Source organism: Oncorhynchus mykiss, chromosome 23, assembly GCF_057628025.1.
Source record: "Oncorhynchus mykiss isolate SJ-2025 chromosome 23, ASM5762802v1, whole genome shotgun sequence".
NCBI classification, from domain to species: Eukaryota; Metazoa; Chordata; class Actinopteri; order Salmoniformes; family Salmonidae; genus Oncorhynchus; species Oncorhynchus mykiss.
The window spans coordinates 8,209,955-8,270,902 of record NC_143044.1 but is presented as its reverse complement, the minus strand read 5'-3'; the positions used below and the strand labels follow the sequence as shown (position 1 = coordinate 8,270,902).

Here is a 60,948-nt window from a genome sequence, read left to right as displayed (position 1 = left end):
AGTAGAGTTTCAGAATTCAGTTTTTATATTTGACACTTCGTAGCAAAGGGACAGTAGCTAGATTTCCATCTAATTGGCGACAGATTTTCATGTGAATATTCTAAAATCGACAAAAACAGTATGCGCATTTTCTCACCAGAAATGTTTCCATCAAATTGACTTGTGTATAAAAGGCTGTGCGTTAATATTGTAGTGCACATAAAATAACTTTTGCGCTTAAATTCCCATGTACTGAATAAAAAACATAAGTTAAATCTCATTTTCAACTCTACTGATGGTAGAACAAATGTTGTTTGTGACAAATTATATATAGTGAATGTGCCCGCTCTGGTCTTGGCACGTGCGCTCTAGTCAACAGCTCGCAGACACAGTGCGGGTATAACCCACACATGATGAGATCGTGATGGACAGAAAGAGCGAGATTTTTATTTGTGAAACCGCAGCCATGCATCTATCATGTCACCAGTATAAGACCATCGCTATTTATTGGAAAGGAGCATCGAGCTCACCACCGTGCAGTTTCACCACCCTGTGAAGTTCATCTTAACTTGTTTAATCTGTAACCTAATAAACTGCATGCTTTCCTGAGTCGTAGTGGGAGGACCACACAGCATCCCACCCTGTCTAGCGTATTTAGTTTGTCGACATTTGGAAAGTTTACCGACAAAATTAGCTGTTCCCATCAGGCCTGTCGTGACATGTTTTTTTTTTAATCCTACATGTACTTTACTAAAGGGTTGGATAGAAACCTGGTTTGTGTCAAAGGTAAATGGACAATACATTTGTGGTTTTCAATTGCTTGATTGAATTGAGCTGTCACGCTGTGGTCATGTAATTTAGGGATAAAGGCAGGTATGGTACGTGTTCTTAGATCTTCTGTAACTGTTGTCTGTATCATATCTAAACTGAAGTGGAAGCATTTGGGCAGTTATACCAGCACTGTGTACAGGAAATAGTTCACAACTTTATTGCACACAATTCAGTATAAAAAAAATAAGACTCATTGCAAAAAAAGAACACATACACATTCCACATATAAATTGCAGACAATAAATTACATTTACAACTTCAAAATACAGTTGCGCAAATCCATATTCTTATTCGCTATTACAGATTTAGGATTTTAATTTAGGAAATGTAAGGGAATTTGATTACCCTGTTTTGGGGGAACTTTGCTGCAACGCAATGTAATGTGTGTGTATTGGAAGTGTAAATAGGCTTCTGAAGATTAATTGACATTTTAGTCATTTCAGACTTGATTTTCCCTGACAAAAATGTCCATGAATTATAATCCACATAATAATTCACATTTCTTGTTGCTGCAGGATTATTTTGTAGCAAACTGGCTCAAATTAAGATCCTACATCTCTAACCATCATACAGCAATAGCAGATCTCAATTAGTTTTCAATGTTGACATAATAGACATTACTTTTTTACAAAATAATACAATTATAATTTAACAAAGTATATGTTGCATTTCCTTAGCCAATCATATAAAAGTACAGTGTTGAAACATGACATGAACTCAGGTAATATTTGTTTCTGTCTGAATTCTGCACACTGCAGAGCTGTAAGCAGGGCATTTGTTCAGAGGCTGTGATGTCTGAGCCCATTTGGAAATACAGTGGGGAGAACAAGTATTTGATACACTGCCGATTTTGCAGGTTTCCCTACTTACAAAGCATGTAGAGGTCTGTAATTTCTATCATAGGTACACTTCAACTGTGAGAGATGGAATCTAAAATAAAAATCCAGAAAATCACATTGTATGATTTTTAAGTAATTCATTTGCATTTTATTGCATGACATAAGTATTTGATCACATACCAACCAGTAAGAATTCCGGCTCTCACAGACCTGTTAGTTTTTCATTAAGAAGACCTCCTGTTCTCCACTCATTACCTGTATTAACTGCACCTGTTTGAACTCATTACCCGTATAAAAGACACCTGTCCACACACTCAATCAAACAGACTCCAACCTCTCCACAATGGCCAAGACCAGACAGCAGTGTAAGGACATCAGGGATAAAATTGTAGACCTGCACAAGGCTGGGATGGGCTACAGGACAATAGGCAAGCAGCTTGGTGAGGCGGCAACGACTGGCGCAATTATTAGAAAATGGAATTAGTTCAAGATGACGGTCAATCACCCTCAGTCTGGGGCTCCATGCAAGATCTCACCTCGTGGGGCATCAATGATCATGAGGAAGGTGAGGGATCAGCCCAGAACTACACGGCAGGACCTGGTCAATGACCTGAAGAGAGCTGGGACCACAGTCTCAAAGAAAACCATTAGTAAAACACTACGCCGTCATGGATTAAAATCCTGCAGCGCACGCAAGGTCCCCCAGCTCAAGCCAGCGCATGTCCAGGCCCGTCTGAAGTTTGCCAAGGACCATCGGGATGATCTAAAGGAGGAATGGGAGAAGGTCATGAGGTCTGATGAGACAAAAATAGAGCTTTTTGGTCTAATCTCCACTCGCCGTGTTTGGAGGAAGAAGAAGGATGAGTACAACCCCAAGAACACCATCCCAACCGTGAAGCATGGAGGTGGAAACATCATTCTTTGGGGATGCTTTTCTGCAAAGGGGACAGGACGACTGCACTGTATTTAGGGGAGGATGGATGGGGCCATGTATTGCGAGATCTTGGCCAACAACCTCCTTCCCTCAGTAAGAGCATTGAAGATGGGTCGTGGCTGGGTCTTCCAGCATGACAATGACCCGAAACACACAGCCAGGGCAACTAAGAAGTGGCTCCGTAAGAAGCATCTCAAGGTCCTGGAGTGGCCTAGCCATTCTCCAGACCTGAACCCAATAGAACATCTTTGGAGGCAGCTGAAAGTCCGTATTGCCCAGCGACAGCCCCGAAACCTGAAGGTCTGTATGGAGGAGTGGGCCAAAATCCCTGCTGCAGTGTGTGCAAACCTGGTCAAGAACTACAGGAAACGTATGATCTCTGTAATTGCAAACAAAGGTTTCTGTACCAAATATTAAGTTCTGCTTTTCTGATGTATCAAATACTTATGTCATGCAATAAAATGCTAATTGTTTACTTAAAAATCATACAATGTGATTTTCTGGATTTTTGTTTTAGATTCCTTCTCTCACAGTTGAAGTGTACCTATGATAAAAATTACAGACCTCTACATACTTTGTAAGTAGGAAACACTGCCGATTTTGCATGTTATCAAATACTTGTTCTCCCCACTGTAAATGGGCGGATTGCACATCTGCATTCAAGTCTAACATTTTGGCCTAATATTGTGACTACAACAGCATTGACAAATACCGGTACACCAATTTGGTTGACATGGCAAGGGCATTGTCTCGGCTAACATTCCAAAGCTGTCTGTCAGTACGCCTATCTTACATGCAGTTCATGCCAAGTAACCGCAACAGCAGATTTTGAGAATGGAGAAATTACACATTAATTGTCCGTGACAAAAGTCACCAAAAAACTTGAGTATATTTTATCGTTATGCATCTCTTACCCCTGTGGTCAAGCAATAATCCGTCATATTAGGACTATGCTCTTTTTGTTAGGAGTGTCAAACACATTCTCCTACCATTTCTCCTTGAACATACCCACTGGTCTCTTCTTGGTCCTGCGGCTTTCTAGGTATCGATACCTAGATTGGTATGTTGTCGGTATTTTGACTGTCAGTCATGGAGGCAGGACTGGGATTTAGAGCATGGCTTTCCCTCTGCTGAAAGCAGTCTGTTCTCTGCTCCTGTCCTGTGTTCAGGGCTATGGAGATGGTAAATCTAGCCTAAATCACCTCAGTGTTCAGTTTCTTCTTCTCCAGTTCGGGGGGCGTGTGCAGGAAGCTGATCTTACACTCCTGCTCCACTGTGACTAGGTGGCTCTGCGGGGTCGGCTGGCAGTCTATGTGTCGCACCGGGTGCAGGCGGAGGATGGGACCGCACCGGCAGCTGGCACAGCGGTCCTGCCAATGCCCCCTCAGCACCAGGCTAGCTGTGAGAGCCACCACGCCCAGCGTCATACCCCCCAGCACCAGCAAGGTGATGAGCTGCACCTCTGACAGGCCAGACGACCCCCACTGGGTCACCACCTCCTTCACAGAGATCTTCAGCAGCCTGTCTCCACTATTACTGTTACTGATGCCCTGAGAATGGTTCCCCCCTGTTGTGATCTGGTCTGGCCTGGCCTGAGTCACCCTGCCCCAGCCCTCTCCTCCCCCAGCCCAGCCATGGGAGCTCCTGATGGGTGATTGGCTCTCTGGGCTCCGTAGGGGAACCTCGCAGGTCCTGCCAGTGAACCCAGCTTTGCAGAGGCAGTGGAAGGTGCTGGCGCGGTCCAGGCAGCGCCCTCCGTTGAGGCAGGGCTGACTGGCACAATCATCGAGGTTGATGGTGCAGAACCGGCCCGTGAAGCCCTCGGGACAGAGACAGGAGAAGCGGTTGATGCCATCCAGGCAGGTGGCACCGTTGGCACAGGGACGCATCAGGCAGTCGTCCATGTTGGTCTCGCAGCGCGGCCCACTGAAGCCTGCCAGGCAGCGGCAGGAGAGTTCTGGTGCATAGCCGCTACTGTCCTCACACTGCCCTCTATTCTTACATGGAGACCTGGAAAATAAAGACAGAAGCACCAAACACCCAGAGGGAATGTTCTGAATAACTGAATAGATTTTCAATGCTGAATTGATTCCTCAATGCAAGCCTTTTCATATGGACCTGACCTCCAACTGATTTGTAAGTAAATGTGTGGCGCTTACTCTGTGATGATTACTGTTTACATTCAATCAGGCATTGATTTGGCACCTTAAGATAAATCTACCCCAGAGTCTGTCCCTTTGGCCTGCATGGTTTCCCTGGTAACCGCTTAGCCAGTGATTTGGGGACTCCATGGAGGCTGTAGTGTAGATAACTTGCTACAATGTGTTTGTTAGTACTAGAGGCCACTCGCTTGGCCGACAATGAGCCCATAAACTCACATGATTGCTCTCCAGTGGATACAAATTGAACAGGCTGCTACACAGCCAATGCCAGTCTGCATGTGTTTGACTGCCATCAGGGGACCGGCTGGGATGCCACAGTCAAAACACACACACTAACACACACTCATCGAACAGGCTCCGAGAGAAATACTGATCATCAAAATTCACACACACAGTGCAGCTAGTTTCCTGTTTGATAGTCTGAAATGTCCACTAATTCCTATAAAAGTATTTTGAGCCACTGGTTGGGATTGAACTTGTTGTTCACGGTGATTTGCTTTGATTAAGACAGAAGCAGTAGGCCTGAGAGAAAATTGTTCCATAGATTGTTTTCTGGTGTGTTGGTAAATGAACTCACTTGCCGATCTTATGACAGGGTCCTGTCTTGTGCTCACAGTTCCTCCCGTAAAATCCATTGGGGCAGAGGCAGGAGTATTCCCCTGAAATGTTCGTGTAACAAGTGGCACCGTTCTGGCAAGGGGCCTCATTTGTGCACACATGGATATCTGAAGCAGAGGAGAGAAGTGGTGAATAAGTACTGCGCTACCACTCACTCAACAAATAAGATTATGATTGTCGGATACATACAAATGTTTTCTGTCACCTTTGTCGCAGAAGCGTCCCGTCCATCCAGGCTCGCATGTGCATTGCCAGGGTTGGTGACATGATCCATGGACACAGCCTGGCATTCTAACACAGACGTCGCACTGCTGCCCCTCCCAACCCGGGTCACAGCTGGAATACAGCACAGCCAATTAGATCAGCTCTCAACTCCGTAGCCGACACAGCCTCATGATAAGGGAGATATACTCTTATATACAGTGGCATTATCAAATCATGCGGAGCCGCTCCACGACGGACACAGGAGGGCGCCCATACTTAACAAAACAACTTCTGCAATGCCTTGCTCTGTACGGTACTTTATTTGTTATTTCGTAGAAATACTCATATATTTTGAGTGTGACCTTCTCTAGAGAGTGATAAGGACATAGGCTTGACACCAGAAAATTGTGGGCCTGAATGATGGCTTTATAGGTTTGTCATATATGCTTGAGCAAGAAAAAGAGAACCGTACACTCTAGGAACTCGGATGCAATAATTGAATAACAACGTCTCGACAGCCAAGCTGTCCACAGCAGGGTATTGTCATATTGTCATACTGTATGCTTGACATAGTTAACATATTCATATCTGAAATACGATGGAGTCATCACTACCAGTGCACCATATTTTACCCTGTCAACATATTCAAATGTATATTTTTAGAAACATGCTTTAGTAAGATGCATATCACTGTTCCGATGTTGTTCAGCGTCGTGTTTCACCTCACCTGCACACCGCATTCTCCTCACACCGACTGTTGGTCACATTACACGTGCAATTTAGAACTGTAAGAGAAAGCAAACACTTGCTTCAGAGTCATCCAAGATTCACCAGTAATTCCCTGACATTCAGACATAATAGTTGTCATTAAGTACATATGCCTATTCATTGAACAGATGAATGTTCCTCATCTGTAATATTTCAACTTTTTGTAAGCATATACCCCACAGCTTTATTCCTCCAGCAGCAAGTTGGAAACAACAAAATGTTATGCACTATAAAGCTTCATTTGGGATCGTGACAGTGCTGTATTTGAAACAGTATTTGTGATGTAGGCAAGTGGACAGAATGTTTTAATTCAGGGAGTTTATTCCTCACAATTCTACCACAATTGCTGAGAAGTAAACTGGTGGTTCAGTAATTGTCAAGTCAGAATATAAGCATGTCTGTATGACAGCCGTTTGTGTATTTGAGGGATTTCGGGGCTCGATGGGATGTTAATGGCACTATGACCTCCAACCCTAGGCAGACGGTTGTCCACGTGTGTGGTGTTTCCTTACAACATCATGGATTTTTCTGCCGTTGAAATGCTTAGCCGTTCCACCTAAGCATTTTTTTTGTGTGTGTGTATGTACAGTACCAGTCAAAAGTTTGGACACACCTACTCATTCAAGGGTTTTTCTTTATTTTTACTATTTTCTACATTGTAGAATAATAGTGAAGACATCAACACTATGAAATAACGCATATGGAATCATGTAGTAACCAAAAATGTAAATATATTTTATATGTGAGATTCTTCAAAGTTGCCACCCTTTGCATTGATGACCGCTTTGCACACTCTTGGCATTCTCTCAACCAACTTCACCTGGAATTATTTTCCAACACTCTTGAAGGAGTTCTCACATGTGCTGAGCACTTTTTGGTTGCTTTTCCGTCACTCTGCGGTCCAACTCATCCCAAACCATCTCAATTGGTTGAGGTCGGGTGATTGTGGAGGCCAGGTCATCTGATGCAGCACTCCATCACTCTCCTTCTTGGTCAAATAGCCCTTACACAGCCTGGAGGTGTGTTGGGTCATTGTCCTGTTGGAAAAAAATGATAGTCCCACTAAGTGCAAACCAGATGGGGTGGCGTATCGCTGCAGAATGCTCTGATAGCCATGCTGGTTAAGTGTGCCTTGAATTCTAAATAAATCACTGACAGTGTCACCAGAAAAGCACCATCACACCTCCTCCTCCATGCTTCATGTTGGGAACCACACATGCAGAGATCATCCGTTCACCTACTCTGCGTCTTACAAAGACACGGCGGTTGGAACCAAAACTCTCCAATTTGGACTCCAGACCAAAGGGCTCTTGTTTCATGTCTCAAACAAGTCTCTTCTTATTGGTGTCCTTTAGTAGTGCTTTCTTTGCAGCAATTCGACCACGAAGGCCTGATTCACGCAGTCTCCTCTGAACAGTTGATGTTGAGATGTGTCTGTTACTTAAACTCTGTAAAGCATTTATTTGGGCTGCAATTTATGAGACTGGTACCTCTAATGAACTTATCCTCTGCAGCAGAGGTAACTCTGGGTCTTCCTTTCCTGTGGCGGTCCTCATGAGAGCCAGTTTCATCATAGTGCTTGATGGTTTTTGCAACTGCCCTTGAGGAAACTTTAAAAGTTCTTGAAATGTTCCGGATTGACTGACCTTCATGTCTTACAGTAATGATGGACTGTCGTTTCTCTTTGCTTTTTTGAGCTGTTTTTGCCATGATATGGACTTGGTCTTTTACCAAATAGTCCTATCTTCTGTATTTTTTAACCTTTATTTAACTAGGCAAGTCAGTTAAGAACAAATTCATTCTTATTTTCAATGACAGCCAGGGAACAACAGATTTCTACCTTGTCAGCTCGGGGATTCGATTTTGCAACCTTTCATTTACCAGTCCAACGCTCTAACCACTAGGCCAGTGGTTCTTAACCTTGTTGGAGGTACTGAACCCCACCAGTTTCATATGCGCATTCACCGAACCCTACTTAATTGGAAAAATTAAATATAATTTTTTTCAAATTCAAAACATAGGTATATATATATTTTACTGGTGGACAACATGAACCGTTTATCAACATCACGGTGTTCAAAGAACAAAATCATCAAAACATGATTTTCACACAAAAACATAATAATGAATATTTACTGCAAATCAGTGTGACTTCTGCTGTTGCCTCTCAGAGACCAGTTCAGAAATGCGGGGCTTTACCTTGGCAAGTGCCACTCATGTCATTTTCGCAACAAAGTCTGTTCCTTTTCTTCGTTTTTATGTCCAGCAGCCTCGAAAAGGATTGCTCGAAGATATGTTGTAACAAACAGTATGAAAATCTCCAGAGCTTTCTTAGCAATAACAGGGTACGTTACCATTTGTTGACACCAAAACGTTGAAAGCGTTGTTGTTCTGAAGAGTTGCTGTTGAACCTGGCTCTGCTGAATTTCAATGATTTCACCGAGGTATTCATCATTGACATCTGTTGTCTCAACACTAAACGTGAACGGCTGTCTCGCCCATGCTGGATATGACTCTCTTGTAGGGAAGTATCCGTCGAGAGACTTTGCAAGCTCATCTAAGTGCGTGGCAATTGCTTGCTTCAGTTCCGCGGGTACAGAAATGTCTCCGATTCCAGATACATCTTCGATCTTACTTACACAGTCGTCCAGCAGGGGAAAGTTTGCGAAGTTATCGTTCTCTGTTCATCGTTTCCATAACGGTAGCTTTTTTTTAAAAGCCTTCAGGTTTTCCTCCGCTTCGATGATGTTGAATCCACCGCCCGGCATCTTTTGATTGAGATGATTGAGAGCTGCGAAGATATCAGCCATGTACGCTAAAATGAGAATGAACTCAGATTTTTTTTAAGCAATCTGCATGACAATGTTGGTGCTCTTGCAAAAACAGGGCTAATTCCACACGCACGGCAAAAACACGATTCAGCACCTGTCCCCGCGATAACCACCGAACGTTAGAATGGTACAGAAGTACCTCGAATTCAGAGCCCATTTCTTTACACAGCTCACTGAAGATGCGGTGCCTCAGAGCACTAGTTCGTGCACAGTTCACGCATTCCACTACAATTTTTAATACTTCTGCCAGTTTGAGGCAAAGTTTTTGTTGCCAACGCATGCCTGTGCAGAATACAATCCGTAACAATGATGCATCGGCTTTCACTAGCGCACCAAAACCAGACTTTCTTCCCAGCATGACTGGAGCTCCGTCCGAACAAACTGCAGAAACCATATCCCACGAAAGATTGTTGTCTTTGAAGAAGTCATCCACAAGTTTCTTCACATCGGCTGCCTTAGTTGTTGTTGTAAGAGGCTTACAAAATAAAAAATCTTCCTTTATCACGTCGTCTTTCACATAGCGCACAAATACAGCAAGCTGGCTTAGATTGGAAACGTCTGTGGTCTCGTCGAGTTGAAGGCTGAATTTTGCCGGGCTTGAAATCAGATCTGCAACTACTTTGCTCATGTCCTCTATTCTGTCGCTGATGGTGTCATTTGAAAGAGGAATTTGGGATAACTTCAGCCTCTTTTCCCAGCATGATATTCGCCATCTTCAACACAGCTGGTTTTATGAGTGTTTCACCAATGGTGAGTGGTTTGCCCTGCTTTGCGATCAGGTAAGCAACTTCGCACGATGCTGTGAGGATCGGTTTGTTGATGGGTACAAAGCCGAGAACAGGCAGAGTAGCCTTTTCATCGAATTCAGCGAGCGTTGTGTTCTTGTATTTTCCATCTCCATGCAGCTTAAGGAAGTGTTCTCTTAGTTTTGCCGGTGCTACACTAGAATTGCTCAACTTGGCTTTGCAAATCATGCAGTTAGGACGCTGACTCCCATCACGTTCCGTTATACATGTGAATCCATATTGTACATATTCGTCCGACCACTTTCTTTTTTTGCTCGACATAGTAAGTATGAAGGAATTAAAATATTACGAAAGAAATCACAAGACAGTCACAAGTCGACTACTGAGCGCACCGAATTCCCTGCAGCACAGATAGGCCAAGCGATGTAGCGTGATCACCTGCAGCCAATGATGGCCAAGCGGGGCGTGTCATCACGAATCATATTAGTCGAATGTGTGTCTTGACCTCCGCCGAACCCCTGAGACTGACTCACCGAACCCCTGGGGTTCGATCGAACCCGGGTTAAGAACCACTGCACTAGGCTATTGAGTAGAACACAGCATTGTACAAGATCTTCAATTTCTCACATGGAATAGCCTTCATTTCTCAGAACAGGAATAGACTAAAGATTTTCAGAAGAAAGTTCTTTGTTTCTAGCCATTTTGAGCCTGTAATCGAACCCACAAATGCTGATGCTCCAGATACTCAATTAGTCTAAAGAAGGCCAGTTTTATTGCTTCTTTAATCAGAACAATTTTTCAGCTGTGCTAACATAATTGCAAAAGGGTTTTCTAATGATCAATTAGCCTTTTAAAATGATAAACTTGGATAAGCTAACACAACGTGCCATTGGAACACAGGAGTGATGGTTGCTGATAATGGGCCTCTGTACGCCTATGTAGATATTCCATAAAAAATCAGCCGTTTCCAGCTACAATAGTCATTTACAACATTAACAATGTCTACACTGTATTTCTGATCAATTTTATCTTATTTTAATGCATTTTTTCTTTTTTTTTCAAGAACAAGGACATTTATAAGTGACCCCAAAGTTTTGAACAGTTGTGTGTGTGTATATATATATATATACACACACACACTGGTGTACAAAACATTAGGAATACCTGCTATTTCCATGACATAGCTTTCACCTGGTCAGTCTATGATCCCTTATTGATGTCAATTCTCAAATCCACTTCAATCAGTGTAGATGAAGTGGAGGAGACAGGTTAATTAAGTATTTTTTCAAACTTGGGACAAATGAGACATGGATTGTGTATGTGTGCCATTCAGAGGGTGAATGGGCAAGACAAAAGATTTGCCTTTGAATGAGGTAGGGTAGTAGGAGCCAGGTGCACCAGTTTGAGTGTGTCAAGAACTGCAACGCTGCTGGGTTTTTCACAATGAACAGTTTCTGGTCCACCACCAAAAGGACATCCAGCCAACATGGACCAGCATCCCTGGTCCATGTCCCTAAGCAGGAAGACACACGTGGGTGTGTTATATGGCCAATATATCACGGCTAAGGGTTGTTCTTAACGCACGACACGATGCAACGCGTGCCTGGATACAGCCCTTAGCTGTGGTATATTGGCCGTATTGCATACCGCCCCAACAGATCCACAGATGATACTATCTCTATTACACTCCACAATGCCCTTTCCCACCTGGACAAAAGGAACACCTATGTGAGAATGCTATTCATTGACTACAGCTCAGCGTTCAACATAGTGCCTCAAAGCTCATCAATAAGCTAAGGACCCTGGGACTAAACACCTCCCTCTGCAACTGGATCCTGGACTTTCTGACGGGCTGCCCCCAGGTGGTGAGGTAGGTAACAACACATCCGCCACACTGATCCTCAACACAGGGTCCCCTCCTGTACTCCCTGTTCACTCATGACTGCACGGCCAGGCATGACACCAACACCTTCATGAAGTTTGCCAATGACACAACAGTGGTAGGTCTGATCACCGACAACGACGAGACAGCCTATAGGGAGGAGGTCAGAGACCTTGCTGTGTGGTGCCAGGACAACAACCTCTCCCTGAACGTGATCAAGACAAAGATGATTGTGGACTACAGAAAAAAGAGGACTGAGTACTCCCCCATTCTCATCGACGGGGCTGTAGTGGAGCAGGTTGAGAGCTTCAAGTTCCTTGGTGTCCACATCACCAACAAACTAACATGGTCCAAGCACACCAAGACAGTCGTGAAGAGGGCACAACAAAACCTATTCCCCCTCAGGAGACTGAAAAGATTTGGCATGGGTTCTCAGATCCTCAAGTTCTGAAGCTGCACCATCGAGAGCATCCTGACTGGTTGCATCACTGCCTGGTATGGGAATTGCTCGGCCTTCGACCGCAAGGCACTACAGAGGGTAGAACGAAGGGCCCAGTACATCACTGGGGACAAGTTTCCTGCCATCCGGGACCTCTATACCAGGCGGTGTCAGAGGAAGGCCCAAAAAATTGTCAAAGACTCCAGCCACCCTAGTCATTGACTGTTCTCTCTGCTACCGCATGGCAAGCGGTACCGGAGTGCCAAGTCTAGGTCCAAGAGTCTTCTAAACAGCTTCTACCCCCAAGCTATAAGACTCCTGAACACCTAATCAAATGGCTACCCAGACTATTTGCATTGCCCCCCCCCCCCTCTCCCCCTCTTTTACACCGCTGCTACTCTCTGTTGTTATCATCAATGCATAGTCACTTTAATAACTCTACCTACATGTACATATTACTTCAACTAACCGTCTGCACATTGACTCTGTACCGGTACCCCCCTGTATATAGTCTCGCTATTGTTATTGCTGCTCTTTAATTATTTGTTACTTTTATTTCTTATTCTTAAGGCATTTTTTTTTAAACTGCATTGTTGGTTAGGAGCTTGTAAGTAAGTTGTGTTCGGCGCATGTGACTAATAAAATTTGATTTGATATACCACAAACTTCCGTGGTGTCTTATTGCTATTATAAAATGGTTACTAACGTAATTATAGCGGTAAAAATAAATGTTTTGTCATACCCGTGGGATACGGTCTGATATGCCATGGCTGTCAGCCAATCAGCATTCAGGGCTCAAGTCACCAGGTTTATACATATATTTACACTGAACAAAAATATAAACTCAACATGAAAGATGATACCAACACTTTACATGAGCTGAAATAAAAGATCCCAGAAATGTTCCATACTGTCACGTCTACTCCCGCTCCCTCACTCCGGCTCTCGACCTCGCTGGTATTCTAACCAACTATATGTTGAAGCAAAGAAGTGTCAATTCCATCAGGAAGCTGTCTCCTTTCTGTGTTAAAGGTAGATGCTGTCAGAGCATGGCCAGTCCCAACCACCATAAAGGGGTTACAACAGTTTTTAGGGTTTGCCAACTTCTACCGCCGTTTCATCAATAACTTTAGCTCTATCGCCTATAGCTCTATCATCTTGCCTCGCTCCTCAAGGGTGGTCCCCATAAGTTGGGGTGGAGTTCTGCAGCCAACGAAGCCTTCCACCTACTGAAGGAACGTTTCACCTTCACCCGTTGCTCAAACACCCAGGTCCTATGCTGCCATTCGTGGTGGAGGTGGATGCTTCAGAAGTGGGCCTGGGGGCCGTCCTGTCCAAACGACAAGGTAATCCACAAAAATTGTATCCATGTGCATATTCCTCAAAGAAACTGTCTCCTGCAGAGGGGAACTAGCGATCGGGAGCTCCTGGTGTCGAAGTTGGCATTAGAGGAGTGTAGACACTGGCTGGAGGGCGCCAAGGACCCATTTCTCAAGTCGGATTTGAAGTCAAAATCGAGGTTAGTAACTGTCGATCTGATGTCCAGAAGTGCTTGGCGTCATATTTGATAATAGTATGAACTTTCTGCACAAAAAAAAACAAAGATTAACATGAAAAAAGTCACTAAATAGCAACGATGGGTTGGAACTCGTAAGATCTCGCCCTTCTCTACGTCGGCGCCATCTTGACAATACCTTCTTCTCATTGACTCTCCAGGGGTGTGTCCTCAGTCCTTTGCTGTACTCCCTGTTGACCCACGGCTGTGTGGCTTTGCACGACGCCAACTTCATCATAACGTTTGCTGACGACACCACGGTTGTAGGCCTGATAACCTACAACGACGAGCTGGATGAGGTAAGTGAACTAGCATTATGGTGCCAGGACATCAACCTCTTCCTCAACATCAGCCTTCAGGAAGCAGAGGAGGGAACACGCCCGATCCACATCCACGGGACTGCAGTAGAGAGTGTCAGCAGTTTTAAGTTCCTTGGTGTCCACGTCACTGATGACTTGACATGGACCATCAACACCACCACTCTAGTCAAGAGGGCGCAACAGCGCCTCTGCTTCCTCAGACTGCTGAAGAAATTCGGAATGCTACCCTGGGTCCTCTCCAAGTATTACCACTGCACTATCCAGAGTCTCCTCCCCAGTTGCATCATGGCCTGGTACAGGAATTGCTTCGTCCACGACCGCAAGGACCTCCAGCGAGTAGTGAAGACAGCCCAGTACATCACTGGGGCCGTTTACCCACCCATCCGGGACATATACTTGAAACAGTGCCTGAGGAAGTCCTGAGGAAGTCCTGCAGCATCATCCCAGCTATGAGCTGTTCATGCACTCACACACGCACTCATTTACTCTTTACTCTTTCTAATACTGTTCAATTTAAACACTCCCCCCAATCCCCCCCATCCCTGATACATGTCAATATTGCACTGTAAATTGTGCCTTCCTGTATTATACTTCCGCTAAAATGTTTCTTCTATTCTACTGAGCCGTTTACTTCATGTTCGTATTCTTATCTTTTATTATGTCTTATTGTCGCCGCATTGTCGAGAAGGAACCTACAATAAGGACTTCGTTGGACATTGTATACCATGTGTATCCTGTACATTTGACTAATGAAACGTGACACCTTGGGAGTGGGGATGAGGATAGACGAATGCCCACATGATGAGTCACACACTTTGATTTCACTTGGGGTTTTATATGATTGTATCTGACTATGAAATTATATGCTATTGGTTTCAGAAAGGTAACTTAAGCTGCATCGCTGAGTTATTAAATATCCCCATGAACTGGCAAGCATTTACTACTAAAGGGATATGTGATTAATCTCTTATTGTCATCAGCTGTTGTTACTAGTTGATTTGGCCGGCCTTAGGCATACCTATGTACTGTCTGTACTTGGCTATAGTAAATAATGGGGGCTTGCCAGGTAGGGTGTGTGGGGTGCGTGTGGTAGCGGTGAGCCGCACGAGGGGAGCGCGTGCGGTGGGAGGAGAGGAATGCTGTACAGTCATGTCTCCGCCCGCACAAACTCTGCCCAAACACCACTGGAATTCACAATCACTCCTTTTCTCACCTCCCACCCTGTAGTACTGTACCCGAACCCTGTCACTATACAGAGAGATTTGTAGAGCAGAGTTTTTACAGTAAAACAGCTTTTCTCTTTGTGACCTGAGCAGTAATTTATACAAATTCTTTATTTGATATACAATAGTACATTTTCTCGTATAGCCTAGTCTGTTAGCCTAGTCTGTTTAGTTTCTCAGCTCAACTGACTATGTTTCTTATCATTGTTGCATCTTCACATCTCAACATTTAGAATAGTGTAGCTTTGGCAGTTATATGTACCACAAGACAATTGAGATATCCTTCAGTTGTGAATGCATGCAATGCTGCAGAAAGTCATTATATTGATGTGGAATTGCAGGCATTTTCCATGAACAACACGACAGTTGGCTGCAGTAAACCCTGTGTCCGTGGCAACAAAGCGGACCTTGAACAAAGAAATGCGTTAGCTCATGTATTCTAAACGGGGAAGCTATACATTTTTTTTTTTAAATCCCACAGACAATGGGAATATTGCAGTAAGCTGTTATTTTCAGAGACCTAATATCTGTTTTTGACATGCAAAAATGAAACTGAGCTCTTTTTAAAAGCATGTTTGGTTGAATATAACAACATACTTGTCGCATCTTATATGACTTAAGGCTGAATTTAATTAAACCCGCCATTATATATCCGTGTCTATCTAGGAACGTTTTGCAATTTTATACAGTGCCTTGCGAAAGTATTCGGCCCCCTTGAACTTTGCGACCTTTTGCCACATTTCAGGCTTCAAACATAAAGATATAAAACTGTATTTTTTTGTGAAGAATCAACAACAAGTGGGACACAATCATGAAGTGGAACGACATTTATTGGATATTTCAAACTTTTTTAACAAATCAAAAACTGAAAAATTGGGCGTGCAAAATTATTCAGCCCCTTTACTTTCAGTGCAGCAAACTCTCTCCAAAAGTTCAGTGAGGATCTCTGAATGATCCAATGTTGACCTAAATGACTAATGAGGATAAATACAATCCACCTGTGTGTAATCAAGTCTCTGTATAAATGCACCTGCACTGTGATAGTCTCAGAGGTCCGTTAAAAGCGCAGAGAGCATCATGAAGAACAAGGAACACACCAGGCAGGTCCGAGATACTGTTGTGAAGAAGTTTAAAGCCGGATTTGGATACAAAAAGATTTCCCAAGCTTTAAACATCCCAAGGAGCACTGTGCAAGCGATAATATTGAAATGGAAGGAGTATCAGACCACTGCAAATCTACCAAGACCTGGCCGTCCCTCTAAACTTTCAGCTCATACAAGGAGAAGACTGATCAGAGATGCAGCCAAGAGGCCCATGATCACTCTGGATGAACTGCAGAGATCTACAGCTGAGGTGGGAGACTCTGTCCATAGGACAACAATCAGTCGTATATTGCACAAATCTGGCCTTTATGGAAGAGTGGCAAGAAGAAAGCCATTTCTTAAAGATATCCATAAAAAGTGTTGTTTAAAGTTTGCCACAAGACACCTGGGAGACACACCAAACATGTGGAAGAAGGTGCTCTGGTCAGATGAAACCAAAATTGAACTTTTTGGCAACAATGCAAAACGTTATGTTTGGCGTAAAAGCAACACAGCTGAACACACCATCCCCACTGTCAAACATGGTGGTGGCAGCATCATGGTTTGGGCCTGCTTTTCTTCAGCAGGGACAGGGAAGATGGTTAAAATTGATGGGAAGATGGATGGAGCCAAATACAGGACCATTCTGGAAGAAAACCTGATGGAGTCTGCAAAAGACCTGAGACTGGGACAGAGATTTTTCTTCCAACAAGACAATGATCCAAAACAAAAAGCAGAATCTACAATGGAATGGTTCAAAAATAAACATATCCAGGTGTTAGAATGGCCAAGTCAAAGTCCAGACCTGAATCCAATCGAGAATCTGTGGAAAGAACTGAAAACTGCTGTTCACAAATGCTCTCCATCCAACCTCACTGAGCTCGAGCTGTTTTGCAAGAAGGAATGGGAAAAAATTTCAGTCTCTCGATGTGCAAAACTGATAGAGACATACCCCAAGCGACTTACAGCTGTAATCGTAGCCAAAGGTGGCGCTACAAAGTATTAACTTAAGGGGGCTGAATAATTTTGCACGCCCAATTTTTCAGTTCTTGATTTGTTAAAAAAGTTTGAAATATCCAATAAATGTCGTTCCACTTCATGATTGTGTCCCACTTGTTGTTGATTCTTCACAAAAAAATACAGTTTTATATCTTTAAGTTTGAAGCCTGAAATGTGGCAAAAGGTCGCAAAGTTCAAGGGGGCCAAATACTTTCGCAAGGCACTGTATGACCACCGGAAAGAAATATGTTAAAATGTTACTGTGTACGCAAAGCAAGAACAATTTAATTGAGCCCTGATCCAGCCACTTGCTTGTTCTGTACCGCGTCATTAAAAGGCATGGAGGATGTCCACAGTACACACCATCAACAATCCTTCAGGTGCTATTTACCCCATGCTGCCAGTGCCTCAGGTTTAGATGAGAGAATATTTCTGTAATTTCTCATCCCTGGTGGTAAAGTTGCATGGAGGCCCTTTTCTTTCCAACTTTTTTCTGCATGGTTTATTAGAGTAAACTTCAAAGGCTCTTGAAGCGCTGTGTGAAGTGTGTTATATCTGGTATGAAGAAAGACATATTGAGAATTTAAGGGGATGGAAGTGGAACTAGCCTGCAGTTTGAGTTGGACCACAGTGAGCATCAGGATGAGGGAGAAGAGTGAGAGGGACAGAGAGGAGAAGGAGTATGCAGGATGGGCGTGCGCCAAAGGCTTGGGTAGCCATACTGCACATATCATGCACATGTCCGTAGGGAGGGAATGAGCATGCCAGGGTAGACGGACAAACAGCCGTCTGATCACTGCAGAGTGTGGACAGACTGATGAGACAAGTCAGCCTGCTCTCAGAGGTCCAGGAAAGTACAGCAGCCCTCCCGCCTGCCTATCATTCCTGCTGCTGGCCCTGCAGCAAGTCAGAGAAGACTAGTCCCATCCACTGTCTGCCAGGGATGCCTGTCTGGTCAGCCCCATTCCCTGTCCCTGTGGTGGGCTTTGTTTGTTTGTAGTAGGTTCCCTCCAGCTCTGCTAAGACTGGAACCATGAAGACACACATGCCCCAACTAGACCCAGGGCTCAGAATCAGCAACAGAAAACATCCCGGGAGACTTGGAATCAGGGAAAATAGTCCTAAACTAATCAGTAAGAAGTACCCTGGCTGATTGATTATTGAGCAAGATAACACTTTTTTTTAAACAGTATAAACATTGCCAGAATATTAACAATGACAACTGTGTGTATGCAGTATACTATAGTATTGTAGTAACTTATTAAGTTGTCAACTTGTCATTCATAGAATGCTGGGTGGTGATATCGTATGTATCCAGGCTTTGGACCAGGGCCTTGTCACTAGCTTATGTATCACCAGATAATCATGGGAAATAATGACTGGACCACCAACTGTTAAACACACTGTCCTTTGTTTGGAGCAGTGTTCTTTAAGAGCTTCTGATTTACCATCTAATCATGGGGGGACAGGTGCTGTTTTCTTCCCCAGTCTGGCCCTCAGGGCCTGCAAGCTGCCCAGTGCTCTTCTGGAGGGGTACTTTACACACCGGGCCTCACGGAGTCTCTTCATGTTAAAACCAGAGGGATCTAAATTTACTCCTGGCCATGAAACTTTATCCCCCCCCCCCCAACCTCCCCTGCTCATGCCTCAGCAAGCGCTTTGGTGCCAGTTATACACGCAGCACAGGTTTTGGTTTCCTCCATTTTGATCCCAAGACGGGCCGCGTGCCGGCCACCCGCCCACGCGCACGTGTGCCCTAAGTCCAGATTAAGGAGGAAGGGGGTGAGGAGAGACGTGCGAGGGGGCACCAGCGTCTGAAGGAGCTAAGAGAATTGTAACCAGATCCTTGAGAAATTAAGGATCATTCAATCTCTGTATCCACTCCAGCTGCTTGTGCCGCTAGAAAAATATTTAGGTAGGACGGCCGAGCAGGGAGCATCAACTGCCTTATCCCATGGCCCCGAGGCTCTTGGCGAGGCTTGAAGAGGTAGACAGGCCAGGATAGGCTCTATGACCCTTTATCCTTAAAGCAAAACCAATGGCTATTGACTACTACTGTAACACAGAGGACATTCCTGTCTTCTGACACACGTGTCACACCTTTTGTCACAATGCCTCCTACCACATCACGGCTTCCCTTCTCACCCCAGGGGGCGACGCAAAAATGAATCACATTCTTTAACCAGACAGGAATTTCACAGCGAAGGGAGGAGAGAAAAAGCATCTCTGTTTGTGATACTGCGCTCCGTACTGAGGGAAGATTATGACTGATTCAAGAACATGATTCTTCATGCACAGACAGCAATGTTCAAAGTTTAAATTGAAATTCAGTTAAGAATCTCTGTACTTCATGCTTTAAATAATGTTTTATTGAGTGTTCACATTCGCTGTTGCACACAACGTTTTTATTTTTCTAAATTATGAAGTGTGCTTGTTTTTTAAAATGTAAATAATGTATTTAATAATTCTATATCAAACTACTTCTGATGTATGTTTTTAACAGAGTTTTGTTTACTTTTATCAGCAGAAATCGTATTGATCCTTTGGCTTAAACCTGATAGTTACCCAGCATACAGTATCAGATGCACTCACATGCACAGTTGCCAGGGCTCTCTGTCTAGGAGTACATAATCCGTGGGGTCCGAAATTATTCACATCCTTGATAAAGATGAGCAAAAAAATTACTGGATAAAATAATTAATTCAAATACTGAGCTATATTGTATACTAAAGAAATTGTTAATTGGCCACAAAATCAACATTTTGCAATGGTCATCCCAGGCTTCAAACCCGTTGAAAACCGTGGTTTGAATTGAAGAGGACAGTCCAGACGAAGGATATCAAGGATCTGGAAGGATTCTGTATGGAGGAATGGTCTAAGATCCCTCTTAGTGTGTTCTCAAACTCATAAAGCATTTTACAAAAAGGCTCAGTGCCGTTACCCTCGCATGGTGAGGTATTGAAAACAGGATTCATTTTGACCCCTATCTTTTTGAGATATATGTTTTTGTAATTTTTTGGCCAAATGACAATCGATTTAGCATACAATCAATGTTCTCTCAAAAAGAATGTTGTCACTGAGCTAATATTCTGTGCAACTTCTGGGCGCCTTTACTGTGAACACTGAGGTTGTATCTGCTTTAAGTTAGTGTAACAGTGGTCAGGTAGGCTACTGTGACTATTTGAATCTAGGCCTACCAGAGTGACCTACCATCAAAAACAATGGAAACAATGCATCACATAACATTTTAACATGGAAACAGCTGTTCTTTCATTCAGCCTACAGTAGCAGCCAATGTCACACAGCCAATGTTCAATGTAGGCCCATGAGACGTTTGAAAAAAACATGCAGGGCTTGATATTAACCTGTTTATCCACTTGTCCTTCAGACAAGGAGGTGACGGTTGTGTAGTTTGATGCTAGAAACCACTTCACAAAAAGTAAATGTATCATTATTCCAAATACACTTATTACAGAGAATCAGTCAACTTATGCTACCCTCTATGTATTGGCTACGTAGCTTATTCAAGTCTGTCTCAAAATGCAACACTGCCCTTTAAGACAAAAATCAAATAAAAATTACAACTCTTTACCTGACTCACTTTTCAAAGCTGTCTAGAAATGTACACGTTTTGTGCTCTTGTAGGAAACAATCACTCCCCCATTGAGGACAACAAATGATCTACAACTGGGCTAATAACTCACTAACTAGCAAAGGATATGAACATGTGTACAAATGTGCACACGTCGCTACATTTAGGGGAGTTGAGGGGAGTTCAATCTCGTGCTTCTCTGCGTGGACTGATATTTCTTCTGCATGGCAGTCCCCGGTGAGCTGCGCCCCCGCGCACACGCGCAGCTTAGAAGGAACATTACATACAATATAGCTCAGTATTTCAATTATTTATTTCATAGTGATTTTTGCTCATCTTCATCAAGGGTGTCAATCCTTTTCGGAACCCACTGTATGTACTATAGGATGTAGAGCACCGATTGACATGCAGCAAATGCCTTACCTTGACCCTCGCATTGGTGGACAAGCAGTAGTACGCAGCAACTCCAGAGCAGCAGCGTGACTGAGTCTCTCAGAGGCATGGTGCAAAGGGGATCTGAAATGGAGCACAGAAGATTCCTCCTTAGGCTTTAGGAGGTTAACCTTGTGCCGATACACAGGACTCGAATGAAGGGACATCTATCTTTGGCATGACATAAATCTCTACCATAAAGGTAGAGCTGGGCGATATGGGCAAAAATACATATCGCAATAAATTGTCCGAATTGATGCGATAACGACAAATAGAACGATACGTTTACAACATTAATGAGCACCACAGTGTTTATCCTTTAAACCACTACTTCTAGTTTGATGGTCGTAGACATCAATTGTCCCATCAACAATCACCCATATTAGCAAACTTGTTTCCTTTCAAAGTTCACATTTCTGTAGTGTAGTTGACACTTCTCTAGTATAGGCTACTTATCGTAATGAACGATATCAGCAAAATGCCTGCAAAAAGTGATCAGTATGGTCGGTGTCGGTTTATCTTCCCAACTCTACCATAAGGTGAACATGCTTTGTGGCCACAAAGGGGTCTCCGAAGGTTACAAAACAGGAGTGAGACATTCCGCCGCGGAGGCCTGCAGGTTCATTACATCTTGGCTCATAACTCTTATTCTGCTGTCATCGTTTCGATAAAGGACACTTAACCAGGTGTCCCAGTTATAAATCAGCTCAGACATGATGGCATTCAAGGACAAGTGTTGGTCCTGGAGAGAAACAGCTATCAACTCAGAAGAGGGGCTTTGCTTACTCCGTATCAAAATGAAGCATGCTGTTAGTCAAGAGTTAGTCAGGAGTGCTGAAACACTCCTCCAACTCCTCCAAAGATCAAACTGAAAGAAACCCGATCACCTCGACAGGCAACTGACACTCACTCAATAATTTACAACATTGTGTGAATCTTTAATACTGGACATTTACAACAAGGCCACATCACTCCAGTGCCACCTCTCTCTCTCTCTCTCTCTCTCTGACCACCCAACATACGAATCTACCCACTTACCATTATGTCTTCTTGAGATTATTGCAGTGATACTGCATCCAAGGTTACTGCATAAACCTGCTCCTCCAACCGTGTTGTATCGTTGCTATTAGTTACCTATCTGACATGTGACCGTGTTCTCTTTGCTTACAGCAGTCTGCTAAACCATTTAAATGGCTAGAGTATGCAGTGACTCCGGTATATCACATTTGCATTGCCGCCACACAGCACTTGAACTTACATTTTTGATATCCACTTGGCAGTCAGCCGACTCGACCCTATCCAGGTCCATCTAAATGTCTTATCCAGATGAAGGTGCTGTTCTCACTTTTCTATGCAATGGCAAGTTGACCTTTCCAGCTGTCCCTGGAATGGAGCAAACTAAGAGCAAGGGGTCGGGAGCTATACCTTTCAGCCTTACAATTGGCTGTAGTTTTCATATACTTCTCAGTAATCTCCCAATTGTCATTATGGGATTCCATTGAATTGCCATTGTGAATGTGGCTGCTGGGCAACAACTGGCCCTTTCCCTGTTCCCGCTATAGCCCAATGGAACTTTGTGAGCTGCTAATGAGAGCCAACATGGGCCCTATTATTTTTTGTTAAATTTTTTACCCATTTTTCTCCCCAATTTTGTGATATCCAATTGGTAGTTACAGTCTTGCCCACCACTGCAACTCCTGTACGGACTCGGGAGAGGCGAAGGTTGAGAGCCATACTTCCTCTGAAACATGACCCTGCCAAGCCACACTGCTTCTTGACGCACTGCTCGCTTAACCCGGAAGCCAGCCGCACTGTTCACCCGGCCCAACACAGGAGCTGCTAGAGCGCAATGGGACAAGGACATCCCGGCGGGCCAAACCCTCCCCTAACCCGGATGATGCTGGGACAATTGTGCACCACCTCATGGGTCTCCCGGTCGCGGCCGGCTGCAACACAGCCCGGGACTGAACCCGGGTCTGTAGTGATGCCTCAAGCGCTGCGGTGCAGTGCCTTAGACGGCTGCGCCACTCGGAAGGCCGGGCCCTGCTTTGAACTGGAAACCCAAGAGGAGTTTTAATTCCATAATAGGAGGGCTATTTCCCCATGCCACATTAAATAGCCACAGTCCATTGTCTTTGATGCGTTGGATTCCATGTAAATGATCAAGTACGCTGTCTCTTCTGGCTCAAGTCTTGACAAGAATGTGATAAATGTAAATATAAACCCAACAACTGAATCGTATGGATTTGTTTCCCACACTCACAAAAATCTCACCGACTAAACTAACGATCAAAAGTTTTAGAACACCTACTCTTTCAAGTATTTTTCTGTATTTTGACTATTTTATATATTGTAAAATAATAGTGAAGACATCAAAACGATGAAATAACACATATGGAATCATGTAGTAACCAAAAAAGTGTTAAACAAATCAAAATATATTTTATATTTGAGATTCTTCAAAGTTGCCACCTTTTGCATTGATGACAGCTTTGCACACTCTTGGCATTCTCTCAATCAGCTTCACCTGGAATGCTTTTCCAACAGTCTTGAAGAAGTTCCCACATATGCTGAGCACTTGTTGGCTGCTTTTCCTTCACTATGTGGTCAGACTCATCCCAAACCATTTCAATTTGGTTGAGGTTGGGGTATTGTGGAGGCCAGGTCATCTGATGCAGCACTCCATCACTCTCCTTCTTGGTAAAATAGCCCTTACACAGCCTGGAGGTGTGTTGGGTCATTGTCCTGTTGAAAAACAAATTATAGTCCCACTAAGCCCAAACCAGATGGGATGGCGTATCGCTGCAGAATGCTGTGGTAGCCATGCTGGTTAAGTGTGCCTTGAATTCTAAATAAATCACAGGCAGTGTAACTCTAATGAACTTATCCTCTGCAGCAGAGGTAACTCTGGGTCTTCCTTCCTCATGAGAGCCAGTTTCATCATAGCACTTGATGGTTTTTTCAAAGTTCTAGAAATGTTCCGTATTGACCGACCTTCAAGTCTTATAATGATGGAAATGACAGATTGATGAAATGACAGATTTCTCTTTGCTTATTTGAGCTGTTCTTGCCATAGTATTGACTTGGTCTTTAGCAAATAGGGCTATCTTCTGTATACCACCCCTACCTTGTCACAACACAACTGATTGGCTCAAACACATTAAGAAGAAAATAAATTCCACAAATTAACTTTTAAGAAGGCACACCTGTTAATTGAAATGCATTCCAGGTGACTACCTCATAAAGCTGGTTGAGAGAATGCCAATAGTGTGCAAAGCAGTCATCAAGGAAAAGGGTGGCTAATATAAAATATATTTTGATTTGTTTAACACTTCTTTGGTTACTACATGATTCTGTATGTGTTATTTCATAGTTTTGATGTCTTCACTATTATTCTACAATGTGGAAAATAATAAAAAATAAAGAAAAACCCTTGAATGAGTAGGTGTCCTAAAACTTTTGACCGGTAGTGTACGTCAAATGTAACATGTACTGGCCTTTCTGACACAACATCTACATCTATGACAATTAGATCCTTCCATCCTTCCATTTCTCACTTGTTCTCCTTTCTGAAGATGCATTTTACATGTCCCCTATGTGTTTCCCCACAGGGATTTGGATAGGGCCCATCTCTCTCAGTATATTGATAGAGTCTGGCAGAGAGATGTGAGGGTATTTCCTGTGGGCTCACAGCTAGAGCAGGGGACACATTCTAACAGCAGGCAGCACGTCTCAGCCTGGCTCTTCATCAATCAGATACAGGTCCGACTTCAATAGACCTTCCACAAGATTACTCTGTTACCTGCTTGAAGTAGATACTTGAGTGCAGCTATCTTGATTAAGACCTACCTTCTGTCCCTTTTTCTCCTTTGGCTACAACATAAATGTTTTGTGATCAACTGCTGAATTAAATTCTATTTTTCCGATCACAGGAATCCAAAACACTTTACCCGTACTTCACCTCACCCGCTCCTGTTCTCACTATATAGTATTCTTAGGTAAATGTTGCTCTATCGCTGTGGTGACTGTAAATGACTGATTGTCTTTACGGTGCGTCTGTGAAATCACCGAGGTGTGAGTTCAGGATCTCCTGTGATATTCTTGTCACCATCCTATTTTTTCTTCACAATTAATATTTTATTGGAAGTGCTATTTGGGATAGGCTATTTGGAAGTACGTCCTTATGTCACTGAACCACCAATGGAGTGTCTAGGATAAAACATCCAGAAAGAACCTCCCTCACAGTGTTCAGAATACTGACTGTAAATCCAACACTGATAATTGTTGACCATATTGCGTACATGGTAAATTGAATCATAACAAGACCATCGAGGTCGATGTTCAAAGGCTAACAGTCATTGACTTCTCCACCACTTTGTGTCGAATTCAATCAAAATTGGCGTCGAATCAAAATAAGGATGCACTTTTGGTTTTGTTTCATTCAGTCATTGCGATCTTACTTATTACATTACTGTACTTGAAATGTGCGTTTTCCATGTAGGTTTGTGGCAAACATGTTTTTAATTCAGTTTTAAGTACAACAAGAAGATAACTAGATGTAATTTAAATATGCAAATTGCCGGCCACAATTTAGCATAAACATAAAATCACCATCTAACCAAGATTAGATAACTCACCAAGGTGCCCACACACATTTTCATGTACTGTATGCCACAACCCTAATCAGCAATTCTGATTCTGGTTTATTTGCTAAACGATACAATATATTGCCTAAAGAAGGTTAAAATTACCTAGAATTGTATAGACACACACACACACACACACACTGTACGAATGTTACACACCTGTGCTGAAGGTGGTCACCTCACCACTGAATAAGAGTCCTCGGATAGAGCGAGTAGGTACACGTGCTCTCACAAACAGTAAAAAACACATGTTAGAGCTACACAGACACACGTTCAGGAGCAGGCAGCACTTTCAGGAGCAGGCTGAACGTTCAGGAGCAGGCAGCACGGAGGAGTTTGTTGATCAAAAAGCCTGTCAGAGAAAGAAGAGGCAGAATAAAGACAGGCAGGGATCCACCTCCCCACTTATCAGCACAGACCTGCCAAGGACCAACTCTTAAAGAGACAGGCACCATTAATGTCTACATCCATTAGACAGCCATCACGTCTAATAATCACCTTTCTTTCTACTCGACAATGGACTCACAAGCATAGATTGAGTGATCGATTTCTGTCGCTGTTTCTCAGAATCTCAACCTCCTAGACTAGAGAAACACATTTGAGATGAGTGTCGAGCAAGCTCCCTTGTGTGTGCTTCTTGGTATTCTGTACCTCCTAGAAATGTGGAGCTAGTCAGTGGATGCCTGTTGCTGTAGCGACAGATCAGGCTCCTGAGGTTGGATGGTTGCTGTGCCCACACGTTCCACTGCAGGTGATAGTAAGAAAAGGATCATTTTTTAGAGGATTATCTCCACAATATCACGACTGTGTGCCTTAGAAAACAGGCACCTACATGCCTGGATGACTGCCTTCTGCTGATGTGTGTGTGTGTGTGCCAGTAGTGTATGTCTACCTTTGTGTGTGTGTGTGTGTGTGTGTGTGTGTGTGTGTGTGTGTGTGTGTGCACGTCGTGTACGTCTGCCTGTGTGTGTGTGTGTGTGTGTGCGTGTGTGCACGTAGTGTACGTCTGCTTGTGTTTACTGTAAATGTGTGACTGCCTGTTGACAGTGTGTCTTTGTCCTTGTGTTTTACTGCATATCGTGAAAGAACATTTACCCCAAATATGTATTTTATCTCCCATGTCAATCAGAATTCTGTTGCACCTTTCGTGTTAACTTTACTGTCTGGTTTAGTCCAGCTAACGACGGCAAATCATTGTTTTTAAGAGACAATGGTTACAGGCGCATGTTTTTACAAGTGGCTGTAGTACCATTTCACTTGTAAGAAGCCTTGAAAGCCTGATTATAAATGAAATAAACCACATTATAAAGCTTTGCCAGTCACCCTGGGTGTGTAGCTTGCACATCTGCTGTAAATGGAATTTGACTCCTGGAGCCCACAACAGCTCCTGTGACACATCAATGGATTTCATCCACTCCACTCAACCCAAACAGCCTTCCCACTGGGCAAAAAGTTGTTGAAACAACGTTGTTTCCACGTCATTTCAACCCAAAAAATCTATGCAATGATGAAAATTCATTGGATTTGTAAAAAATCAACAACTTAAGGAAATTGTTGTCTTTTTTTCACCCAATTTTTTTACATAAATCCAATGACAACATGAAATGTTTTGTTGCATTCACGTGAGTTGAAAACTCAACCAAATGTAAATCAAAACTAGACGTTGAACTGACATCTGTGCTCAGTGGGTTAGTGCCGTCCTGGCTCCGTCTCCGTGTACAAATAATATCACTCCAAATTCAGATGAATGGAGAAGCGCACTCAACTGTTCTGCTTTCTGCTGCCTGCCTACATTGTGTTTATATTGGGATAATGGCATGCCTATTGTTGTACCCATCCGACCAGGCAATTTGATATCTACATTTGAGTGACTCTCTTTTCAGACAGCATGATTATGATGCATCTGCTCCACATGAAAAACAAAAGTAATTGCATTCACTCTGTAGCTCTCTTCAGAGAGTATATGGCTTCTGTTAGTCTTTTATTCTCTAATAAGCCTGCCAAACCCCCTCAATTCTGAATAGCCACATTTGATGTCAATGACTGCAATTTAGAAAATTGCTAAATGAACACTTGCATGCATTACACACAACAAAAAGAGAGATTACAAAAGTTTGTTGTCATTTGTTTTGTTTTTCTCAGTGTAATGCCTCCAAATGAAAATATGGCCACTTTGTTGTCATTCCTACTCAGCTGAGATAGGAAAACACACGCATTATGTGTGTCCAATATATTGTGCTGTTACCTGCTTTAATTCGGACTGAAATCACATTGTTTTGCCCAAATTTCTGGGACAAAATGTAGCACTGAAAGATGTACGAACCTTCACGTCATCAAGGGTTCAAATGTTAAGAGTTGAGCGTCTACTGTCTGTGTGCTTTTCCCATAGTTGTCTTGGAATTACAATTGTTCTCACTCAGACTAGGCTGATAGAACACCAGTGGGAAAACTGGAATAGACCTTCACATGCTATTGTCCTGTTGTGTAACTCGACTTCGCCAGAATACTTGACTTATTGAATACATTTTCCCATATGTTCTTTAGACATGATGAATGATCTTTCTGGTTTACTCTGGCTTTTAAAGTTTTACTATCTACCCAGAGCTATTCCAATCAAGGTGTGCTCTGGTTACACATTGTCAAGCTCAGGAATATGGAAAGAAGTTGGTCAGGCCTCTAAATCCTCTAGGCACTACAAAAGCAACAGTAATGTCAACAAAAATACTGAATACAAATCAATGTTTAATGGAGTTACAGTTGAAGTCGGAAGTTTACATACACCTTAGCCAAATACATTTCATCTCAGTTTTTTACAATTCATGACATTTAATCCTAGTAAAATATCCCTGTCTTCGGTCCGTTAGGATCACCACTTTATTTAAAAAATGGGAAATGTGAGAGAATTATTTATTTCAGCTTTTATTTCTTTCATCACATTCCCAGTGGGTCATAAGTTTACATACACTCAATTAGTATTTGGTAGCATTGCCTTTAAATTGTCTAACTTGGGTCAAATGTTTCGGGTAGCCTTCCACAAGCTTCCCACATTAAGTTGGGTGAATTTTGGCCCATTCCTCCTGACAGAGCTGGTGTAACTAAGTCAGGTTTGTAGGCCTCCTTGCTCACACACGCTTTTTCAGTTCTGTCCACAAATGTTCTATAGGATTGAGGTCAGGGCTTTGTGATGGCCACTCCAATATCTTGGCTTTGTTGTCCTTAAGCCATTTTGCCACAACTTTGGAAGTATGTTTGGGGTCATTGTCCATTTGGAAGACCCATTTGCGACCAAGCTTTAACATGATGTCGTGAGATGTTGCTTCAATATATCCACTTTATTTTCCGACCTCATGATGCCATCTATTTTGTGAAGTGCACCAGTCGCTCCTGCAGCAAAGCACCCCTATAACATGATGCTGCCATCCCTGTGCTTCATGGATGGGATGGTGTTCCTTCAAAACATAAGGATGGTCATTATGGCCAAATGTTTCTATTTTTGTTTCATCAGACCAGAGGACATTTCTACAAAAAGTACGATCTTGACCCCATGTGCAGTTGCAAACTGTGGTATGGCTGTTTTTATGGCGGTTTTGGAGCAGTGGCTTCTTCTTTGCTGAGCGGCCTTTCAGGTTATGTCGATTATAGGACTCATTTTACTGTGGATGTAGATACTTTTGTACCAGCTTCCTCCAGCATCTTCACAAGGTCCTTTGCTGTTGCTCTTGGATTGATTTGCACTTTTCGCACCAATGTACGTTCATTTCTAGGAGACAGAGCGTGTCTCCTTCGTGAGCGGTATGACGGCTGCATGGTCCCATGGTGTTTATACTTGCGTACTATTGTTTGTACAGATGAACGTGGTACTTTCAGGCGTTTGGAAATTTCTCCCAAGGATGAACCAGACTTGTGGAGGTATACAATATTTTTCTGAGGTCTTGGCTGATTTCTTTTCATTTTCCAATGACGTCAAGCAAAGAGGCACTGAGTTTGAAGGTAGGCCTTGAAATACATCCACAGGTATACCTCCAATTGACTCAAATTGTGTCAATTAGCCTTTCAGAAGCTTCTAAAGCCATGACATCATTTTCTGGAATTTTGCAAGCTGTTTAAAGGCACAATCAACTTAGTGTATGTAAACTTCTGACCCACTGGAACTGTGATACAGTGAATTATAAGTTAAATAATCTGTCTGTAAACAACTGTTGGAAAAATGACTTGTATCATGCACAAAGTAGATGTCCTAACCGACTTGCCAAAACTATAGTTTGTTAACAAGACATTTGTGGAGTGGTTGAAAAACAAGTTTTAATGACTCCAACCTAAGTGTATGTAAACTTCCGACTTCAACTGTATATACTGTACTTTGTGACATGCTCTTGGAGCACTACCATTGGCCCAAGTGCCAATTTCCTCTACAAGGCAGAACATGAAGAGTTTGCCTCTCCTTTGTCCTTTCTAACTCCATAGACCTGCCCTGTTACGCACGGTTCTGTTGTGAAAGGTAACTCTACTCAGCTTTATAGTATGAGTCACTGCACTGCCACCTTTTTTTCCTTTATTTTGGATTTGGAGGGAGAATACAGCGTCTGAGGGAGGGAAAGGCTTCTTGCGTGAACTGAATATCTGTCTTTATTGTTTGGGCAGTGTGGCTCATCCTCCTTTTATCAGAACAGGAGTGCCTTGAAAGGCCTCTCACATGCTATGAGCCCTGGAAGTGAATAATCCAGTTACTTGGAACCCCACCAGATCACTGGTTGATCTTCACAGGGGTCAATGGCTGCTATGGCAACAGAGGACCGATGCTGCTAACATTTGGGAGGCAGTGCGAAAGAGAGGCCTTTCTGGCAATTCTCCACAAGGTTCTTCAGCATATTGCCTCATCACAGGGCATGTGGTGCACGATGAGTCATTTCGCTTTCACCTGCTTCATTTTCATAAAGCTGCAATAGTAATGTCCTACAGACTTGGAGTCTGACATGCAGTCAATGACTGAGCCCGAGAATCCTTTGGGCCTGATATTGCCAATAACAACCCCTAAGTGTGTTACATACTCCCTGCCTTGGGTTCTGTCAGCTCCTACAAATCACTAGGAAGCATCTGTAGAGCAGAGAGATGGGATTGTGTGACGGTGAAGGACGATGGAGGATATCCAGCCCTGCACTGTTCCCGCCAGCAAATAACATGATAGAGCCTTGGCAAATGAGTGTCCCTGATACAGGATTTCTGTGGATGTGCCCTGCATGTCTACGTTGCTGTTAATTAAAGGGCATTAAATCAAAAGCAAGTGGGCTGAAACAAGATCCGTGAGAACAGGAATTGTCCTTACCTTTCACCTGCTTCATTTTCATAAAGCTGCAATAGTATTGTCCTACAGACTTGGAGTCTGACATGCAGTCAATGACTGAGCCTGTATGCTGTTGATCAGTGGTTACCAACCAGTGGGGGTTTGGCAGGTGTTCTGCATTTCTTTGTTGATAAAATAAATCAACTAAAATCGTCCAACAATAATAACAGTTGGTAGTAGGTATTATAAGGAGTTTTATATATTTTTCACAATGCAAATTGTTTATAATAAAAATAAAAATATGCCTTTAATTTGTTACATTCACTGGAAAAATGTACTAAATTTGATCACCAAGATACAGTATTTTATGTTAAAAGAAGACTCCGCGAATGGTGGTCCTCAAAAGAGCTTTTGATGTGATTTGGTTGTCCCTGGAACAGAAAAGGGAACCACTGCTACGGACAACTATGAAGTACTTTCTCATCAATACAAACTCTTTCTCTCACCAGCGCAACTCACAAACACCCAAACAGACACGCGCATGTGTAGGCTACACACACACCTGCCTACACTAAGCCGTGTCGCCCCGACTCCTAGTCTGGTTCCAGGGAATGCATTATGAGGGCCAGTGAAAGCAGATTATAGACTCTTGTTGCATTTTTATTAGGGAGTATTTATTAACTGATTTACTGGCCACTGAGGTCCCCTTGTTATGGACACCACATTTGTTTGCCTGTGGCTTTCGATCTGGACAATGAATCCCAAGTGAGCAGAGCAAGTCAGTGAGCTTAAAATATAACTCGACCCCAGGAACCAAAAGCATGTCTCAACAGGGTAAAATACCTGAAACATTAGCATTTTTGCGCTTCATGTCCAAATCATCTTCAAGTAACTTAATTGAGTTACACAATCCATTTCTAGATATTTTAGGATGATTTGGACAATGAAGCCAAACATGTTAATATACAGTTGAAGTCGGAAGTTTACATACTCCTTAGCCAAATACAGTTTTTCATCATTCCTGACATTTAATCCTAGTAAAAAATCCCTGTCTTAGGTCAGTTAGGATCACCACTTTATTTTAAGAATGTGAAATGTCAGAATAACAATAGAGAGAATTATTTATTTAAGCTTTTATTTATTTCATCACATTCCCAGTGGGTCAGAAGTTTACATACACTCAATTAGTATTTGGTAACATTGCCTTTAAATTGTTTAACTTGGGTCAAATGTTTCGGGTAGCCTTCCACAAGCTTCTCACAATAAGTTGGGTGAATTTTGGCCCATTCCTCCTAACAGAGCTGGTGTAACTAAGTCAGGTTTGTAGGCCTCCTTGCTCGCACGCGCTTTTTCAGTTCTGCCCACAAATTTTCTATAGGATTGAGGTCAGGGCTTTGTGATGGCCACTCCAATACCTTGACTTTGTTGTCCTTTGTCACAACCTTCGAAGTGTCATTGTCCTTTTGGAAGACCCATTTTCAACCAAGCTTTAACTGATGTCTTGAGATGTTGCTTCAATATATCCACATAATTCTCCTGCCTCATGATGCCATCTATTTTGTGAAGTGCACCAGTCCCTCCTGCAGCAAAGCATCCCCACAACATGATGCTGCCACCCCCGTGCTTCACGGTTGGGATGGTGTTCTTCGGCTTGCAAGCATCCCCCTTTTTCCTCCAAACCTAAGGATGGTCATTATGGCCAAACATGTCAATTTTTGTTTCATCAGACCAGAGGACATTTCTCCAAAAAGTACTATCTTTGTCCCCATGTGCAGTTGCAAACCATAGTCTGGCTTTTTTATGGATGTTTTGGAACAGTGGTTTCTTCCATGCTGAGCGGCCTTTCAGGTTATGTCGATATAGGACTCATTTTACTGTGGATATAGATACTTTTGTACCGGTGTCCTCCAGCATCTTCACAAGGTCCTTTGCTGTTGTTCTTGGATTGATTTGCACTTTTCGCACCAAAGTGCGTTCATCTCTAGGAGACAGAACGTGTCTCCTTCCTGAGCAGTATGCGTGGTCCCATGGTGTTTATACTTGCGTACTATTATTTGTTTTGATGAACATGGTAGGCCTACAATTTTTTTCTGAGGTCTTGGCTGATTTCTTTTGATTTTCGCAAGATGTCAAGCAAATAGGTACTGAGTTTGAAGGTAGGCCTTGAAATACATCCACAGGTACACCTCCAATTGACTCAAATGATGTCAATTAGCCTATCAGAAGCTTCTAAAGCCATGACATCATTTTCTGGAATTGTCCAAGCTGTTTAAAGGCACAGTAAACTTAGTGTATGTAAACTTCTGACCCACTGGAACTTCTGACCCACTGGATAGTGAATTATAAGTTAAATAATCTGTCTGTAAACAATTGTAGGAAAAATGACTTGTGTCATGCACAAAGTAGATGTCCTAACTGACTTACCAAAACTATAGTTTTTTAACAAAACATTTGTGGAGTGGTTGAAAAAATAGTTTTAATGACTCTAACGTAAGTGTATGTAAACTTCCGACTTCAACTGTTAGTACCATTGACATGCATTGGATTGTTGTCACAAATGCTAAAAGGTTAGCATTTAACACAGTGGCCAGGTAATCAAAACTTGGATTGTTGTCATACCTTGTCCATAGACTGTGTACAGAAAACCAACACGCCATTTTGTAATTTGGGTGAACTCTCCCTTTAATATACTTAGCCGGTTGCTCTCAACCTTTTGCCCACAGACACTTTTGCAAGCAAAACACAATGATCTACATTAAATGTGTCTTTGTAGTCTATGTGAAATTATTTCAGTTCTTACCTTGTTATGCAAATACACTCCTCTCAGTCCTTCACTCTGTAAAAGTAGAGAAAAGCTCTCCCGTAGTGTGCTCTTACACTCCAATCTATCAGTCTGGTGGTGGGCTCCTCTCTTGAAGTGTGTCCAGTCCTCTCACACCCACTGGGCAGCAGCCTCCCTCTGGTGGGTGTTGGGTTATTTTAATGTGTGGTGAGCTGCAGACAGGCTGGAGAAGCCACTGCTCCCCCTCTAGCTGGACAACAAGGAGACACACGTCCACCCCACTTCACACCCTCTCTGGCTGCTCCACGCCTCACCCTCTCCTCTGGGTGCAGACCTGACTCTCCAGGCCACACACTCTTTTCACTTCCTCATTGAGCTGAGAGAGAGAGAGTGAGGGAGGGTCACAGCTTTCGCCTTTGCCGGATATCTTGTTTGTGGCCGTGTTAAATGAAGTTCAGATTAGATGGCAGTTCCACACACCTGTGGCTATTTATTGCCCCTCCAAGTGGAAGAAAGTGAGAGGAGAAGGAGAGAGAGAAAACAGACAGCAGCCACCAGCTCTCGGGGTCTTTGAACAGAAGTTGTTGGATTGCGCTGGTGGAAAGTTTCTGTCCCCGGGGACGGACGATAAGTGCTCACTCACTGACTCCACCATTCGCTCTCCTGTAGCTCACTCACTCACTCACTCACTCACTCACTCACTCACCCACTCTTCCTTTCCAGTGCACAGAGTCCTCAAACTCTTGCCATCCACGTTCTCTGATTGATTCTGTGTCAGACTGCTCTGGCGGCTGTATGGAATATCAGATAGCTAAGCTGGTTGTGTGGATATTATATTGTCCATTAAACACCCGGCAAGTGTTTTTCTGTCAGCGTCAAACCACACAGAAACCTTAGTTTAACCCTCGAACATTTTCCAAAGCCAGTGTTCCTTCAAGGAACGGAAAAGTTGCTCAGTATCACCTCAACAGAGAGACTCAAGCTTGTCTTACTGGCCTTGATGTCAGGAATCAATTTTTATTACACGGGTCACCCCCCCCCCCCCCCCCCCCCAAAAAAAAAACAGAGGCCCCGAAGCCCTCTTCATCTGCCAGACATCTGACTATCTGCTTTGTCCCGATCCCTCTGTAAACCCTCCTGGATAGGTGCAACCACACCACTCTGTTAGCTGAAACCGAAAAGACGGAGAGAGAGCAGCTGAACTCACATTCGGTTGCCCCACAGAGCTCAGGTAAGGTCCTCTTCAGAGAGATGCACAGCCTGAAGTAGTCACCTGACTGTCTGAAAGACACTTGAGACACAGTGGCCAACAACTTTGATGCAACAAGTCCGAGTGGACAGTTTTCGTTCTTCTTTGCTCTTTCCAGATATTTGTTTTGAAAGGAGATATCACTCTGGTCATTAACACCCTCCGTCCCCCTGTGTGCTACAAGCAGGGAGCGAGAATTAACGTTCCATTGCTGGGATGCTCCGCTCCTGTCACTTTGAGGTGGGCCGGACGTGCCAGTGTCCCCTTGCTGCATTCTGGCAAATGTGTTGCCCGTCCCCTGCCCGAGGCAGAGGCGGGATGGTGTCCCAGGGGATGTGGCCTGTTTGTTGTAACCTAATCCCAGGGCTCATTGTTACGTTGGCTGAGGAACGCTAAATTTGCTCATGCCCAGTGGTGACTTTGAAATAGCCGCCCATTTAAGGGGGGTTGAAAGGTAACACATTGAACCAGGCGGTGCAGCTGTGAGATGCTTTCTCCCTTAACCACTTGTAATCTGCACACAATGCGGGGCGCGAGGGGCTATCTGTCAGCATGGAGAGACCTTGATAGCGGAGCTATTGAATGACTCCCGAATATGAGGGGACGGATATGCCCACCCCCCCTGTCTAAAGCCACCTGCCCCAAAACGCTTGTCTGTTTATCTTGGGATGAGAATGGGGCTGAATGGCGGGAGGAGCAAACCACAAACATTCCACACCAGCAGCAGCCTTGACCTGGGAGCAGCTGGGGCTTGGGAACAATATTGCAGGGCCAGCAGGCATCTAACCGCCCTCAATCTCTGGATGGCCGACAAACATTCCGTTTTTTTTTTTTTAACATGGCATGTTTACATGCCATGGCTGTAGAAACCCAGAATCTCCTGACTGCATGGATTCAACTCAGATATCCAATGAGCACTAAAGTCCTCTTAAGCGCTTGTCCCAAGTGCCTCATGCATTATGTCTTTACAGTTTTCACCATTACCAGTTGGAGGGCTTTTGAAGAGCCTGCGTGTCTTTGGTCTGGGTGTCAGGATGCTTTGCGTGCATGCCTCTCTGTGTGGTACGTTGAGTTTAAAAGGATCGTTTGATATCCACAAGTTCATCTGACTCTTGGGGCGTAGATAAACTGCTTCATCGCCAACATCCCAAACTATCTCTTTAAAAGCAAGGTTGTGTTGTGAGGTCGAGGCCGTGGGAATGCCATTTGAACAATAAGCTGTACGTGTGCAAAATATGGCCTAAGCAAGCTATTTGGATGGTATTTTAAGGAACCGTCTGAGGTAAACACAGTCATGTTGCTGGGCTGTTGAGTAGATCCTGGTATCGAAGATGAGGGTGAAGGTTTGCTTGTGTTCAGTGTGTGTGTGTATGAACATGCATAGTTGTATACAGTATGTGTGTGAAAATGAAGGAGGATCATTTGGGGCCCTGAGTGACGGGCCCGAGAGCAGTCGGCGTGGTAACTGGAGACACCGCTCCCCAAACAAGGAGACAAACGGTCTGATCATCGTGTGTTTGACCTTGTCACCTTGACATGCACCATTCCTCTCCCAGGACAAACAGTGCCTTGTATGATGGCCTCTTAAGACTGCAACAGTTGAGCCCACAACCCTCCCTTGAGACAACAAGACTGAACAGCACTATATCCAATTAATGAAACTGAATCATTAGAACAAACCAGTCTTATCACTCAAGAACCACTCATTCTGATGCTGTGTTTGAAATCATAATGGTCGATCTTGACTTCTCCCGTCTTTTGATTTTCAATGTTCTTTACCTGTCATAAACAGTACTACGCACACTTGGCTAAGAACTGTCTCACAAGTACCTCAAACCACGATAAACTACGGCATGTAAAACACAGATTGCCAGCCTTTTGTTTGGAAAACACTTTCACTGTTCTCCGATACTGCTGTTTCTCCCCTAGGGCTGTATAACGACTAAAGAGTGAATAACATCAGCTTTCAATGCAGTCTTCAGCCATGATCAAATATAGATGACTTGTGTACGCTGGACAGATAGCCACTAGGGCAGTGCACAGCGGGAGTAATGTATACACACACAGAAGAACAGACTGCACCCTGTTGGCATCTACTATAAGGGGTCTGGAGTCGACACCCAATCCACCCCCAACGCCACAATGAGCACACGCCAAGCTGCATTATTAATACCTGCCCAAGAGGTGATAAGAAAAGTGCTTCATGGATAAAACCAATAAGCCGGTTTGTACGGTGCTGAGCCAGAGACTCTGGGTTCGCGCCCAGGCTCTGTCGCAGCCGGCCGCGACCGGGAGGTCCGTGGGGTGAAGCACAATTGGCTTAGCGTCGTCCGGGTTAGGGAGGGTTTGGCCGGTAGGGATAGCCTTGTCTCATCGCGCACCAGCGACTCCTGTGGCAGGCCGTGCGCAGTGCGCGCTAACCAGGTCGCCAGGTGCACGGTGTTTCCTCCGACACATTGGTGCGGCTGGCTTCCGGGTTGGTTGCGCGCTGTGTTAAAGAAGCAGTGCGGCTTGGTTGGGTTGTGTTTCAGAGGACGCGTGGCTTTCGACCTTCGTCTCTCCCGAGCCCGTACGGGAGTTGTAGCGATGAGACAAGATAGTAACTACTAACAATTGGATACCACGAAATTGGGGAGAAAATGGGCAAAACATTTTTTTTTAAAGAATAAATTAAACGCCATGCTGTGTTACTGCTGGTGCAAACAGGAGGAGCAACAGGACCTCCTTGCTCCCCAGCGGGGCAGAGGTCTTTCTACATGCAATGTGTGTCTCAGTCCGCTATTACGCATAATTCAAATTAAATTAGATGGGTGCTGAGACAACAGGGACAGGATTGCATCATGCCAATATCAACTGTATTTAAATGGAGACTATATACAGTGCCTTGCGAAAGTATTCGGCCCCCTTGAACTTTGCGACCTTTTGACACATTTCAGGCTTCAAACATAAAGATATAAAACTGTATTTTTTTGTGAAGAATCAACAACAAGTGGGACACAATCATGAAGTGGAACGACATTTATTGGATATTTCAAACTTTATTAACAAATCAAAAACTGAAAAATTGGGCGTGCAAAATTATTCAGCCCCTTTACTTTCAGTGCAGCAAACTCTCTCCAGAAGTTCAGCGAGGATCTCTGAATGATCCAATGTTGACCTAAATGACTAATGATGATAAATACAATCCACCTGTGTGTAATCAAGTCTCCGTATAAATGCACATGCACTGTGATAGTCTCAGAGGTCCGTTAAAAGCGCAGAGAGCATCATGAAGAACAAGGAACACACCAGGCAGGTCCGAGATACTGTTGTGAAGAAGTTTAAAGCCGGATTTGGATACAAAAAGATTTCCCAAGCTTTAAACATCCTAAGGAGCACTGTGCAAGCGATAATATTGAAATGGAAGAAGTATCAGACCACTGCAAATCTACCAAGACCTGGCCGTCCCTCTAAACTTTCAGCTCATACAAGGAGAAAACTGATCAGAGATGCAACCAAGAGGCCCATGATCACTCTGGATGAACTGCAGAGATCTACAGCTGAGGTGGGAGACTCTGTCCATAGGACAACAATCAGTCGTATATTGCACAAATCTGGCCTTTATGGAAGAGTGGCAAGAAGAAAGCCATTTCTTAAAGATATCCATAAAAAGTGTTGTTTAAAGTTTGCCACAAGCCACCTGGGAGACACACCAAACATGTGGAAGAAGGTGCTCTGGTCAGATGAAACCAAAATTGAACTTTTTGGCAACAATGCAAAACGTTATGTTTGGCATAAAAGCAACACAGCTGAACACACCATCCCCACTGTCAAACATGGTGGTGGCAGCATCATGGTTTGGGCCTGCTTTTCTTCAGCAGGGACAGGCAAGATGGTTAAAATTGATGGGAAGATGGATGGAGCCAAATACAGGACCATTCTGGAAGAAAACCTGATGGAGTCTGCAAAAGACCTGAGACTGGGACGGAGATTTGTCTTCCAACAAGACAATGAACCAAAACATAAAGCAAAATCTACAATAGAATGGTTCAAAAATAAACATATCCAGGTGTTAGAATGGCCAAGTCAAAGTCCAGACCTGAATCCAATCGAGAATCTGTGGAAAGAACTGAAAACTGCTGTTCACAAATGCTCTCCATCCAACCTCACTGAGCTCGAGCTGTTTTGCAAGGAGGAATGGGAAAAAATGTCAGTCTCTCGATGTGCAAAACTGATAGAGACATACCCCAAGCGACTTACAGCTGTAATCGCAGCAAAAGGTGGCGCTACAAAGTATTAACTTAAGGGGGCTGAATAATTTTGCACTCCCAATTTTTCAGTTTTTGATTTGTTAAAAAAGTTTGAAATATCCAATAAATGTCGTTCCACTTCATGATTGTGTCCCACTTGTTGTTGATTCTTCACAAAAAAATACAGTTTTATATCTTTAGGTCGCAAAGTTCAAGGGGGCCGAATACTTTCGCAAGGCACTGTATACTGGTTTGCAAATTGAGCAGAGGGTTAACGTTATTGTGCGTCCATAACATTATTGTGAGTCCAAAGTCATTTCATTTCTTGGATACATTTTTAAAAGATCTTAGCTACTATTATTAATATTAAGGCATTGTTAAATGATACACAGAATAGGTATTTCAGACCATTTCTCGAACTTGCTTATTAAGGGGAAATGTCTGTGATGCTCCCAACAGGCTGATCACTCATGCAGGGCAACAGTTTTTTCAACTGTGTTCTATGACCACTAGCGAGTATTAACATAATTGCAATGGTGTGCAATTACTGAGAATTGTTTCACCAAAGATGCACACAGCTCCTTCCAGACCATTCAGGCATCACAGAGACCGGAGAGGCTAAGAGAGAACACTGCAGGTTAGGGACCCATTTCCATTCATTAATTGTCCTCCTTACAGAGAGGCTAATTGTTTCTACGAAGGAAATGAATTGATAATAGACTGGCCTTGAGCATGATGCAGTGAGTGCATTGTTGAGCTGTCAAATGTCAGTTGTGCAGAGGTGAGGACGGAGTCAGGCGCAGGACACAGAACTGAGTAAAATAACGTACTTTACTCTGAAAAATAAACGGGCCAATAAATCCACGCAGGGAGAACAAGCCCTAACACAAAAGACTAACACAAAGGAACAATCACGCAAAATCACGCAAAAAACATAATGAGAACCAGAGGGTTAAATAGGGAAATAATAATAACGTAATGGGAACCAGGTGTGTACAATCAAGACATAACAAATGGAAAAATAAACGTGGATCGGTAGCAGCTAGAAAGCCGGTGACGTCGACCGCCGAATGCCGCCCGAACAAGGAGAGACACCAACTTCGGCAGAAGTCGTGGCAGTACCCCCCCCTGACGCGCGGCTCCAGCAGCGTGCCGACACCGGCCTCAGGGACGACCCAGAGGACGAGGCGCAGGGCGATCGGGGTGGAGACGGGGAAATTCCTGCAGTAAGGAAGGGTCCAGTATGTCCTCCACCGGCACCCAGCATCTCTCCCCCGGACCGTACCCCTCCAACTTTATGAGGTACTGAAAGCCCCTCGCCCGACGCCTTGAGTCCATGATGGCTCGCACAGTATACGCCGGGGCCCCCTCGATGTCCAGAGAGGGCGGAGGAACCTCCCACACCTCAGACTGCTGGAGCGGACCAGCCACCACAGGCCTGAGGAGAGACACATGGAACGAGGGGTTAATACGATAATCAGGGGGAAGCTGTAACCTGTAACTCACCTCGTTCAGTCTCCTCAGGACTTTAAATAGCCCCACAAACCGCGGACCCAGCTTCCGGCAGGGCAGGTCCCGGTGCATACACCGGGGCCTCACTGCGGTGGCGGTCGGCGCTCGCCTTCTGTCGCCTGATGGCCCGTTGCATGCGTACATGGGCAGCGTCCCAAGTTTCCTCCGAGCGCCGAAACCATTCATCCACCGCAGGTGCCTCGATCTGGCTCTGATGCCACGGTGCCAGAACCGGCTGATAACCTAGTACACACTGAAACGGAGACAGGTTAGTGGAGGAGTGGCGGTGGGAGTTTTGGGCCATCTCTCACAGAGGATGAAAGCCGACTACTCCCCCAGCCGGTCCTGGCAATAAGACCGCAGAAACCTACCCACATCCTGGTTAACTCTCTCCACCTGCCCATTACTTTCGGGGTGAAACCCTGAGGTCAGGCTGACCGAGACCCCCAGACGTTCCATGAACGCCCACCAGACCCTTGATGTGAACTGGGAACCCCGATCAGACACCATATCCTCAGGCACCCCGTAGTGCCGGAAGACGTGTGTAAACAGGGCCTCTGCAGTCTGTAGGGCCGTAGGGAGACCGGGCAAAGGAATGAGACGGCAGGACTTAGAAAACCGATCCACCAGAACAGAACAACCAGAATCGTGGTGTTTCCTTGTGACGGAGGGAGATCCGTCACGAAATCCACTGATAGGTGTGACCACGGCCGTTGTGGAACAGGTAGTGGTTGTAATTTCCCTCTGGGCAGTTGTCTAGGTGCCTTGCACTGGGTGCACACCAAGCAGGAGGAAACATACACCCTCACGTCATTCGCTAAAGTGGGCCACCAGTACTTCCCGCTAAGACAGCGCACTGTCCGACCGATGCCAGGATGACCAGAAGAAGGTGACGTATGAACCCAACAGATCAATCGATCACGAACATCAGACAGAACTGACTCACGTCCAACTGGACACTGGGTGGGAGTGGGCTCCGCACGTAACGCCCGCTCGATGTCCGCGTCAACCTCCCATACCACTGGTGCCACTAGGCAAGAAGCTGGAAGTATGGGAGTGGGATCCGTGGACCGTTCCTCTGTGTCATACATCCGCGACAGTGCGTCTGCCTTAGCGTTCTGGGAACCTGGTCTGTAGGATAGAGTGAACACAAAACGGGTAAAAAACATTGCCCACCTTGCCTGGCGAGGATTCATTCTCCTCGCCACCCAGATGTACTCCAGATTGCAGTGGTCAGTCCAAATGAGAAAAGGGTGTTTATCCCCCGCAAGCCAATGCCTCCACGCCTTCAGAGCGTGGAGGCAGCTCTCGGTCCCCCGCACAGGGGCAGAGTTTTTGTGGCGTACCCAAGCGCTGAGACAGCACAGCTCCCATCCCAGCCTCGGACGCATACACCTCTACTATGAATGCTAAGGAGGGATCAGGATGAGCCAACACAAGAGTCGAGGTAAACAGAAACTTCAGGTGACCAAAAGCCCTGTCCGCCCCAGCTGACCACTGCAGTCGCACCGGTCCCCCCTTCAGTAAAGAGGTAATGGGAGCCGCTACCTGTAGTTGTCGACAAACCCTAAGAACCGCTGCACCTCCTTTACCATGGTTGGAGTCGGCCAATTACGCACGGCTGAAATGTGGTCATTCTCCATCTCCACTCCTGACTCGGACAGGCGGTACCCTAGGAAGGAGACGGACTGCTGGAAGAACAGACATTTCTCAGCCTTAATGTGCAGGTCATGCTCCAACAGTCGACCAAGCACCTTGCGCACCAGAGACACATGCTCGGTGCGTGTAGCGCAGTATATTAGAATGTCATCTATATACACCACTACACCCTGCCCGTGCAGGTCCCTGAAAATGACGAGGTACTCATAGTGCCCAGAGGTGGTGCTAAATGTCGTCTTCCACTCATCCCCCTCCCGGAACGCACCAGGTTGTAAGCACTCCTGAGATCCAATTTAGTGAAGAAGCGCGCCCCATGCAATGACTCGGTCACACTGGCTATGAGAGGCAGAGGGTAACTATACTTCACCGTGATCTGATTTAAACCTCTATAGTCAATGCACGGGCGTAAACCTCCATCCTTCTTCTTCACAAAAAAAAACTTGAGGAGGCAGGTGAAGTGGAAGGCCGAATGTATCCCTGTCCCAGAGATTCGGTGACATATGTTTCCATAGCTGCCGTCTCCTCCTGTGACAGGGGGTACACGTGACTCCTGGGAAGTGCTGCGTCTACCAGGAGATTTATCGCACAATCCCCCCGTCGATGGGGTGGTAGTTGAGTCGCCTTCTTCTTACAGAAGGCGAGAGCCAAATCGGCATATTCAGGGGGGATGTGCATGGTGGAGACCTGGTTTGGACTCTCCACCATAGTTGCACCAATGGAAAAACCTATACACCTCCCTGAACACTGACGTGACCATCCATTGAGAGCCTTCTGTTGCCACGAATTAGTGGGGTCATGATGGGCCAACCGGGGAAACCCCAACACCACAGGAAACGCAGGAGAATCGTTCAGGAAAAGGCTAATTCTCTCCTCATGACCCTCCTGTGTTATCATCCATAGTGGAGCTGTGATCCCCCCCTAATCAGACCCGACCCTAAAGGACGACTATGTTACAATGTTATACGAGGCACTGTATATCGAGCTGAAAACCAATTACGAAGTGTTGCTTATCGACAGCTTTCCATACAACTATTCAATGCACTGCTTAGAAGTGAAAACAGGTTTCTCCTGAGGCCTACTGACTGATCCATTCATTACTCAGTCTTTGCCCTCCAAATCGTATTAATTGATAGCGTAGATCAGGGATTATCACTGTGTTGGTTAGGTTAGGAAGGTTATGAGGGGAAGGTTGTGACAACAGGTGGTCAATAATCTAATAAAGAGTACAATCCCATGACTGGGGCATGACAATAGTCAGTCGTTACCCCTATCCCTGTCCTTAACTCACTGTTACCATTATAGCAGGGAACAATAGCCTACTAAACTGATTGGACTGGAGAATGTGTTAGACCTCATATAGGCGAAGGAGCAGGAGAGCGACAGGATATACATCAAGTGTCTGGTTTCATACACTGCCGAGTGCTGGCCACTTCAAACAAGAGAGAGCTGAGGGCTTTAAATGTGACTGGGAAGAGGATCCAGGAACTGTCTAAAAGAGAGTGTGTGACATAGAACACCATAGTTTGACATGATAGTACAAGGCATGTACCTTCTAAAACCATACCAAAGACCATTTTAGTAAGGGTCGTAGTGTGTTGCTTCTATATAACGGGTACTGTAACTCACCTCTTAGACATGAGTTTAACTTTCATATGTTCCCTGGCCTGGAACAGATAGCATCAGCCTAATATTAATTTATGATCAGCTTATGAATTGATGGTCTACGGTATTGTAGTGACTGAGGTATTGATTTCGCATAGCACCAAACGAGTATGTTTAAAGTGACATACAGTATTGCTTGATTATATTACCTTCCTCCAGCCATGTACAGTATAGGATGAGCCACTATCACCCTCCTGCCCAGCCACCATTACCTCAGACAGTAAACCAAGGCCATTTTTCATGGAGATGCACTTGTCAGCCAGTTCACATGTCAGGCCTCTGATGTTTCTCTTTATAAATACCCCTCCAGCTATTTAAAAGAGGTGCCAGATTTCAAGGTGGACAGGGTGGTGAGAGGTGCTGCTGTGCTTCTCATGCGTGTTTTCTCCCCATTGACACCACAGCAAGAAGCCTGCGTCACCATCAGACGAGGAGTTCCTTTAATAACTGGACACCTGATACGCGACTTCTGAAGGAGGGGGCAAAGATCGCCTGTAAGACTGGGTATCAGTCATGCAGATGGTAAAGGTTTGGAACAAGGGCAGGGTGACACTGTTGATACACAGAACATCAACCGAGTGAACTCTCCAGGTCCCTCAAAACCATATACAGTAGACAGCTTGATCATCTCTCACCACGATAATACTATGAATTGAGGATGTTGAATCCTAATAAATACATTCAGCCAAGTTATTCCTCATAGCTGCTTCACCACACAACTACAAAATATCCCTTTTAACATAAACATGTCCAACACAAAGACAGTTCTTGATTGATCTGATGATATCATAGTTTAGATGATAGGGTCTATTGTTGCCTCCAATGAACGATGAAGCAGGTGTGACTCAGTCAGTGTTCGTCACACACTGAGCATTAGCCATCACTTCATCCTCTAGTGAGAAAACCAATTTCCGTCTCCACTCCTATAAACACCTGACGTGTGAAAAACACAACCCCAAAGCATATATGTACCACCAAATATCTCGGAAGTCATGAGGTTAAAAACACATGAAACAGAGCTGGAGAATGGGGTGTGTATTGAATAATATTCTCTCAGTGAAAAATGTGATTCCATCGTAAACACTTTTGAGACCTTTATATTTGTCGCGTAGCCGTAGGACTTGAGTTGTGTTTTCCCGACATAGAGTTCTCTGGCTCCTGACGCTGTCTCATGGGTCGGCTGCACTTAGCAGCAGGGGAGGCACCCGCTCAGTCAGTGGTAGCAGGAGGTGATGAAATGTGTCGCTATTTCAAGTCAGGCGTGGGACACTGCCTTTGAAGTCTGAACTTCCCTGAGATTACACTTCTACCCGCGCTGTCATCTTCCACCACTACACACACTGTGACACATGCAGCACCCTGGCCTGTACTACACCAATACTCCGTGTAGTCTACTCCCTAGAGTGCTATTCCATCAATAACATGAGCATTAGACAGAAAACAGCACTGCCGACAATCTAAAATAACGGTGTCGTAGAAACCGTAATGACAAGAGCAGCTGTTAAAGTCAGGAGGGATTCACTAAACTAATGCACATACTTGCCATAGCTCCCATTGCTCCAGAGAGTGGAGATGGGCTTCACATTGTTTCTAAAGCAGCTGGGGTGAGGCTGGGGCTGGGCATTGTCTTTCTTCCCACACCAGGATCGTGGACATAATCTACAGCCCACCAGGTCAGGGGTGGGGTGGTAGGGGACTGTAAGGTCCTTGTCATTGTCATTTATAAAAATAGAGCATCACACCCAATTCAGGGGTCCTCACAAACCAGCTGCCTCACAGCAGCAGAACCTTAATCAGACGGGACAATAAAGGGCAAATTAGGAGCAGATTGCTGATTAGCAGTGGGTTCTGATAACAAGCAAACAGTTGTGCAATGATTACTAATTACTCCCCCCCACCATCGCAGTGTGGGTAATTGAGGCAAGGATAATGAGTTATTAATGGGGATTGTGTCCTCAGGGCAATCAAAGATGTGATTGCACTGTCTGTGGGGTTTAGGGGTGACCTCTTTTTGGCTTTTTAGGGTATGGCACTTTGGCACACTCAAGAGAATGGTGTTGAGATGAAGAATCGTCAAGATCACTAAACAGAAACTTCATGCAAATCTAATGATGGTCATCAAGAAATGGTATCAAAGTGAGTATGCGATGTGTCAATGGTGGACATATGCACCCCTACATAAATGTGAACAGTTTCTGAGAAAACTGGGGGATACATTTCCCTTCATGCCAGAGCTGTCCAGCCCAATAGATGGGTTTTGAGTTGAGGAGGCATGGGTTTTGAGTTGAGGTTCCTCCACGTTTCAAGGTATTATCAAGGTCAAGACGAGGCCATGATCACAGTAACAATTTAGTGTATTAAACTTTAGTGGTTAAGAGTAAGATTAGACAGTCTGTTAACCTGGATAGAGAAGAAGAAGAACTGGGTACTAGTCAGTTGTTTCCAGATTTAATTGAACTTTCCTTGATTTACCTAGTCATCCTAGGCTTGCATACGCTCTTAGAAAAGTGGTTATTTGGCTGTCCCAATATGAGAACCCTTATTGGTTGCAGGTAGAAACCTTTTGGCTTCCATGTAGAACCCTCTGTGGAAAGGGTTCTGCATGAAAGCTAAAAGGGTTCTACCTGGAACCAAAAATGGTTCTTCAAAGGGTTCTCCTATGGTGACATCTGAAGAACTGTTTTAGATTCTAGATAGCTCCTTTTTTTCTTAGCCCTCTCCATTTACCACACTTTTCGTAAAAATACCATCGGCTACACATATTACTCAAATGTAAACTTGCGTACATGCTACATCTCAACTGCTAACTCGGGTGGTAGCTCACGACGCTTGCCTGACAGTTGCCACCCGTGAAGCAGGGCAGTGTAAACAGAATTGTCTCATTGAGCCAACACTCCTCACAGTGGCGACCAGTCATTCAGGGCATATTTAATATACCCTGTAAGGGCCAACGCTGGACAGGAGAAGCAGGTACGGGGATTCATACATTTATTCGGAAACAGACATAGAACAAGACAGGAACAGCGTCAGCACATGGGTAACCTGGCCATATGACAAACAATGCAGAAGCGGGGAACAGAGCTGGGGAACTGACAAATATAGGGAAGGTAATAAACAGGTGATTGAGTGAGTCCAGGGGAGTCCAATATCACTGAAGCGAATGACGAGGGAAGGCAGGTGTGCATAACTGATGGTGGCAGGAGTGCGTAATGCAGGGCAGCCTGGTGCCCTCGAGCGCCAGGGGGGAAGAGCGGGAACATGCGTGACAGTACCCACCCCCCCCCCCCCCCCTATAGGGGCGCCATCCGGTGTCCCACCTGGGCAAGCCGGCCGAGACATGGGCGCTGGGCAAGCCAGCTGGGGGTAAACTCCCCACGAACCGGCAGAGGCGTGGGAGCCTGGCGAGCTGGCTGAGGCATGAATGCCTGTCGATCCCGCTGCGACATGAAAGCCCGATGATCCGGCGGCGCATGATGTGGGATGGGAACCTGCCGAGCCAACACGAGGCAAGGAAACCTCTCGAGCCAGCTAGGACGTGGAAGCTGGCTAGGCACCCCCGGTTCCATCGGCGGCGGAATCCAAGCCTGACGTCTCCAACAAAACAAGAAAACTCATGGGTCGGCTGGGCGAACAAGATCTGACGATCCGGCTGAGGCCCGACGTGGGATGGGCGCCTTCCGAGCCAACCAGGGCAAGGAAAACTCTCGAGCCAGCTAGGGTGTGGAAGACCGACGAGCTGGCTAGGCACCCCCGGTTCCATCGGTGGCGACCCAGGTCCAACGTCACCACCAACCGGAACGCCAGTACTCCCGATGCTTCGTGTGATAGCTGCTGCATTCTGTAAGGGCCGATGCCGAAAAGGAGAATCAGGTACAGGGAGTCAGACATTTATTCGGAAACAGACATAGAACAAATCAAATCAAATGTATTTATACAGCCCTTCGTACATCAGATCAAAGTGCTGTACAGAAACCCAGCCTAAAACCCCAAACAGCAAGCAATGCAGGTGTAGAAGCACGGTGGCTAGGAAAAACTCCCTAGAAAGGCCAAAACCTAGGAAGAAACCTAGAGAGGAACCAGGCTATGAGGGGTGGCCAGTCCTCTTCTGGCTGTGCCGGGTGGAGATTATAACAGAGCATGGCCAAGATGTTCAAATGTTCATAAATGACCAGCATGGTTAAATAATAATAATAGTTGTCGAGGGTGCAGCAAGTCAGCACCTCAGGAGTAAATGTCAGTTGGCTTTTCATAGCCGATCATTAAGAGTATCCCTACCACTCCTGCTGTCTCTAGAGATTTGAAAACAGCAGGTCTGGGACAGGTAGCACGTCCGGTGAACAGGTCAGGATTCCATAGCCGCAGGCAGAACAGTTGAAACTGGAGCAGCAGCACGGCCAGGTGGACTGGGAACAGCAAGGAGTCATCATGCCAGGTTGTCTTGAGGCATGGTCCTAGGGCCCAGGTCCTCCAAGAGAGAGAAAGAAAGAGAGAAAGAGAGAATTAGAGAGAGCATACTTAAATTCACACAGGACACCGGATAAGACAGGAGAAGTACTCCAGATATAACAAACTGATCCTAGCCCCCTGACACGTAAACTACTGCAGCATAAACACTGGAGGCTGAGACAGGAGGGGTCAGGAGACACTGTGGCTCCATCCGATGATATCCCCGGACAGGGCCAAACAGGAAGGATATAACCCCACCCACTTTGCCAATGCACAGCCCCCACACCACTAGAGGCATATCTTCAAGACAGGAACAGCTTCAGCACATGGGTAACACGGACATATGACAAACAATGCAGCAGCGGGGAACAGAGCTGGGAAACTGACAAAATTGGGGAGGTAATAAACAGGTGATTGAGTGAGTCCAGGTGAGTCCAATATCACTGAAGCTTGTGATGAGGGAAGGCAGGTGTGCGTAAATTATGTTGGCTGGAGTACGTAATGCAGGGCAGCCTGGCACCCTCAAGCGCCAGTGGGGAAGAGCGGGAGCAGGCGTGACACACCCTTTGCCTTCTGTCAACCAGCTTCATGGGGAATGCTTTTACAACAGTCTTGAAGGGGTTCCCACATATGCTGAGCACTTGTTGGCTACTTTTCCATCACTCTGCGCTCCAACTCATCCCAAACCATCTCAATTGGGTTGAGGTAGGGTGATTGCAGAGGCCAGGTCATCTGATACAGCACTCCATCACTCTCCTTGATCAAATAGCCCTTACACAGCCTGGAGGTGTGTTTTGGATCATTGTCCTGTTGAAAAAACGAATTATAGTCACACTAAGCTCAAACCAGATGGGATGGCGTATCACTGCAGAATGCTGTGGTAGCCATGCTGGTTAAGTGTGCCTTGAATTCTAAATAAATCACTGACAGTGTCACAGCAAAGCACCCCCACACCATCACACCTCCTCCATGCTTCACGGTGAAAACTACACATGTGGAGATCATCCCCTCACCTACTCTGCGTCTCACAAAGACTTGGCTGGAACCATAAATCTCAAGTTTGAACTCATCAGACCAAAGGACAGATTTCCACAGGTCTAATGTCTGTTTATCGTGTTTCCTAGCCCAAGTAAGTCTCTTCTTCTTATTAGTGTCCTTTAGTAGTGTTTTTTTTTGCAGAAATTCGACAATGAAGGCTTGATTCATGCAGTCTCCTCTGAACAGTTTCTGTTGAGATGTGTCTGTTACTTGAACTCTGTGAAGCATTTATTTGACCTGCAATCTGAGGCTGGTAACTCCAATTAGCTTATCTTCTGCAGCAGATGTAACTCTGGGTCTTCCTTTCCTGTGGCATCCTCGTGAGAGCCAGTTTCGTCATAGCGCTTGATGGTATTTGTCACTGCACTTGAAGAAACGTTCCAAGTTCTTGACATTTTCTGGATTGACTGACCTTCATGTCTTAAAGTAATGATGGACTGTCATTTCTCTTTGCTTATTTGAGCTGTTCTTGCCATAACATGGACTTGGTATTTTACCAAATAGGGCTATCTTCTGTTTACCACCCCTACCTTGTCACAAAGCAACTGATTGGCTCAAATGCATTAGGAAGGAAATAAATTCCACTTTTAACAAGGCACACCTCATGAAGCTGGTTGCGTGAATGCCAAGAGTGTGCAAAGCTTTCATCAAGGCAAAGGGTGGCAACTTTGAAGATTCTCAAATATAAAATATATTTTGATTTGTTTAATACTTTTTTGGTTATTTCATAGTGTTGATGTCTTCACTATTATTGTACAATGTAGAAAATAGTAAAAATAAAGAAAAACCGTTGAATAGGTGTGTCCAAACTTTTGACTGATACTGTATATAAAAAATATACAGTACCAGTCACAAAACAAGTTCCAAAATGCAGGTGTTTCAGCCTAGCTCAGTGCTTTCTGTGGTTGTTCACATTATATCTACAGTAGCTTTGATTGGACTGATGCAACTTTGAACTTTCATCATACTTTCAAAATCTTAGCTAGCAGGCTAGCAGTCATCATCATGCATCAAGTTGACAATCTACTGATAAATCCTTTTCACTCTTTGTCATATGAAAATAAATTATAGATAGAACGTTTCAGTGCTCATCTTCAATTGAACTTCAACATTACACAGCAAGTTGGAAATCACAAATTCAACAATGAGGGGTTCGGAAGGAATCAGTGGCTTACTTCAAGCATTGCAAAGAAATCACTAGCTTGCTATTCAATGGAGTGGATGTGTGGTCCCAGTCTGGGTTTAAGAATCTCTTTTCCAAACATTCAACATTGGCCATGCTGTCTATCCCACATGACTTCGGCCGCCAACAAAACACCCGGAAACTCAGAACTGGGAAATCTCGGACTTCAGTGAGTTCAAGACACCTGGGAACTTGGGAAAAAAGATCACTAACGTGACTAACGTGATCACTAACGAAGATCACTAACGTCATGATTCTTAGTTGTCTTGAAAGTACCATAAATTAAGAGAATGCCAGACTTTGATGACAAAATTTGCCCATGAAGGATCACCGCGGCACTTTCCTGTTCAAGTGAGCACAGCACAGCAAGGTGAGTCCAAAAATGTAATGTATGCTGTTGCCTAAATTATGTAATATGCCATGGAGATATGTATACTAAAGTTCAGAAAGTAATAATCAGTGTATGTTGTGTAGTAAACCGTTAGTAGACCATGTGCCTCGCCCTAATAATTAGGTCTCTTTTCCCCTCATAATTTAGCCTACTGTTCTGACTTGGTGGTGCATATTTAGCCTATAGCCTGTTTAAGAGAAATGTCATCATTGAATATTGTAAGAGCTTTCATTGTCTGCTTATGTGCCCCTTCTATTTATTCTACGGTTCTGACTTGGTGTACATGGAGAATACTGTAACATCGGCCCATGTTCTGAATTCTATCGCTGTCCATTTCTAAAGTGCTGAACAAATAGTTATATTGACTACGCACTAACAAGGCTGAGTTCACTGTATGCAGGGTTGCATCATGTAGGCCTTTGCATTTGTAATTAAAAAGATACTCATACATTATGTTATTGCTAATGTGTTGATTGATTAATTCCAGTCAATAACTTTGGATTAAAATGGCCATGGTAGCCTAGTCACCCAAAGTTTCAATATAAACCAAATTTGATCAGATTCACATTTTCTCAGAACACAAATAAATGGGCCTGTTTTAGGTTATAAATACATTGCTTAGGCTACAAAAACATGATGTTACGTTTCCACTGGCGAAGCCCAGATGGGATCAGAGTGCATAGGCTTCTCTAGGCTACCTGCAGCTGTGGTTTGCTACAGTAGGCTACAGTTGATCAGAATTAAGCACAGAATAATTGTGCATGTTGACAAATCACAAGGCATTTTATTTAACAAAATTGGTGGCGGTTATGAGCTTCCATATAAAACAGTTGGTTCAGTCCCAATTTGCTTTTACCACATGTAATGATTGGCATGATATTGATACAAATGTAGACTGGTTTGTTGGAAGGTAGGCCTTTTGTACTTTTATATTTGCATGAGAGGGTTAATCGCAGATTTTTTTATAGGATAACGTGCTTTTAGCAACTGTGCTTTTGTCTTGAAGCTAAAATGTAATGAGTGCATCCTATAGATGAGACATTAAGCCATATAATTGTCTGCACATGCTTGTGAATTGTTGCATTATTGAAGAGTGTAATATGGTTTGGTTGCATTATTCAATTGTGTAATATGGTTTAGAAGAAATGTTTCTGTCATTATTGAATAGTTTGTGCTTAGTGGCTAGTAGCTACTATGATATTTACTGTCAATTTGAGCTGTGGACCAAGAATAATGTGACGCCAGCCACAACGAAAGGTAAGACCATTATTTAATGTGAATGAAAAAGTAGAACTCTCTTTCGCCCCGCCTCAGACTCTGTCATATCTTGTAGTGGGAATAAGGGCCTCGTGTAGGCTTCACATTAGAGCTGGGATGATAAACTGAAAATTAGCAATACCGATCACTTATCGCAGGCATTTTCCTGATATTGTTCATTATGATAAGTAGCCTATACTAGAGAAATGTGAAGTTTGAAAGGAAATGCATTTGCTAATTTGGGTGATTGTTAATGAGACAATTGATGGCTACAACCATCAAACCTGTAGTTTATATTTGTTCATTTAACTTGGCAAGTCAGTTAAGAACAAATTATTATTTTACAATGACGGCCTACCACGGCCAAACCCTCCCCTAACCCGGACGACACTGGGCCAGTTGTGCGCTGCCCTATAGAACTCATGTCATGGCTGGTACTGATACAGCCTGGGATCGAACCAGGGTCTGTAGTGACATCTCTAGTACTGAGATACAGTGCCTTAGACCGCTGTGCTATTCGGGAGATCATTTTTTAAACTATGGTGCACATTAATGTTAGAAATGTATCATTCTCGTTCTATTTGTTGTTATCGCATCAATTCAGGCAATCTCCCAGCTCTGCTACACATAACAGTTATAGCCATAATGACAAAGGTCTACATTTTTTTAATACAATGCCAAGTCATGCTCTCTTTTAAATGGCCTCCAATGGTGTATTCGGGACTGGTACAGAATCCAATAGCTTATCAGTGTACAAAACACAAGCTGTCTAATATACCATCCCTTAAAACATTGAAATAATTAGACTTGTTTTTTTTCATCTGACATTCCCTGTTTCCAGCGCTAAGGTGGAAAGCGGGTCTTTTTTAAATCCTTTAAATCAGAGGGGCCAGTGGCGGTTTGCATGTCTGTATGTCTGCATGTCTATGCTTGTTATTTTCACGTTGAGATTTACAACCATGTTTTTCAATGGCTGAGCAATTAAAGCAGAGAAGTGTTATTTAGGAGTTCAGCTGATAACCTCTAATTAGTGGTTGTGTCTGACAGAAAATCTGACTTGAAAGAGAGGCATGAAGGAACATAATGAGACAGGTCTCATCAATTAAACATTTCCTCTTACTGCGTTTTCATTAACCGTTCACATCTGAAGTGCAACACGAAGCACTTCCTTGTCTCCATTATGCTTAAAGACTCCTCAGTTTTCGGCAAGTGAAAATGTCAGCTGTTGTTTTCATATTAATTGCCGTATTTACAGTGGTGGAAAAAATATCCAATTGTCATACCTGATTAAAAGTAAAGATACCTTCATAGAAAATGACTCAAGTAAAAGTGAAAGTCACCCAGTAAAATACTACTTGAGTAAAAGTTTAAAAGTATTTGGTTTTAAATATACTTAGGTATCAAAAGTAAATGTAATTGCTATAATATACTTAAGTGTCAAAAGTAAAAGTATGAATAATTTCACATTCCTTATATTAAGCAAACCATAAGGCACTATTTTATTGTTTTTTAAATTTATAGCGAGGGGTAGGTACACTCCAACACTCAGACATCATTTACAAAACAAGCATTTGTGTTTAGTGAGCCAGATCAGGGATGAACAGGGATGTTCTCTTGATAAATGTGTGAATTGGACAATTTTCCTGTCCTGCTAAGCATTCGAAATGTAATAAATACTTTTGGGTGTCAGGGAAAATGTATGGAGTAAAAACTGCATTATTTTCTTCAGCAATGTAGTGGAGTAAAAGTGAAAGTTGTCAAAAAATATAAATAGTCAAGTCAAGTACAGATACCCCCGAAAACGATTTAAGTAGTACTTTAAAGTATTATTACTTAAGTACTTTACACCACTGAATATTTAAATGTCACTAGATCCAAATACTGATTTATCCAATAAAAATGTCCTAGATACTGTAGATTTTGGAATTGGTATCATCTTTTGTAGAACCAAACTCTTCCCACTAAATGTCTACCATCCATCCAATGTGTCCAATATTATAAATACTGCCTTAATCAGTAGACTGCCTAGATTGTTGTGTCAGATGAGCATATTGATCTTTAGGAGAGGAATCTCTGTCACCTATCCTCCCCTTGTGGTTCTGTCTGGTAATGCTAGATATAAAGACAATATAGTGATTTTCCTCTCATTTATTTGAAGGCTGCATACAACTGTTGTCTCATTTAATCCTATTAGAGATGTCCAGGAGTTACTTTCATTTACATTTGAGTCATTTACAGTAGTTACTGCATACATTTTCATACTTGTCCCCCATGGGAATCAAACCCACTACCCTGGCATTGCAAGCACCGTAATCTACAAACTGAGATACTCGGGACAACTTTCAATCACTCTTCAGTAAAATGTAATGTCTGAGAGCTCTGAAACTGCAATTCAACAATCCCTCTTAGTTTACGTTGGTGAATAACACTTCAAATAGTGAGGATTGTAAGTAGTTGTTTAGTGAGTGGCCTTGCCATCACTTAAGCGAAACAGGCATGTTGGTTTTGTGAGCAATATGACGCTCCATCAGAAGCCAACGGGGGAGAAGATCTGGCAGGCCCTATCACTCTGCCCACATTAGTGACATGAAGCTCTGCCACGCTACACTACGCACCAGCGGAAGAGGAGCAGATTTTCCCGCTGTGGCACGAATGGGTTTTCCAGCAGCCCAGAACACTCTCCAACCAAGGAAAACAAACATAGCCTAGGGCTGAACCTGCTGGTGTGAACAGGGGAAATGATAGCTCGCTCTCGAGGTTCAAGTTGCCTCTTCAAAAAAACATTGTGCATTTTTCATCATGAGAGTATTGGAATACAAATGTTTGTACTTTTATGTGTGGCATACTAATAGAACCCTTCCTATCCAGTTAACACAAATAACCAGCATTGCCTATTGCAGAATGGCTCCTAGTTTAAGTTGGGTTATTATAAGTTTGATTAGAATTCGTTTTCTCTTTTAAACATAAAGATAAATATATTGAAAGTGGATGTAAGAACTGAACCACCATTTTAGCAGCTTATTGCAGGGTTTCCTAAACTCGGTCCTGTGGCCCTCCCTGGGTGCACGTTTTGGTGTTAGAAGTATGCACTACACAGCTGATTCAAATCATCAAAGCTTGATGATGAGTTAGTTGGTTATTTGAATCAGCTTGTGTTGTGCTAGGGCAAAAAACAAAACGTGCACCCAGGGGGGGACCGAATTTGCGAAACCCTGGCTTAGTGTATTAACACACAATATGCTTTTACCGTCAATGTATTCAAAAAGTTATTTGAGTAAAAACATAAAGCCTGGATGATGGTTGCATTATACCAACACAATGGTTTCCTATGATGTTTGTAACTCAAACGATGGAATGACCAAAATTACAGGCTGCAGTGTCACCAACAGTGTGCTAAATGTGTGCAGAGTTTTGTTTTCAGTACTTATTTTACAGAGCTTTGTGAAAGGTTTTTGGGCATGTTCTACCATCAAATTACATATTATATTTTGTGAAAGGATTGACCTTTTCATGCAATTCTTTTAACTATTCCTACTTAAACAATAGAGCAACTACAGTCATTGAAATGTCTAATCCGCTTCTCTCTGCTGCTCAGGCCTAGGATAGATAGGGCACCCCTCCCCCACCTGTGCAGATTTGAGAGGATTAAGTTTGACAAGGAGACGCACTGGCTACTACGCTCTGGTTTGATGGTTTTTGCATGTGTAGGGGGGAAATTATTCATGCTGACTCTGTGCTTTTAATTCATTAGATTTTTTTGCAGCTCCTCCACCTAAAATGCAAATAACTCTCTCCCCAGCCAGCTCCCCGTCATGATGTGAGGCTTGCTGGAGTGCTGTGCCAGTGAACTCTGACCCCTCTGGCGTGAAATGTGTTCACTACCTTCTGTTCTCAGGTCAGCTGTCTGCTCTTCTGACAGGCAGGTAGAGCATTAGTATGCAACCTCCTGCTGGTGAACAACTTCAACCACAGCTAGCGCATTAGAATATAGAGAGATATATAACTGCAGGAGCATTGTTTTGTTCTGTTGAGAGATGAATGCAGATTAATACATTTTCTTACTGGAGGGTATGAGAAGGTGTGGTTGACAACATTGTTTGAAACATTTCTCAACAATTACTTCTGAGAAAAAGCATAAGTGTGGGGCCTTATATAATTTACCTACTTTAATCCCATATAATCATAATGTGATTCATAACTCAAAAACGATTTGTATTTGTCCAAATATAGCCTATGCCATTTCCAATTCCTGTGTAACAATTGAGTCAGTGTAAAAAGGTGGGGGGCCTGGAGTGAGCAATCATTGATTAAGTTAACTGAACAGATTTTTTTTGCTCTGAGGAGTGCCCGGCTTTGCTCATGGAACCACAGATGTGTCAACTAGGATCTAAGACTGCCACCTGCTGCTCAGCCTCTCTCCGTAACACAGCCCAGAGGACCTGATGTACTCTTTTCTCCCAACGCTTTGTTCTGGCTTTCTGGCTCACTTTGTACAAAAAACAAAGATGTCATTCCTGCTGTATTACTTTAAATATTTGGGGTTTGCTCTGTGTACCCTGTCTTTTTAACAAAAGGATTCATTATTGTTTTGTCTTCCACTCTGGATCAATTGTTTTCGATGAATGAACACTAGCAGATCTGAACAGGTTTGTTTTCATTGACTGAGCATCCCTATAGCAAAAATAGCCTATGTTGGGCTTGCCAGAAGATACCGATCCTACCGTTATGCTTGTTTACACTGAGCTGCACTGGGGTCGGAATGCAATCATGGTTACGTTAAGACACCATGGAGCCTGTGCAAGACATGGGTCAGAAAATGTACCTTTATCCACACTGCTCCATCAAAAAGATTGAAATAATGCTAGCTTTTCCCGAAAACTGCCCTTTTCCTCCTCATGCTAGCTAGCAGTAGCCACAGCAGCCATTATAGAATGGCACATTGTGTTGAACAACAAAGAAGCTAATTGGCTGACACTGCCATTCCAAAATGGCTGCGGTGGCTACTGCTAGTTAACATGAGGACAGGGCAGTGGTCTGGGAAAACTTGCAGTATTTCAATCTTCTCGATACATGTATCAGTGTGTGGCTAAAGGTCAAATTTGGAGTACAGGTTTGTTATCCCACATCTGCATTGAGGTACGTTTTCCATTTCTGGTGCCGGCTCCACAGTGTCTTAATGTAACCATTATTGCATTCCGACCTCAAGTGTAGCTCAGTGTAAACGACCATGATGGTAGGGTCAGTATCTTCTGGCAGATGTTGGGCCGCCCTCATTTATTTTACAACATGAAGTAGACTATTGGGCACTTTGCTGTAAACATTTATCATTTAAACATTTTAGCCTACCATTTTAATGAATGCACTTCAATTGATATCAAAGATAGCACCTTTACTAATATTGTGTCTAGTACCATAACACCACGCCAGGGAAAATGTATTGAGGAGCCTCGAATGCACCACCAGCTTGATTATGTTTCATTTGAGGGACTTAGGATGTTTTTGTTTGTTTTGAAGCTAATTTCCTGCAATTTTACGTAGTTTAAACAAAACTCTTGACATATTTTAGGTAGGCTATTTAATAATAATAATAATTATAATGGATAAGGAAAATTAATTATATCCCCAAATCTTATTCCGCTACCAAAAATGTTTAATCATAATAATTTATATGAACTCTTGATTTAATTATACATATTTTATTTGACAAAAAATGAATAGATCAAATTCTTTCCCTCCTTGACTTTAGAAGGTTGTAGCACAGCTTTTGAATGTCTTATATATCATACAGTATATATCCCCATGTGAATCAGAGTTGCTTCTTGATCTGGCTTGACTAACCTAAAGCATTGCGGATGAATGCGTTGTTTTAGATCGGTAATATATATATATATATATATATATATATATATATATATATATATATATATATATATATAAGTACCAGTCAAAAGTTTGGACACACCTACTCATTCAAGGATTTTTCTTTATTTTTGGAATTTTCTACATTGTAGAATAATAGTGAAGACATCAACACTATGAAATAACACATGTAATCATGTAGTAACCACCCAGCTAGCACATTCATAACAAATGTTATTTCATAGTGTTGATGTCTTCACTATTATTCTACAATGAATAACACTTTTTTTGCCCAGCTAGCAACGAGGCATCGGCCCAGAAGCGGCCCTCTTCCAGGGGGCAGGAACTGATTGAATCGGCCCGGACTCGGGTGTCGGACTTGGCCGGGAATCAGAATGAATGACTGCCCAGAATCAGCCCAAGTATATCGGGCCGTTTCCGTCTACCGAAACTCAGACGATTTTGCTTACATCTTACCAGAATCCCCCCAGAAGCGGCCCGATGCAAATGTAAATAAATGTATACAAAACATCCACAAAAATACTACACAGGACTCTTAAAGATTGTCATTTCAATGTTAATTGTATTTTTTGATCACAGAAACAATGAGAAAATAAATAATTAAATGTTAATTATATAAAGCAGCCCGTGTAATCATCTGCCAGAGTAGCCCCAATCGGCCCGAGCCCCAAGTAATACATATGGGCCAGATAACTCTCAACAGAATTGGGCCGAGCCCCAACTAATACATTTGGGCCAGATACCTCACACCGGAATCGACCCGAGCTCAATCCCCGCATCATAGCCATAAGTAATTCTGCTGAAGGCGGCCCAGACTCGGGCCACATGACGTTGGACGAGTCTGACTCTCAGCGGAGTGCCCCGACTCTCAGCCGGAATCGGCCCAGATCCACTGTGCTAGCTGGGTGGTTACTACATGATTCCATATGTGTTATTACATAGTGTTGATGTCTTCACTATTATTCTACAACGTAGAAAATAGTACAAATAAAGAAAAACCCTTGAATGAGTAGGTGTGTCCAAACTTTTGACTGGTACTGTAATCATTTTTTATTTTTTATTTTATCAAGGAAGGTCCCCCCCACGAAACGTTGGCGCCCCCTAGGTTGGGAACCCCATGCACTAGGCTATAAAGTGCTGCAGCTAGTGCAATTAAGTTGTAAAAAAAATCCACCTGTCAGTCCTTTCCCTTAATAGCCTATTTTGAACGTCAGGACGCTCAGTACGTGGGGATTCCTAAGGATTACCCAGTGTACCCCGCGGGTAAAGATGGCGAAAGAAGAGGGTAGGAGATCAACTTTATCCGGGAACAATCGTTGCTGAATGTCGGGTTGAGAGAGAATACACCGTTAGTTGGCGAGTGTGTAGTTGCTTAATGGCTAGCCACCTATTTCACTGTCATTTCGTGAGTCCAGACTACGCAACGTGATCGAATAATCGAATTGTGCCCGTGCACGAGCTTCCTTCCTTGCGACCAAACTGCAGAGTCCGTCCTGAGAAGAGCGGATAAAGTTTATTACGGATCTGACTCAACCCTCTTTTGACGCTGATTTTTTTGTTGTTGTTGATTATTTGGCGTAACAGTCGGACACTATCTAAACAGGTAAGGTTGAAGTTTAACTGTCTGTTTCTAATAATGTAAACAAGCTAACGTTTTGTAGACATTATCTGTGAACAGAAGTCGATACAACCTTTTGAAGTGGGCCACACAGAATCGAACTCGACAATGGTTATTGACATTCGCTATCGCGTGACCGTAAATAATAGCACCAAATCGACGGTGGTATTTCTTAGCTAGCTAAATTGTTAACTGTGATATCAGAGAACATATTTTACATTTTTGTTTTAACTGGATAAATCATTTGCAGCAGCTGTAAATCATTGAATGGAACATTATCGCAGGTTATGTCGTGTGTAACCCAGTATCGAGAGGTGCCTGTTTGCATTCCTATATAGCCTACTGTTTTTATGATTTGACCGGATCGATAAATGCACCGTTTAATTATATTGATGACCCTGAGCTTGGTGTCATGCCAGTATGTTGTCAATGCATCGCTATCTCATTTGGTAAAGTAATATGGCCTCAGATTTGCTGGCTCTGATTCGGCCAAATCGTTTGATCTTAAGCACCTGTCATTTTTTTTTCGCTTTGAAGAAAACCTCATGAAATGCGAGGTCTGGAGACAATTCATTATTTTAATGTTGAAATCAGAACTTTCATGTTCATGAACGCATTTAAAAAAAAAAACATTTATTCCGAATGTTGCCTACAAAATATCAATCTGTTAGCTTCGGGA

The 60,948-nt window shown here is 43.7% G+C and overlaps 2 protein-coding genes across 6 annotated transcripts in view; one reads left to right on the top strand and one right to left on the bottom strand.

The window, feature by feature from the left end:
* Positions 1-948: 948 nt before the first annotated feature.
* Positions 949-34,782, bottom strand: LOC110502359 (protein delta homolog 2-like). 2 transcript variants are annotated; one of them, XM_036960498.2, is made up of 6 exons: positions 34,164-34,782; positions 21,428-21,520; positions 6,295-6,352; positions 5,569-5,699; positions 5,323-5,470; positions 949-4,593 (listed from the first exon to the last, which is right to left on the bottom strand). In XM_036960498.2, the coding sequence occupies exons 2-6, from the start codon at positions 21,504-21,506 to the stop codon at positions 3,777-3,779; spliced, it is 1,233 nt and encodes a 410-aa protein (XP_036816393.1). In that variant the 5' UTR covers positions 21,507-21,520; positions 34,164-34,782; the 3' UTR covers positions 949-3,776. The 2 variants fall into 2 exon arrangements, with proteins under 2 accessions (XP_036816393.1, XP_021435995.1); XM_021580320.3 differs by lacking the exon at positions 34,164-34,782 and adding an exon at positions 26,242-26,465.
* A 24,998-nt stretch (positions 34,783-59,780) lies between these two features.
* The window catches only part of LOC110502357 (tight junction-associated protein 1), a 135,079-nt gene continuing 133,911 nt past the window's right edge, over positions 59,781-60,948 (top strand). The window contains exon 1 of one of the 4 annotated variants that reach the window (XM_021580316.3): positions 59,781-60,254. The gene's annotated coding sequence lies outside the window, so the exon portion shown is untranslated. The remainder of the gene's footprint in view (positions 60,255-60,948) is intronic. The other 3 variants (XM_036959651.2, XM_036959650.2, XM_090216686.1) reach the window with 3 other exon arrangements.

Excerpts from the sequence above, each read along its gene's own strand:
- LOC110502359 (XM_021580320.3), bottom strand. The coding sequence starts at position 26,332 with ATGTGTTTTTTACTGTTTGTGAGAGCACGTGTACCTACTCGCTCTATC. Across the intron at positions 5,700-6,294 it reads GAGGAGAATGCGGTGTGCAG|CTGTGACCCGGGTTGGGAGG; the intron begins GTGAGGTGAAAC and ends GCTGTATTCCAG. Across the intron at positions 5,471-5,568 it reads GGGACGCTTCTGCGACAAAG|ATATCCATGTGTGCACAAAT; the intron begins GTGACAGAAAAC and ends CCTCTGCTTCAG.